The sequence below is a fragment of the Nicotiana sylvestris genome, chromosome 11, assembly GCF_000393655.2.
Source record: "Nicotiana sylvestris chromosome 11, ASM39365v2, whole genome shotgun sequence".
NCBI classification, from domain to species: domain Eukaryota; kingdom Viridiplantae; phylum Streptophyta; class Magnoliopsida; order Solanales; family Solanaceae; genus Nicotiana; species Nicotiana sylvestris.
Genome location: NC_091067.1, coordinates 94,029,735 through 94,101,823, shown reverse-complemented (window position 1 = coordinate 94,101,823; position 72,089 = coordinate 94,029,735). Strand labels below are relative to the sequence as shown.

Below are 72,089 nucleotides of genomic sequence, written 5' to 3'. Positions count from 1 at the left end.
CTTCTAGGGCTCCAACCCTAGATTTGAGATTCGAGAAGCATTGGACAGATTCGAGGGAAACCAACGGTGGATTAGGTGTAAGGGGGGTATGGTGGTTATGGGGTATTATTTTGGGGCCGATTGGATGAGTTAGGGTTTTGGTCGTTTTATTCGATCCAAGATTCGACGAGTTCCAGTAGGATTCGAGGGAGGGGGTTTGGAGATTTGGGAAGAGGAGAAGGAGGGGGATCTATGGTGTAAAAATGGGGTCGATTGGAGTAACGCCGCCGGCGGAGACGATTTCCGGCAGGCGGTTCACGGCGGAGGCGGTGAGGGTGTGAGGGAGATGAGAGACGAGACCGAGGGGGGGGGTTCTGGGGGGGGTCTATTTCGGACACTTTTATAGTAAATAGATGACAAGTTCCGAGCCATTGGATGATTGAAATCCAACGGTTGAAATTAAAGCTAAGAGAAACGGGGTCGTTTGGTTAAGTGGGGCGGGAACCGGGTATTGAGTTGGTTTTGGGCCTGGGTTGCGGGTATTTGGATGGGTATAGGGGTGTTTGGTTTGGGCTTGGAGACCTGGAATTAAAGAGGGCCCAAAAATCTGACTTAATTCCTCTTTTGTTTTCTTTTCTTTTCATTTCTTCCTCTTTTTTAATTAAAATTAAAAATAAACCTAAATTAATTCCTAATCAAATAATCTTAGCAAATTAGTTACCAAAAATAATACTTACTACAATTAATTAAAACCAAATTTAAAGGAAAAAACTACCAAAGTTCAAGAATTAAATTTAAAAGCGCCAAAATAACTATTTTTTGTGATTTTCCAATTCTTTAAAAACTAATTTATTAATTAATCCTAAAATGTAAAATTAAATCCTAAATGCAAATGCAACATATTTTTGTATTTTTCATTAATTAAACAAAAATAAAAATGCACAGACAAATGCAGACAATTATCAAAAAATGCCACAAAATCCACAAAATTGCAAATAATGAAAAGAAATTATTTTGTTTTGAATTTATGGGAGTAATTCATGTAGGGCAAAAATCACGTGCTTACAGGCATGCTCAGCCAGCTCGCCTAGGTTATCGTGGGGCGTCATCGGGTCATGGTTCTCATAGTTCTCATCAGGGCTAGTCATCACTTCGTGCCCTTCCAGCTCAGAGTTCGTCCCGTGCTCCATCAGTTCAGGGATCTTCTATGCCAGGTGCATCTGCTAGTCACTTCGGTGCAAGAGGTTCCCTTCAGTCCCCTTCTTCAGCACCCGAGAGTTGTTATGAGTGTGGAGAGATGGGTCATATGTGGAGGCAGTGCCCTCATCGTCTTGTAAGTTCATATCAGTAGAGGGGTTAGTCATTAGCTTCAACGCCAGTTACTTCATCACCACCCGCCCAGCCAGCTAGGGGTGGAGGTCAGTCAGCTAGAGGCCGTCCCAGAGGGAGAGGTCGATTAGGTGGCGATCAGGCCCGTTTCTATGCACTTTCGGGTAGACCCGATGTTATTGCTTCAGATGCTATCATTACAGGTATTGTTTTAGTCTGCCACAGAGATTCCTCTATATTATTTGATCCCAGTTTCACCTTTTCTTATGTGTTATCATACTTTGCTCGTTATTTGGGTACGCCCCGTGAGTTTCTTGCTTCACCTGTTCATGTATCTACCCCAGTGGGCGATTCCAATGCTGTAGACCATGTGTACTGGTCGTGTGTGGTGACTATTGGGGGTCTGGAGACTCAAGTGGATCTTTTATTATTGTTTATGGTAGGTTTCGATGTCATTTTGGGCATGGATTGGCTATCTCTGTGTCGTGCTATTCTGGACTGTCATGCTAAGACAGTCACATTGGCTATACCACATGTGCCATGGATTGAGTGGCGAGGTGTGACTGATTATATTCCCAGTAGAGTGATCTGATTCTTGATGGCCCAGCATATGGTTGAGAAAGGTTGTCTTTTGTATCTAGCCTTTGTGAGGGATGTTGGTGCTGAGACTCCCAGTATTGATTTTATTCCAGTTGTGAGGGATTTTCCCGATGTGTTTCCTGCAGACCTATCGGGCATGCCACCGGACAGGGATATTGACTTTGGTATTGACCTGGTGCCGGGCACTCAGCCCATTTCTATTCCGTCGTATCGTATGGCACCAACGGAGTGAAAGGAATTAAAGGAGCAGCTTTAGGAACTCTTTAATAAAGGGTTTATTTAGCCTAGTGTGTCACCTTGGGGTGCGCCGGTTCTATTTGTGAAGAAGAAGGATGGCACTATGAGGATGTGCATTGATTATAGGCAATTGAACAAGGTAACAATTAAGAACAAGTATCATTTGCCTCGCATTGATGATTTATTCAACCAACTTCATGGAGCGAGAGTGTTCTCCAAGATTGATCTCCATTCAGGTTATCACCAGTTGAAGATCAGGGACTCAGATATTCTTAAGACAGCTTTCAGGACCCGATATGGTCATTATGAGTTCTTGGTGATGTCTTTTGGGCTGACCAATGCCCCAACAACATTCATGCATCTGATGAACAGCGTGTTCCGGCCTTATCTCGACTCGTTTGTCATAGTTTTCATTGATGATATTCTGGTGTACTCGCGTAGCCAGGAGGAGCATGCAGAGCATTTGAGAGTTGTGTTGCGGAGATTGAGGAAGGAGAAGCTTTACGCAAAATTCTCCAAGTGTGAGTTTTGGCTCAGTTCAATGGCTTTCTTGGGGCACGTGGTGTTCAGCGAGGGTATTCAGGTTGATCCGAAGAAGATAAAGGCGGTTTAGAGTTGGCCCAAACTATCCTCAGCCATAGAGATTCGTAGCTTTCTTAGTTTGGTGGGTTATTACCGCAGGTTTATTCAAGGATTTTCATCCATTGCATCGCCATTGACCAAGTTGACTCAGAAGGGTGCTTCATTTGTATGGTCGGATGAGTGTGATGAGAGATTTCAGAAGCTCAAGACAGCTTTGACCACAGTTCCAGTGTTAGTTTTGCCATCAGCTTTAGGTGTATATACCATGTATTGTGATGCTTCGAGAGTTGGTATTGGTTGTGTTTTGATGCAGGAGGGTAGAGTTATTGCTTATGATTCTCGTCAGTTGAAGCCCCATGAGAAGAACTACCCTGTTAATGATTTAGAGTTGGCTGCCATAGTTCACGCGTTGAAGATTTGGAGGCATTACTTGTATGGTGTGTCTTGTGAGGTGTTTACTGATCATCGTAGCCTCCAACACTTGTTCAAGTAGAAGGATCTTAATTTGAGGCAGCGAAGGTGGTTGGAGTTGCTTAAGGATTATAATATCACTATATTGTATCATCCGGGAAAGGCCAATGTGGTGTCCAATGCTTTGAGCCGAAAGGCAGTGAGTATGGGTAGTTTGGCATATATCCCAGATGGGGAGAGACCTCTTGCAGTTGATGTTCAGGCCTTGGCCAATCAGTTCGTGAGGTTAGATATTTCGGAGCCCAGTCGGGTATTGGCTTGTGTGGTTTCTTGGTCTTTCTTATATGATCGCATCAGAGAGTGCCAATATGATGATCCGCATTTGCTTGTCCTTAAGGACAAACTTTAGCACGATGATGCCAGAGATGTGACCATTGGTGATGATGGGGTGTTGAGAATGCAGGGCTAGATTTGTGTGCCAATGTGGATGGGCTTCTGGAGTTGATTCTGGAGGAGGCTCATAGCTCGCGGTATTCCATTTATCCGGGTGCCGTGAAGATGTATTAGGATTTGAGGCAGCACTATTGATGGAGAAGAATGAAGAAAGACATTGTGGGATTTGTAGATCAATGTCTCAATTGTTAGCAGGTGAAATATGAGCATCAGAGACCGAGTGACTTGCTTCAGCAGATGGATATTCCAGAGTGGAAGAGGATCACTATGGACTTTGTAGTTGGACTTCCACGGACTTTGAAGAAGTTCGATGCTATTTGGGTAATTGTGGATCGGCTGAACAAGTCCGCGCACTTCATTCATATATGTACTACCTATTCTTCAGAGCGGTTGGCAGAGATCTATATCCGAGAGATTGTTCATTTGCATGGTGTTCCAGTTTCCATCATTTTAGATAGGGGCACTCAGTTTACTTCATTGTTTTGGAGGTTTGTGCAGCGAGAGTTGGGTACTCAGGTTGAGTTAAGCACAACTTTTCACCCTCAGACGGACGGGCAGTCCGAGCGCACTATTCAGATATTGGAGGACATGTTGCGTGCTTGTGTCATTGATTTCGGAGGGTCATGGGATCAATTTCTACCACTTGAAGAATTTTCTTACAACAACAGCTACCAGTCGAGTATTCAGTTAGCTCCATATGAGGCTTTGTACGGGAGGCGATGTAGATCTCCAGTTAGTTGGTTCGAGCCTGGTGAGGCTAGGCTATCGGGTACAGACTTGGTGCAGGATGATTTAGAAAAGGTGAAGGTGATTCAGGAGAGGCTTCGTACAACGCAGTCGAGACAGAAGATCTATGCTGATAGGAAGGTTCGGGATGTGTCCTACATGGTTGACGAGAAGGTTCTGCTGAAGGTTTCACCCATGAAGGGTGTCATGAGATTTGGGAAGAAAGGTAAATTGAGTCCTCGGTTCATTGGGCTTTTTGAGGTTCTTCGGAGGATTGGGGAGGTGGCTTATGAGCTTGCTTTGCCACCCATCTTGTTGAGTGTACATCCGGTATTTCATGTTTCTATGCTCCAGAAGTATATTGGGGACCCGTCTCATGTTCTGGATTTCAGCACGGTTTAGTTGGATGGTGATTTGACTTATGATGTAGAGCCAGCAGCTATTTTGGAGCGCCAGGTTCGAAAGTTGAGGTCAAAGGATATAGCTTCAGTGAAAGTGCAGCGGAGAGGTCGGCCCGTAGAGGAGGCTACCTGGGAGAGCGAGTGGGATATGCGGAGCAGATATCCTCACCTATTTGAGGCTTTAGGTATGTTTATTGACTCGTTCAAGGACGAACGCTTGTTTAAGTTGGGGAGGATGTGACGACCCGGCCAGTCGTCTCATGAGTTACCGCTCTATTTCCCCTATTTTTGCTTCTTTAGGCTTTGTTATCCGTGTTTTGTGGTATCGGGTTGGTCGGATCGAATCCTGAATGATTTTGGTAAGGTTTGAGACACTTAGTCTCTTTGGAGTGAGTTTAGGTTGGAAAAGTCAACCGGATGTTGATTTGTATTTTAGAGGGCTCGGATGTGAGTTCCGATGGTTCAGTTAGCTTTGGGAGGTGATTTGGGACTTAGGAGCGTGACCAGAATGGGTTTTGGAGATTTGGAGTAGATTTAGGCTCGAATTGGCGAAGTTGGTATTTTGGCAATTTTCGGTCGATAGGTGAGATTTTGATATAGGGGTCGGAATGGAATTCAGAGAGTTGCAGTAGTTCCGTTGTGTCATTTGGGATGTGTGTGCAAACTTTTAGGTCATTCGGACGTGGTTTGGTTGGGTTTTTGATTAAAAGCGTAATTAAGAAGATTTTAGAATTCTTAGGCTTGAATCTGATGCGAATTTGGTGTTTTGATGTTGTTTTGAGCGTTTCGAAGGTTGGAACAAGTTCGAACGAGGTTATCGGATATGTTGGTATGTTTGGTTGAGGTCCCGGGGGCCTCGGGTGAGTTTCGGATGGTCAATCAGACCATTTCATGTTTTGGAGAGTTTCAGATTTTGGAGCTTCAGCTGTTGTAGAGTTTTCCTCTTCGCGATTGCGTAGAGGGTCTCGCGATCGCGTAGTGCTTTTGAGGGGGCAGCCCAGTTTGTTCTATGTGTTCGCAAAGGTAGAGTTGCGATCGCATAAGGTGGCGAGTTTGTTGATCGCGAACGCGTGGATAAGGTCGCATTCGCGTAGAGTTAAGTGGACCAAGGGTTTTGACTTGGAGTTTGTTCTTTGTGAATGTGGTCCCATGTCTGTGATCGCGTAGAGTAGAATGCATGAGCATCGCATTTGCGTGGTACTTTACGCGTTCGCATAGGGTTAATTGTAGGTTCTGATAATTTTTGCTTCGCGATCGTGAAGGATATCCCGCGATCGCGATGTAGGATTTCAGGCCTGGGCAGAAGGTTTAAATAGTCGTCTTGTCCGCGATTTTGAGGTTTATTTCTTCCATTGTTGGTCATTTTTGGAGCTTTTTGAAGAAGATTGAAGAGCGATTCAAGGGGAATCACTTGGAGGTAAGATTCTTGGACTTAAAACTCGATTCTAGTGTGAAATCTACCTAATAAATCATGGAATCTAAGCCTAAAAATTGAAGAACTAGGGCTTGAAATTGGAGACCTAGAAATTGGAATTTGAGGGGTTATTTGTGGATGGATTTTGATGCTTTTGGTATGTATGAACTCGTGGGGGGATGAGGAACCCATTGATGTAAAAAATTTTAAATTCTGAGACGTGGGCCCGGGGGTCGGGTTTTGCTAATTTCGGGATTTGTGTCATATATTGATTATTTTCACTTGGGCTTCGTTCCCTTAGCATATTTTGACACCGTGATTCTGATTTTGGATAGATTCGACGCGAAGGGAGGCCGATTTGAGGGGCAAAGGCATCGCAAGCTAGAGATTTGATCGGATTGAGGTGAGTAATGATTGTAAATAATGTTCTGAGGGTATAATCGTACAAATGGTATCGCCAAATCTTCATGGCATGAACAATAGCTACTAACTCAAGGTCGTGGACATGATAGTTCTTCAGTTGTCTGGATGCGTAGGCAATTACCCTACGGTCCTACATTAACACCGCGCTGAGACCAATCCGCAATGCATCACAAGAAATAGTATAAGACCCCGAACATGTAGGCAATACCAATACTGGGGTTGTAATCAAAGTTGACTTGAGCTTTTGAAAGCTCTCCTCACACTTCTCTGTCCACCTGAAAGGAGCACACTTCTGGGTCAGCCTAGTCATAGGTGCTGCAATAGATGAGAAACCTTCTAGAAATCGACGGTAATATCCTGCCAAACTAAGGAAACTCCAGATCTCCGTAGCTGAGGAAGGTCTGGGATGACTCTACACTGCTTCCACCTTCTTCAGATCTACCTTGATCCCCTCACTCGACACTATGTGACCCAAAAATGCCACTAAATCTATCCAAAACTCACACTTTGAGAATTTTGAATATAACTTCTTTTCTCTCAAGGTCTGAAGCATAGTCCTCAGGTGCTGCTCATATCCTCCCGACTCCGGGAGTACACCAGAATGTCGTCAATAAATACAATGACAAACGAGTCATGATAAGGCCAAAATACACTGTGCATCAAATGCATAAATACTGCTGGGGCCTTGGTCAACCCAAATGACATCACAAGGAACTCATAATAACCATACCGAGTCCTGAAAATAGTCTTGTTTGGCTCTCGAATCTTCAACTGATGATAACCTGAATGTAAGTCAATCTTGGAAATCACTCTGGCACCCTGTAACTGATCAAATAAGTCATCAATACGAGGCAATGGATACTTGTTCTTCACTGTAACTTTGTTCAACTAGCGATAATCAATACACATACGCATAAAACCATCCTTCTTCTTCACAAAACAAGATTGGGGCACCCCAAGATGACACACTGGGTTGAATGAAGCCCTTATCAAGTAATTCATGTAACTGTTCCTTCAACTCCTTTAACTCAGAAAAAGCCATACGATATGAAGGAATAGATATGGGCTGAGTGCCCGGTAACAAATCAATACTAAAGTCGATATCTCTGTCAGGTGGCATGCCCAAAAAATCAGTTGGAAATACATCAGGGAAATCCCTTACTACTAGGACTAACTCAACTGTAGGGGTATCAATACTGACATCCTTTATGTAAGTTAGATACATGTCACACCCCTTCTCAACCATCTGTTGAGCTTTAAGAAATGAAATAACTTTGCTAGAGTGTAATCTAAGGTACCCCTCCACTCTAACCGTGGTAAACCTGGAAAGGTCAGCGTCACGGTCTTGGCATGACAATCAAGAATAGCATAATGGGGCAACAACCAGTCGATGCCCAAGATAATATCAAAATCTATCATACTGAGCAATAATAAATCTGCTCTAGTCTCAAAACCACTAAGAACAACCAAATACGACCGATACATGCGGTCAAGAACAATAAAATCTCCCATGGGTGTAGACACATAAACAAGAGAACTCAAAGAATCACGAGATACATGCAAATATAGGGCAAAATAAGATGACACATAGGAATAAGTGGAGCCTGGATCAAATAAAACTGACGCATCTCTATGACAGACTGGAACAATACCTATAATGACAGAGTCAGACGCAACTACCTCTGTACGACAAGAAGAGCATAACATCTGGCATGGCCTCCCCCTCTAGGGTGACCTCTACCTCCCCGACCTCCACCTCGAGCTGGCTGAGCAGGTGGAGTGGCAGCTTGTACTGTAATCAAAGCCTAAGGGCTTAGTGGAGCACACAATGCCTGAGAAGTATGTGGAGGTGCCCCCCTCCTATGTTTGGGGCAATCCCTCGCCATATGGCGAGTGTCACCACACTCAACAAGCTCTCGGATGGCATGGATGTTGTGGCTGGCTCGGGTCAGATCTGCTGGACTGACCGCTGAAAGCACTCCGTACATGAAGTACACTAGATACTGGCGGTGCATAATAAGGCTCATAAGGCCTAGGAGTAGCCGAAATACCACTGGAGGCTGGAAGTGCTAAATGAACAAGGCGACTCACATACCCTTACTATGGCGAACTGTAGTTGGGCCACAAGTACCAGTATAAGTGCCAGACTCTTGAGACCTCTTGGCCTCCCTATCCTCTCTCTCCCGAGCAAGCATGCCCTCTAATATCCTAGCAATACTGACAACCTGCTAGTACGAGATATCCATCCCCAACTCTCGGTCCATATTAATCTTGATGTTGGGATGAAGCCCCTCAATAAATCGTGTACCCTCTCTCGAACAGTAGCAGCAAAGGGTGGTGTATGCCTATCCAAATTAATGAAGTGAACCGCTTACTCTGATACAGTTATAGCACCCTAGAACAACTTCTCAAACTCCGTGCGCCAAACATCCCTAAGATACTGGGGAACATACTCTCCCCAGAACATATCCGAGAACTGAGTTCATAAAAGTGAAGCTACCTCAGTTGGAGTACCAACTCATAAGCATGCCACCACTGATAGCTGCTCCTCTAAGTTGGAATGTAGTGAAAGAAACCGCAGTCAACTCTGCTACGCCTATAGTACGGAGGATACGGTGGCACTCCTTAAGAAAACCCTAGGCATCCTCTGACGCTAAACCACTGAAAGTAGGAGGGTGGTACTTCTTATACCTCTCAAGCCTACGATGCTCCTCTTCAGAAACTGCTGCCCTACCCTCGGGCTGAACTGAGGCTACTAGCAGCACCGGTATAACTGCTGAAATCTAATCGACCTAAACTTGCTGATCTGGGGTGCGGGCAGCAAGAGTTTGTGTTCCTCCCCCGGCCTGAGATATGGCAAGAGCAAGGGGAATCAACCCTACTTGAGTTAGAGTACTGAACATGCTCAGGAACTGTGCAAGGGTCTCCTGAAGAACTGGTACAGTAACAGGCGTCTCAGTGCTTGCGCTCCGACTAGAGATATTGGTGGCTCCTCTATAGCAGCCCATTCGGGTGCTCTGTCTGCATCACGTGGACGTCCTCGACCTCTACCCCGGCCTCTGGCAGCTCTAGTTGGGGGCGTAGGTGCCTGGTCATCTAATCCGGTTGTATGTGTCCTCACCATCTGTGAGAGAATAGAAGACAAAAATTTAGAATTTCGAAGTCAATAATTTCGAACGACAAGGAAATCAAAAAAAGTGAAATTTTCCTAATAGTTCCATATATTCCTGAAGATAACTACAGACATCTCCATACCAATCCACGAGACTCTACTAAACCTACTTGTGACTTATGACACCTATGAACCTAGAGCTCTGATACCAACTTATCACGACCCAATCCTCCCTCTGTGAGATGTCGTGACGACACCTAGTCTCTACGACTAGGTAAGGCTAACATTTGTGGAATAATAAAAATGAGCATAAATTCTAATAACTAACTACCAAAGATAGTTAAATAACTTATATAAATACCGCTCGGCATGTACAATAACCAACACTCGAATACACACAGATTTTTCCCCAAGATCCGGAACATCATAAGTCACAAGCTTCTATGAATTTGTCGAGTTGTTTCTATACATCAGTACCTAGAAGAAGTAAAGGAGGAACAATACAAAAAGGATAGAGGGGGACTCCGAGGTCTGCGGATGCGGGCAGATGTACCTTAAACTCTCTAGAGCAGCAGCAAGTACACAACTGATAGCGAGGCTGGTAGGAGGTACCTGGATCTACACACAAAATATGTGTAGAAGAGTAGCATGAGTACACCACAACAGTACCCAGTAAGTGCCAAGCCTAACCTTGTTCAAGTAGTGATGAGGCCAGGTCAGGGCCCTACTGGTTTATATAAAAATAAGGTAGAGCATAAATATTGCAGTGTAATAAGACTAGAATTTAACAAAAAGGAAATCACAGAAGAATAATCGTACAATACACATGAATAATACAAAAGGGGATCTCCCTAGATACCACATCGTAGTCCCAAAAGTAAATATGCAGGGGGATCTACTGAGATACCATCTCATAGTCCCAAAATAAATATACATGGGGATCTCCTGGGATACCGTCCCAAAGTAAATATGCATGGGGATCTCCTGGGATAACGTCCCGTAGTCCCAAAGTAAATATGCAGCTCAAAACAATGGAAATAACAGATACAACAAGACAATCCTACAGTTTAGGCCAAGTACACATCAAGAAAAAAGCAGGAAGACCACTAAGCATGCTGCACAAAGATCAGATAAGCATTTAAGATACGTAGACATGTGAAACTAGGCTAAACAGGATAAATACATATGCTAGTATAATTCAATTAAGTTGAAACAGATTATTATCCATTAAATATCAAATTTTACAACAAATAGCCCGTGTACACAATCGTCACCTCACGTACACGGTGCTCCCATATCACAACAGTACCAAATCCTAAGGGGAGTTCCCCCACACAAGGTTAGGCAAGCTGCTTACCTCGAATCAAGCTCAATCAACTGGTAACAATGCCTTTTCCATGATTATTCAACTTTGAATGGCCAAAATCTAGCCAAAAGCAATTGCATACCATAAATATAACTATAAGAAACTAATCTAATTAATAAAATCAAGGCTTAAGCAAGAAATTAGAAAATCGCCCCAGAAAGTTGACCCGGGCCCACGTCTCGGAATCAGGTAAAAGTTACAAAATATGAATACTCATTCACTCACGAGTTCACTCGTACTAAAATTATCCAAATCCGATGTCAAAATTCCAATCAAAACTCAAAAATTTAGTTGAAGAACTTCTTTCATTTTTTCCAAAGTTTTCAACACAAATCCAAAATTAAAGGATAGAATTAATGATATATTTGTGGGATATAACCAAAAATAAGTGTAGAATCATTACCCAATCGATGTCTCTAAAAATCCCTCAAAATCCCATCCAAAACCGAGCTCTCTATCTCAAGTTTCGATAAAAATGGCCAAACCCTTGATTTTGAAATGTTTAATACTGTTTAGACATTCCTTCTTCGCGAACGCGAAAGAACCCCCGCGTTCGTGAAGAGAAACTTACTCTAGCCTAGAAATCCTTCATCGTGAACGGAAAGGTCACTCAACTCGACCCTATGCGAATGCGGGACCAATATCGTGAACGCGTAGGCAAAAGGGCCTGGGGACCTAGTTGGCCAATTCCTCTACACAAACGTGGGACCTCCATCGCGAAAGCGTAGACCAACTACCTTAGTGCTTCATGAATGCGGGACCTCCATCACAAACGGGAATCACAAAATCCCACCTGCCTCAAGTTCCTCTTCGCGAACGCGAGACTCCCATCGCGAACGCGAAGAAGGAAACCAGAACCGGAGAACACCAGAAAATCCGCAATCTTTCCTAAGTCCAAAATGATCTGTTAATCACCAGAAATCAACCCGAGGCCCCCGAGACCTAAACCAAACATACCTACCAGTCCTAACTATGCAAAATCAGTTAGATTGATGTTCGTGTAGCTCAATTTCTTCTATTTGTTGATGAATCATCATTGCATGCATCCGATTGAGATTTTTCCCAAATTGTTGGTTGACGAAGAACCCAGGTTCCTCAGTGATTAGAATCAACAAAAAAATCAAAGAAGGGCGTGGTCGATGAGAGAACTTCCACTGTGATACTATGTCGAAATTATAGATATGGACTAAGCTTTGTATTTCCTCTAATGGAGGATTCAGTAGCTTCGAGAAATGAGAGTTGTAGAGAGTCTCTGACTATGATAATGAAAATTTAAGTCTTGTATTAAGTATTGTTTAGCTATATACAAGTGTACATCTAAGATACAGGTGGAAAAAAGAACTTTACTAACTAATCAATCTCCGCAAACAAAACTGCTAACATACTATACTAGCTAACACTAACTAATGATGTGCTTACTCAGCTCAATTACAATATAATTATAGTTTTAATAGTTTCAAATTTTACAAGTGAAACTCTATGAGAGTTCCACCTATGGAATTCGAAACCCCATGACAATGCTATTTTTCAATTATATGGATAAAAAGTGGCTATTTTTTAATTAAAATTAAATAGGGGTAATACTTAGATCCAATCTATGAAGCCGATTGAGTTTGATGCCACATATAAAGATGGAAAAATCTGAAACTACGATGGACATTGTCTTGGGTGCCCGTAATAGTAGATCGAGGTTAATTTTCCTACTCTTTGAAATTATTCTGTAGGTACCTAGGATCCTGTTTTGGGTGTTCTTAATAGCGGAAACTTCAAATTTTAATTTTTGTTATCTGAGTCAATTGTACACGTGTTGAGAGCACATATGGTTCACTCTGTTGTCATAACAGACTTGTCTCATGCAGGGCTGACCGAAGGAGGAGGCCATCAATTATAAGGCCAAGGCGTTATGCCCCAATTTTTTAGGGGCCCCATTTCCCAGTATGTGTATATGCTTCTCATTTTTCCCTTCTTACAATTGCATATTCTTTTTTATTCTTTCAAGCATTGTGGCAAGCAATTTAGGTGGTGAAATTATATTTTGATATAAAGTTATCAAATTCAAGAATCAAGATCTATTAATCTAATTTTCTATTGTCTTTTTCCAGTTTAAAATTTCTTATTTTTATATTTTTACTTCACAAGTATATACTGTCTTTTGAATTTTTCTTACCTAATATCAATAATGTCTCAAGAATATTAAATGAATTGGTTGTATATTATAAATTGAGAAGAAATTATTAGAAGAAATTAATTATTAAAAACAAATTAACAACTCTGCATCTCAAGAGATAGACAAAGAAACTTCTTACATATATTTGTGTGTGCAAGTGTGCGTGTGAGGGTGCGCTTAACTTATTTAATAACTAAAGGTCTATTATTAAAGTTTGCCTTTAGGCCACAAAATGTGTTGAGCCTCCCCTGGTCTCATGCTTTTAAGGACAAGTCGAGGATGCTTAAAGAATCTAGGCGACTTACTTCAACCATAGTGATGAGCCTTACATTGCTATTGAGAGGCCATAGTAACATTATGCTTTGTCTATTTGATTGTGTTGCAACACAATTTAGTCTAAGTACGTCATTTATTTTGCTCCATGAAATGGGATTAGGTTTAGTGACGTCTCTCTCTCTCTCTTTCTTTTTCTCCATGAAATGGGATTGGTTTAGTGACGTCTATATATATATATATATATATATATATATATATATATATATATATATTGAATATGTAGGTAGTTTTAAGGATACATGGATTAAATTAACACAAAGCGATAAATTAAATTGCAATTGAAATAGAATATGATAAAGTAAATTCAAACCACACAAATTAAATAGTTACAACCTTGGGGGTGAGCCACACTTGAATTGGATGCAATTTGATCAGCCAGGATGCATAAGAATAAGAGCTTAAAGAAAAAAATTAACAATTTGGAATGCGTGTTACAACGTGATTTACAAGTAATTAAACCCCCTTTATATAGCAGAGAGTCCTACTTTAGGTACAATTCTATAAAAGGTAAAAATCTCATGATTTGCTGATTTGCCGGTTCCTTATTGATACGTGCTGAGATTCCTACCGTAATATCTGACCGATCACGGATATTTCAGCCTTTTGTTATTTCGGTCTTCTATTGGTTACACTAACAATGTTTCCTCGAGCTCGTTCAGGGTCAGGGTCGATTTCGAGGTCATGGACTCAATGCTTCAAGGACGGATATTTTGATCTCAGGTTCTGGCCCGGTGGGATCGGAGGTCGATCTTTAGTCCCTCATGTTCCGAGCTCGATATACCATGTAGTAGACAAGTCCGATTTCTACCGTATAAAGATAGTCCCCTCGTTTTTTGGAGAGTAGACTATGAGAAATGATATGAGCTTTCGATTCTCACCTCAATACCCCACGTTAGAAATGATAAAACGAACGAAAAGTCTCGTCAGTTACGTCTTAATGGAATTAAATGCTTGTCAGTTGATGGTTAGCCATTGTCGCGCCTTTTTTTCTCAAGAAAGTAGGCTACAACATGTGACAACTCTTTTAAAAGAAGGTATTAAAAGAGGAGAGTCGTCACCTAACGATTTTTAAGGTGTGTTAATGCGCCTGTTTGCAAATAACTCTGTTTGACTAGTCAATGCCATCAAAGATCAGGTCAGGGCTCAAATTACCTCAAAGAGAAGGTATTAGGCACTCTTTGACGTCTACAACTGTGGATCCCGACCAAACTTTAGACTATGTGGATTACGTAATTAGGTTAGGTGATCAAATAAACAAAAGAAAAAATATATTAGAAAAAAATCATAGAGTCTTATTATAGCACATGGGAATTGGTATTAATCCTTAATGGTTACTAGGGTACAGATACAAGTATGTAAAGGAAAGAAAAGAAGGGGAGGGGGTGGAGGGAGAGATTCTAAGTTTTTAGCCTAAAGGATCACCCCGTGCAACATAAATAATACTTCACAAACTTCCTTAAGATAGCGGATTGATCATATTATTCAACGGGAACAGACTATCATCTCCTGCTACCCAATTACTATGTTGAAGTTGTTACGTAAAGGCGCTCTAATTCAATTCTAAACCTTATCATGTGTGTGCACTACCCGACCCATGCCTATGGTCCAGGAGGCTTTGAACCTCTATTTGGGTAGTTCTAGACTTACTTAGGTTGCTCAAAAATGATAAAACTAAGCGACATTCAAAACAGATAGGAATTCACAAAAGACAATTAAAGGCTCAAGTTAACCTCCACACATAACAACAAAAGAATGCAAGTAGATTTTCATGTTATGCAGTAGACAATTTTAGAACTAAGGCGTATTATAGTCGTGAGTCTTATAGGAATGGCTTCTAGATGATTCGATTTTTAGCAATGTACAGGCAACTGATTTGCAGATTACATACCTATAGGCATGATTTCTAGATTGTTTGTGCAAAGAGGCAGTGAAACAATCCCAGAATCATGAATTACCAACACTGATTTTATAGACAAGTTTCTTAGGTAGGTGGCAGCGTCCTAGAGGAAGGATATCTAGTAGTTGACAATTGAAATTTATTTTATAACTTTATCCCTATAGGCATGTTATCTAAGCGAAACAGTACAATCGATATGGAGCAGCTGGTTAAATTATCAATCTTTATAGCCATGGTATCGATATTATCAAAGTTATTGTCTGGTTGCATCCTATAGGCATATTATCTAAGAGTGCATAGAAGTAAGCATGCTAGCAAATGAAAAGATCCATGAATAGCAAGGAAACTGAATCATGCTTACAAAATTTAAACAACATTAGCATATAGAGCACACATGTCATAGACAACAAAAAGGAAAATAGTTAAAATTGTAAAAGGCAAGGACACTAACCAATAGCAAAGTTAAATGATCAAAAGAGTGCAGAGTTTAGAATATTGGTAGTTATTCAGTAGCAGCAATTTAAAGAGAACCCCAAATCCTCGATGCTTCTAGGTTCAAAAGAGCCTCAAGAGGGCTCCATGCAGTGCTTGCACCGGAGGAGGTTGTTTTGATAGTATTATGACCTTGGCTTTCAGCCAGCCAAAAAATTCAACGATTTCAGAAGATATTCGAGTGTATCAAAAGTAGTGAACGAGTGAAAGAAGAGAATAGTGAGAGTAATAGTAGTAATTAGGTGTCTAAAGGGAAAATTGGGGAGGGGTTATATAGTGGCACAAATCGAACAAACAAATATGGAAAATATATAATCAAACACAAATAAGGAAAGAAAAATATCACATGCAATTAATAATAGAACCGGTAAAAGAAAAATAGAAATTTCAAACCCTAGTTGAGTCCAATGGCCATGAATATGGTCGAAAAGGCAAGAATCATTCATTATAGAGTATATATAGATGAAACATCGGCCAGATCTTCACAAAATTGGAGCCAAATCAGGCCCGTCTTAACAGGTCACATTTACTAAAGTTAGGTAAATACTAATTAACACCATGAACGTGTGAGTGGTAGCAGAATAAGGCAAGAGAATCACGAAGGGATTTCATAATGGGGCCGGATTCAAAGAGGATTGAGAGATACGTCAACTAGGGTTTATGAAGAAGAAGAAGAAGAAGAGAGGACAAAGAGAATAGAGGCAGCTGAAGTGGGGAAATAATATTAGGATTTGGATGAGGGGTCGTCTTTCTGAGCCGAGGGTCTATCGAAAACAGTCTCTCTGCCCTATCGGGGCAGGGGTAAGGTCTGCATACACATTACCCTCCCATGACCCCACTATGTGAGATTTTACTGGGTAGTTATTGTTGATTTGAATGAGGGGATATAAGGAAAGTGGGGGAATTATTATGGGTCGTTGATCATTTGAGATCAACGGCCAGGATCGAAATAGGGGTGGGGCGAGTTGTTTAAAACGGGTCGTGACCGGATTTAAAAGGGGTTGCTTGGTTTGGTCTACAAAACGGTTTAATGGAAATGGGCCAGCTGCTTTGGGCCTGGTTTGGTCCGAAATTAGCCTAAAATGGGCTAAGAATTAAATACACGAAATTGTTTAAATAAAAATAATTAAAAAATAATAAAATATTACGTATGCCATAAAATGACTGAAAATAATAAATTAACATTATAAAAAAATGTAAAAATGTCTTTTTAGCATGAATAATGTAATAATTGTTATTATGCATAACATATAGGCTATTATTGTAAAATTATGTAAATATACAAATATAATTATATGAAACGAATACTAAAAATATTATGAAACATATATGTGGATTCAAATACTAATTTTGGTTGATTAAGTCATTATAAAATAATTTACGGGATAATTAATAAATATTTAAATAATTTAAATGCAAGAAAATTAATTTTAAAGATCTAAAAATTATGAAAAATTATTAAAATATCTGTATAAATCTTGTAAATTGAATGATGATGCAGAATGACATTCTGAAAATATATATACTAATTGGGAAAATTTAAGGGCAAAATTGGGTATCAACAGCTGCCCCTCTTTACCCGAGAATGATAAAAGAGTTATCGGGTAAAGAAAATAATGACCAATTTTGGCCGAATTGAGTGGGGAATGATGTGATTTGAAAAAATGGGGACCGAACCCTGGTTCTTGAGTTGCCTACATATCCCTGGTATTACGAGAATCAGGTCGTGTGTAGTTCTAGATCCAACAGCGAACAAAACAGATGGAGTTGTTATAAGAATGGTCGTATGTTTCGAAGAGGTTCTTTTAGGTAGGATGTCACACCTCCCTTTTTACCACCCGATGGGGGTATATAAGGGAGTTTCTCCAATTAAAGTGACATTATTCGAAATGAGATTATTTTTTCAGAGTCAACACTTGGGATAAGTTATTCTTTGGTGTCCCAAGTCACCGATTTATTTTTAAATCCCAAATCGAGGAAATTTTCAACTTTATTTAAAAGTTTGCGAACCAGAAATTCAAGATAAGGAATTCTGTTAACCCGAGAGAAGATGTTAGGCATTCCCAGGTTCCGTGGTTCTAGCACAGTCGCTTAGCGATTTATACTTGGCTTAAATTGTTTAACTACTCATTTTTAGGACCTATGTGTAATTATCTCTTTAACCGCTTTTAATTAAGAAATTAACCAGAAAACGAGTCACGCGTACGTGTACTCATTCCGTTTGGCGCGTCAAGAATCATGTCATGCGTATATGTCCACAATTAATCACGCTTTATTAATTATTAAAAAAGTTTTGGTCGAAGTTGCGCGAACGCATACCTCGATTTATTTTGAAAGTCGTAAATATGTCACGCGAACGTGTACACAATCACGATGATAGATTAAGTCACGCCAAAATATTTTCTAAGAATATTCATTTTTAGAAATCGTAATCATTTCACACGAACGTGTACATAATCACGATAATAAATTCAAAATGCGCCTAAAGGATCATCTGCCCTGATGTGGTCGGCCAAAGCATGCTCCTAGCGATATAACAAGTGATAAAACAATAAATGAAAGGAATAAAATATTTAAATCCCAGATTCACGTTACCAAACCGTACACAGCCCATATGCGCTAGAATACCAATCTTTATCTTTCTCTTCACTTCATGAATTTGCTGATCAAAAGTTATTCTTACTACAGATCCACAAAGTTTAGATTAAAAATTTGCTTATAAGGCATAACTCTAAATGAGACCGGGACATTTTTATAGGGTTAAAAGAGAAACTCTTAAAAACAATTACTCAAATCTATAAAACAATTGAAAACTACTACGTAGAATATCTTTTGAAAAAATAAATAAATTAAAAAACGAAAATAAAAAAATGAAAAAATAAAAACAAAAACTAGATTTAAATATATACGTATATTCAACAGAAAGGTGCCAAGAAAACAACAAGAACCAAAATGAAACTAAGAGCATCAATAGTGATCTCAATGACTCAAAATGGCACTCTGAACAAATATCAAATTCTAGCAACATAGAAAATAATAGTAAAAATAATACATAGTAGAAGAATAGACCTCAGAAGCAAAAAAAAATTCAAATGAAATATGTCTGGATGTACAAATGAGTTAATGTCGCACACAAAACATCCATAAGAAAATAGCAGTGTAGCCCGAGCAGAAGCCGCAATAGAACTACGAACGGACTCTCAACTTGAACTCCAGCGTCTCAGTTTCAATCCATTTTTGTATCAATTTTTCTTTTGATGTAAGACTAGAGAGTCGATTTCCACAGAGATAGATGTCTCTAACAATTAAGTCATATAATAGGATAGAGGAAATAATAGCAGCGCCAAAGATCTGCACTAAACAGAAGATGGCGAGTGAGAAAGAATCGCCATCCAAGAATTTGATTCTTAAAGTCAATAGAATAGATCGATGACAACTCTTCAAGGTTGTATTCAAAGGTAAAGAAACGTTGGAAGTAGGTCTCTATCTGCAGATTGCGGCTGCTGCTTCTTTTCTTATATTAGGTCTTTTTTCCCCCTAGCTTAAGGATTTAGGCATTATTTTATAGGGATAGGAATTAGGTTAGGTCAAATGGGGAATGGGTATGGGCTAAATGTTTTGGGCCATCCGAAATTGGGCTTTTTTCCCTTCAAATTTCATACTCTTTCTTCTAAAACAAGACCAAAAATATTACACCGTTTACTAATTAATCCTACTTAAATAAAATAACAATTAAAATAAAACTAACCATTAAAACAAACCTATTTTTGGTATTTTTCAAATATCATACTAAAAGATAAAAAATGGAAAAATCATTAAAATAATATTCCTGGAACTATTTTTGTATTTTTGAATTTTATGTAAGGTAGACAAATTAAAAGTAAATAGATAAAAATATTAATTAGCTAAATAAGAGAAAATATTTTTGTAATTTTAATTTTTGTGATAAAATAAAGTAAGAGAGAGCGATACTAAACCTAAACTAAATATTTACACTAAAATGTGTAAAATCTTGGGGAGGGTCAAATATTACATGTCTACAGCTGCCCCTCTTTGACTGGAAATGCGAAGAGTTTTCAAACAAAGAACGACGAGATAGGTTTTTTGACCCGACCCTTATTTAGGGAGAACAAAAACTAAGAGAAACGAGAATGTGATCGAGCCCTGGTATCTGAGCTGACTACATATTCTTGGCTATAAAGGAATCAGACCACGTGTAGTTCAGAAAATGATGGAATAATGAGTTCGAGAGTCGAGTGAGGTCCCGTCGAGGTTCCGTTCCATGGTCCTGTTATTACATCAAATCAAAATAAAAAAGACTAACTAAACCTATTAGCTACGAGTTACAAGATTCCTATCTATAAATCTTCTGAAGCTTGATCTTGAGTTTTGGCTGGTTCTTCATGCAGACTCTGATCTGAATCTTGATGCTTGTTAGCTGCGAACGCTGGTTCATTTTTCTTCAGCTCTTCGGATCAAGGCGAGACATGCAAAGCTTGTGACTTCAATCATGTCTAGAGCAGTCCGCATCTTTACTCCGCTTCTACACTTTAGAACTCACTTCTTTTTTCTTGTTTTTCTTTCCTTTTATTTGAATCGAGATTTCTTCTTTTGGTTGCCTCGAAACTTATGCCTCAAGGTAAAAACCTACTCAGGCACAAAACAAAGAAACGAACGAAATTTTTCTGCTCCAGTTTTCGCTAGGAAAATTTCGTGAGTTATTGCAACAAAATCTAAACTATTTCTTTATTGAAAGCAATAAAATTGGGATTGTGTATCCCTGAGAAAAAGAGATTAGAGAGTGGAGACCCTACATCTAAAATGAAATCAAATGGGAATCGGAGGCCCTAAGTTGGGAAAGTTACCAGGTTATGCTGGAAAAATGACCGGGTTATATCGGAAAAGGTCCTCGGGTTATGCTGGGGAGGTCCACAGGTTATGCTAGGAGAGTCATCGTGTTATGCCGGAAAAGGTCCTTAGGTTATGCCGGGGACGTCCACGGGTTATGCCGGAAAAGGTCATCGGGTTATGCCGGAAATGGTCCTCGGGTTATGCCGGGGAGGTCCACGGGTTATGCCGGGAGAATCATCGGGTTATACCGGAAAAGGTCCTCGGGTTATGTTGGGGAGGTCCGCGGGTTATGCTGGGAAAGTCATCGGGTTATGCCGGAAAAGGTCCTTGGGTTATGCCGAGAAGGTCCACGGGTTATGCTGGGAGAGTCATCGGGTTATGCCGGAAAAGGTTCTCGGGTTATGCTGGGGAGGTCCACAGGTTATGCTGGGAATGTCATCGGGTTATACCGAAAAAGGTCCTCGGGTTATGCCGGGGAGGTCCACAGGTTATGCCGAGAAAGTTATTGGGTTATGCCAGAAAAGGTCCTCGGGCTATGCCGGGGAGGTCCATGGGTTATGATGGGAAAGGTCATCGGGTTATATCGAAAAAGGTCCTCGGGTTATGTCGGGAAGGTTCACGAGTTATGTCGGGAGAGTCATCGGGTTATGCCGGAAAAGGTCATCGGGTTATGCTGGGGAGGTCCACGGGTTATGCCGGGAAAGTCATCAGGTTATGCCAGAAAAGGTCCTCGGTTTATGCTGGGGAGGTCCTCGAGTTATGCTGGGAAAGTCATCGGGTTATGCTGGAAAAGGTCCTCGGGTTATGCCGGGGAAGTTCAAGGGTTATGTCGGGAAGGTTCACGGGTTATGTTGTGGAGGTCCACGGGTTATGCCGGAAAAGGTCCTCGGGTTATGCCGGGGAGGTCCACGGGTTATACCGGGAAAGTCATCGGGTTATGCCGGAAAGGTCCTCGGATTATGCGGGAAGGGTCATCAGGTTGTACCGGAAAAAGTCCACGAGTTATGCGGGGGATCAAATAGGGAGTGGTACCCTATACTCAAAAAGACTACCAGGTTATGCTAGCAACGACTAGGGAATGAGACCCTATGTTGGAAAAACGTAGCTAGAGATTGGGAACCCTAGGCTACCATGATTTTGAATTTTTCTTTTTTTTTTTCATTTTCATCATTTTTCTTCTTCTTCTTCTTTTAATTTCTGTGGCGACTCGGCCGGTCGTCTTAAGGATTTATGCCCCGATCCCCTATTAACTTCTTTCCCTGTGTTTATTTTCTGCTATTTTGATTTGCCGGGATGTTCGATTTTGAGTTTCGGAGAGTTTTGGGATACTTAGTCCCTAAATGAGAGCTTAAGTGTTGGAAAGCCATAGTGGGAACAGTGTGAAAACGGCCTTGGAATGGAAATTCAATAGTTTTGTTACTATGTTGGGTGATTTTGGGCTTAGGGGCGTGTTCGGATTGTGTTTTGGAGGTCCGTAGCTAATTTAGGCTTGAAATGCCGAAAGGTCGAATTTTGAAGTTTCTGGTTCGATAGTGAGATTTTGATCTGAGGGTCGGAATGGAATTCCGGAAGTTGGAGTAGCTTCGTAGTGTTGAATGTGACGTGTGTGCAAAATTTCAGGTCATTCGGACGAGGTTTGATAGACTTTTTGATCGAAAGCGTATTTTTAGAGTTTTGGGAATTTTAGGCTTGAATCCGTGGTTGATTTGTTGTTTTGATGTTGTTTTAGGTGTTTTAAGGATTGGTATAAGTTTGGACAGTGGTATTAGACTTGTTGGTGCCTTTGGTTGAGGTCTTGAGGGACTCGGGATGATTTCAGATGGTTGACGGAAGGATTTTGGAGTTTGGAGTTGCAGCTTCAGCTAGTTTTCTGTCATAACCACACTTGCGAGTGCGGGACCGCAGGTGTGGAGCCGCAGAAGCGGCATTTGGCATCACAAAAGTGGAAATGGGGAGGTTCAGCAGGAGCCGTAGAAGCGGTGGAATTTCCGCAGGAGCGGTACCGTATCTGCGGATTGGGAGTTGCAGATGCGAAAATCAGGCTGAGTTAGTGATTGTCGCAGATGCGACCATTGGTCCGCAAAAACGGGACAGCAGATGCGGTCCCAGGGCCGCAGATGCGGAAATCGCTTGGCAGAAACATATAAATACTTGCCTTCGCGAAATTTAGCTATTTTTTACCATATTTCAAACAGGAAGAAGCTTGGGAAGCACTTTATTTTCAGGGTAGTTCATTGGGGCAAGGTCCTTGGTCCCTAAACTCGTTATTGGAATAATTTTTATCAATTTAAGCATGAAAAATTAAGGAAAATCAATGGTAAATTGTGGGTCACGGCTTGACTAATTAGAGAACTTTGAGTGGTGATTTGAGGGACCAATTGAGGTCCGATTTTGGTACTTTTGGTATGACTGAACTCGTGAGAGTGTGAGGATTCTGGAAATGTAAATTTTACCCGATTCCAAGTCCTGAGCCCGAGGGGCATTTTGGTCATTTTACTTAATTTTACGTATTAGCTTAGAATTTAATTGTAAAATTAGTTACTTGAAGTATTATTTGCATTATGAAATTGAAGTGAATAGATTTGGGCCATTTGGAGTCGAGTACTCGTGGCAAGAGCGTGGTTTCGAATTTGATTTGAGCTGGTTCGAGGTAAGTGGCTTGCCTAACCTTGTGTGGGGGACCTTCCCCTTAAGATTTGGTTTATTTGGTAATTTAGATGCCTTGTACATGAGGAGACGAGTGCGTACTTGTGCTAGTTATTGGAAATCCGGTTTTTCATTAAGTAATTACTAGTATGTTTCCTTTCCTGTTTTTATTACTTGCACTATTAAGCCTGTTGTAAGCTTAGGAAAGCATGTCTAAGTGATTTAATTATTGTATTTGCTCCAACTGCCTTACCTAAATTCTGTGCAGCATGCTAGGCAAGAATTACTTGTTTGCCTTAATATGAAAATTGACATTTCTGAATATTCTTCCTGTTGATGTTGTTTATTTACATTGGGACCATCGATGTGGGATTCCGGTAGCTCCCCCTTGTCTGTTTACATTTGGACTATGGATGTGGAATTCCGGTAGATCCCCCTGCACAGTTATATGAAATTACAGGAATGTACCCGGTAGATTCCCCCCTGTACTGGTTATTTACATTTGGGACTACGGAACGGGATTCCGGTAGATCCCCCGGCACTATGAGTTGGACTACGGGACGGGATCCCGGGAGATCCATTGGATATGTATATTTGGGACAGGACGGTATCCTGGGAGATCCACGATTTCTATTTTGGTGTTGAGCCGTACTTCTTTATGTGCTTACCTTGTCTCTGTAATAGTTGTTGTTGCCCTTTTATATCTTATGTTACTTGTACTGCTGTGCTTATTTATATTGTTATGTTCTACACTATCGAACTTTATATTTTATTTAACCTCAGTAGGGCCCTGACCTTCCTCGTCGAGGTTAGGCTTGGCACTTACTGAGTACCGCTGTGGTGTACTCATGCCCTTTTTGCTCATATTTTTCATATGCAGATCCAGGTACTTCGACTCAGACTTACCATCCTTGAGGCGAGGCGACCTTTCGGAGACTTCGAGGTATATCTTCCGCGTTCGCAGACCGAGGAGTCTCCCTCCATTCTCTCATTGTAGTTACCGCCCTTCTGTATTTACTTTGTTTTGGACTATTCTAGAGTTAGAGCACTATGTAGTATCCTTAGCTTGTGATTCATGGGTTTCCGGGTTTTGGGAATATGTATTAGTTTTTGAGTATTAATGTCGTGTATGCCGAGCGACACTTTTAAATGCGGTTTTATTACTATATTTCTGTTTAAAATTGTTTTATTCCGCAAATTGGTTGTTTTCCACATTATTAGGCTTACCTAGTAGTAGGGAACTAGGTTTCATCATGATGGTTCACAGAGGGCGAACCAGGGTCGTGACAAGTTGGTATCAGAGCTCTAGGTTCATAGAAGTCATGAGTCACAAGCCGATTTATTAGAGTCTTGCTGATCGGTACGGAGACGTCTGTACTTATCTACGAGAGGCTATGTAACTGTTAGGAAAATTTCCACTTCATTTGATTTCCTTGTCGTGCAATATTTTGACATCACAATTCTAAACTTCTGTCTTCTATTCTCTCACATATGGTGAGGACACGCGCTACTCGAGATGATCAGGCACTCACGCCCCCTACTATAGCCATTAGAGGCTGGGGCTGGGATAGAGGCCGAGGATGCACACGTGGTGCAGCCAGAGCACCTGCGCGAGCTACCACCGAGGTACCACCAGCAGATCCAGCCGGAGCCTAGACACCTGATACGCCTACTACTACTCCAGCACTTCAGGAGACTCTGGCATAGTTCATGAGCATGTACACCACTTTGGCTCAGGAAGGGTTGTTTCCCCTTGCTGTAGCTACATCTCAAGCCAGGGGAGGAGCACAGACTCCCGTCGCCCTCACTCCTGAGCAGCGAGTGCATGTTGAGCAGGTCCCTAAGATTATTCCTGTACAACCTGTAGTCCGAGATCAGCCCGAGGACAGGGCAGCGACTTCCGAGGATGAGCAGCTGAGGCTTGAGAGGTTCAAGAAGTACAAGCCTCTTATATTTAGCGGTCTAGCATCGGATGATGCTCTAGGATCTATAGATGAGTGCTACTGCATTTTCCGTGCCATGGGTATATCAGGGTCGAGCAGGGTGTCCTTCACCACTTTCTAGCTTCGAGGGGTCGCCTATGAGTGGTGGCGCACCTACGAGTTAGACAGTCCGGAGGAGGCTGCTTCACTGACTTGGATTCAGTTTTCAGATCTGTTCCTGAGAGAGTATGTTCCTCAGAGCCCCAGGGACGCATGGTGTGAAGAGTTTGAGCATTTGCACTAGGGTGCTATGACTGTCTTAGAGTATGCTGTCTGTTATACTAGTTTGGCTAGGCATGCACCAACCTTGGTTTCTACTGTTTGCGAGAGGGTTCGCCGGTTTAATAAGGGCCTTATTCCCAGCATCAGGTCTAGAATGTCTCGTGAGTTGGAGATGGATATTTCTTATCAGCAGGTGGTGAGCATTGCTATGAGGATCGAGGGTATGCATGTTAGGGAGAGAGAGGAGAGGGAGGCCAAGAGGTCTCGAGAGTTAGGCCATTATTCTGGTGCCTGTGCCCCAGTTGCAGGTCGTCATGCTAGAGGTTATATGAGTCGCCCTATTCATTAAGCTCTTCCAGCAGCCAGTGGTATTCCAGCTCCTTCTAGGCCTCAGGAGCCTTATTATACACCTCTGATTTCTAGCGCGCCTCCTGCACGGGGTGCTTTCAGAGGTCAGTCCAGCAGACTTGGCCCGAGCCAGTCACAGCTGCCACGTCCTCCCAAAGCTTGTTTTGAGTGTGGTAACACATTCCATATGGTGAGTATTGCCCCAAACTTAGGAGGGGTGCACCTCTGTAGACTTCTCAGCCACAACGCACCCCGCAGAGTTCTCAGGCTATGGTTACAGCTCCAGTTGCTACCCCACTTGCTCAGCCAGCTAGAGGTGGAGGTCGAGAAGGTAAAGGTTTCCCTAGAGGGGGAGGCCAGGCTCTATACTATGCCTTACCTACCCGTACCGAGGTTGTTGCCTCCGATTCTGTCATCACAGGTATTATACTGGTTTGTCACAGAGATGCTTCGGTTCTATTCGATCCAGGTTGTACTTACTCTTATGTGTCTTCTTATTTTGCTCCGCACTTGGGTGTACCTCAGGATTCTTTGAGTTCCCTTGTTTATGTTTTTACTCATGTGGGAGATTCTCTTGTTGTGGACCACGTTTACTGGTCGTGTTTGGTTGCTCTTAGTGGTTTTGAGACCAGAGTTGATTTATTGTTGCTCCACATGGTAGATTTTGACATTATCTTGGGCATGGACTGGTTGTCGCCCCATTATATTATTCTTGATTGTCACGCCAAGACTGTGACGCTGGCTATGCTGGGTATACCGCCTGTTGAGTGGATGGGTACTTTAGATCACACTCCCAATAGAGTTATTTCTTTTCTTAAAGCTTAGCATATGGTTGAGAAGGGGTGTGACGCGTATTTAGCTTGTGTGAGAGATGTCCGTATAGATACCCCTTCAATTGATTCAGTCCCAGTAGTACGCGATTTTCTGGATGTGTTTCCAACTGATCTTCCGGGCATGCCGCCTGATAGAGATATTGATTTTGGCATTGATCTATTGCCGAGCACTCAGCCCATTTCTATTCCTCTGTATCGTATGGATCCTCCTGAGTTGAAGGAGTTGAAGGATCAGTTACAGGAATTGCTTGATAAGGGTTTTATTCGGCCCACTATATCACCTTGGGGTGCTCCTGTATTGTTTGTGAAGAAAAAGGATGGTTCTATGTGTATGTGTATTGATTATCACCAGTTGAACAAGGTTACAGTGAAGAATTGTTATCCTTTGTCTCGTATTGATGATCTGTTTGACTAGCTTCAGGGCGCACGAGTGTTTTCTAAGATTGACTTGTGCTAAGGTTATCATCAGTTGAAGATTCGGGAACTAGATATCCCAAAGACTGCTTTCAGGACTCCATATGGTCATTACGAGTTCCTTGTTATGTCATTTGGGTTGACCAATGCCCCATCAGCCTTTATGCATTTGATGCACAATGTGTTCCGGCAGTATCTTGACTCTTCGTCATTATCTTTATTGATGATATTCTGGTGTATTTCCGTAGTCGGGAAGATTATGAGCAGCACCTGAGGACTGTGCTTCAGACTCTGAGAGAGAAGAAGTTATATGCTAAATTCTCGAAATGTGAGTTTTGGTTGGATTCCGTGGAATTCTTAGGCCACGTGGTATCGAGTAAGGGTATTCAGGTGGATTTGAAGAAAATAGAGGTCGTGCAGAGTTGGCCCAGGCCATTCTCAGCTACAGAGATCCGCAATTTCCTTGGCTTGGCGGGCTACTACCGTCATTTTGTGGAGGGGTTCCTATGACCAGGTTGACCCTAGAAGGGTGCTCTGTTCCAGTGGACGGAGGAGTGTGAGGCGAGCTTTCAGAAGCTTAAGACAGCTTTGACTACAGCCCCAATTTTGATACTGCCTACAAGTTCGAGGTCTTATACGGTTTATTGTGATGCCTCAAGGATTGGCCTCGGAGCGGTGTTGATGCAGGACGGTAGGGTGATTGCCTACACGTCCAAACAGTTGAAGTTACATGAGAAGAATTATCTGGTCTACGACCTTGAGTTAGCTGTCATTGTTCACGCCTTGAAGATCTGGCGCCATTATTTATACGGTGTGCCTTGTGAGATTTATACTGAACACCGGAGCTTGCAGCACCTGTTCAAGCAAAAGGATCTAAATTTGTGCCAGAGGAGGTGGTTGGAGTTGCTAAAAGACTGTGATATCACTATTTTGTATCACCCGGGCAAGGCCAATGTGGTGGTCGATGCTTTGAGTCGTCGGGCGGAGAGTTTGGGGAGTTTGGCTTATTTACCAGCATTGGAAAGGCCTATGGCAATGGATATTCAGGCCTTAGCCTGCCAGTTTGTGAGATTGGATCTTTCGGATCCTAGTCGGGTTCTAGCTTGCGTGGTTTCTCGGTCTTCCTTATTTGATCATATCAGGGAGCGTCAGTATGATGACCCTTATTTGCTTGTCCTCAAGGACAAGGTTAAGCACGGTGATGCCAGAGATGTGACTTTTGGTGATGACAGTGTATTGAGGATGCAGGGTCAGATTTGTGTACCCAATGTTGATAGGCTTTGGGAGTTGATTCTGGAGGAGGCTCATAGCTTGCGGTATTCCATTCATCCGGGTGCCGCGAAGATGTATCAGGATTTGAGGCAGCACTACTGGTGGAGGTGGATGAAGAAAGATATAGTTGGATTTGTAGCTCGGTGCCTTAACTGTCAGCAGGTGAAGTATGAGCACCAAAGAACGAGTGGGTTGCTTCAACAGATAGAGATTCCAGAGTAGAAGTGGGAGTGGATCACCATGGACTTTGTAGTTGGGCTCCCACGGACTTTGAGAAAGTTTGATGCTGTTTGGATGATTTTGGATCGGTTGACCAAGTCCGCTCACTTCATCCCTATGTGTACTACTTATTCTTCGGAGCGGTTGGCAGAGATCTATATCCGGGAGATTGTCTGTCTGCATGGTATTCCAGTTTCCATCATTTCAGATAGAGGCACTCAGTTCACATCACAATTCTGGAGAGCCGTTCAGTATGAGTTGGGTACTCGGGTGGAGTTGAATATAATATTCCACCCTTAGACGGACGGACAGTCCAAGCGCACTATTCAGATTCTTGGGGGTATGCACTGTGCGTATGTGATTGAGTTTGGGGGTCTTGGGATCAGTTCTTTCCATTGGCGGAGTTTGCCTACAACAACAGCTATCAGTCCAGCATTCAGATGGCACCGTATGAGGCTTTATATGGTAGGCGGTGTAGATCTCCGGTAGGTTGGTTTGAGCCAGGTGAGGCTAGATTATTGGGCACAAAGTTGGTTTAGGATGCTTGGAAAAGGTCAAGGTGATTCAAGATAGACTCCATACAGCCCAGTCCAGACAGAAGAGTTATGCGAACCGGAAGGTTCGTGATGTTTCCTATATGGTTGGAGAGTGGGTTCTGCTTCGGGTTTCGCCTATGAAGGGTGTTATGAGATTCGGGAAGAAAGGAAAGTTGAGTCTGAGGTTTATTTATCCTTTTGAGATATTGAGGCGTGTTGGAGAGGTTGCTTATGAGCTTGCCTTACCTCCCAGCTTGGCAGGAGTTCATCTGGGATTTCATGTTTCGACGCTCTGGAGGTATAACGGTGATCCGTCGCACGTGTTGGATTTCAGTTCAGTCTAGTTAGACAAGGATCTATCTTATGTTGAGGAGCCAGTGGAAATATTGGATAGGCAGGTTAGAAAGCTGTGGTCCAAGATCATTACGTCAGTAAAGGTTGAGTGGCGGGGTCAGCCGGCCGAGGAAGCGACCTGGGAGACAAAGCAGGATATGTGCAGCCGTTACCCTCATCTTTTCACTACTTCAGGCATGCCTCTATGCTCGTTCGAGGACGAATGAATATTTAAGTGTGGGAGGATGTGACAACCTGGCTGGTCGTCTTAAGAATTTACGCCCCGATCCCCTATTAACTACTTTCCCTGTGTTTATTTTCTGCTATTTTGATTTGCCAGGATGTTCGGTTTTGAGTTTTGGGACACTTAGTTACTAAAGAAAAGCTCAAGTGTTGGAAAGTTGACCATAGTTAGAACAGTGTGAATACAGCCTCAGAATGGAAATCTGATGGTTCTGTTAGCTCTGTTGGGTGATTTCGGGCTTAGAGGCGTATTCGGATTGTGTTTTGGAGGTCCGTAGTTAATTTAGGCTTGAAATGCCGAAAGGTCGGATTTTGAAGTTTCTGGTTCGATAGTGAGATTTTGATCCGAGGGTTGGAATGGAATTCCAGAAGTTGGAGTAGCTCCGTAATGTTAAATGTGACGTGTGTGCAAAATTTCAGGTCATTCGGACGAGGTTTGATAGACTTTTTGATCGAAAGTGTATTTTTAGAGTTTTGGGACTTTTAGGCTTGAATCTGTGGTTGATTCGTCGTTTCGATATTGTTTTACGTGTTTTAAGGATTGGTATAAGTTTGGACAGTAGTATTAGACTTGTTGGTGCCTTTGGTTGAGGTCCCGGGGGCCTCGGGATGATTTCAGATGGTTGACGGAAGGATTTTGGAGTTGCAGCTTCAGCTGGTTTTCTGTCATAACCACACTTGCGAGTGTGGGACCACAAGTGCGAAGCCGCAGAAGCAACATTTGGCATCGCAGAAGCGGAAATGGGAAGGTTCAACAGGAGCCGCAGAAGCGGTGGAATTTCCGCAGGAGCGGTACCGCATCTGCGGATGGGGAGTCGCAGATGCGGAAATCAGGCTGAGTTAGTGATTGTCGCAGATGCGACCATTGATCCACAAAAGAGGGACTGCATATGCGATCCCAGGGCCGCAGATGCGGAAATCGCTGGGAAGAAACATATAAATACTTGTCTTCGTGAAATTTAGCTATTTTTCACCATATTTCAAACAGGAAGAAGCTTGGGAAGCACTTTTCAAGAGGGATTTTCAAAGGATTTCATTGGGGTAAGGTCCTTGGTCCCTAAACTCGTTATTGGAATGATTTTTATCAATTTAAGCATGAAAAATTAAGGAAAATCAAAGGTAATTTGTGGGTTAGGGCTTGACTAATTAAAGGCCTTTGAGTGGTGATTTGAGGGACCAATCGAGGTCCAATTTTGGTACTTTTGGTATGAATGAACTCATGAGAGTGTGAGAATTCTGGAAATGTAAATTTTACTCGATTCCAAGACATGGGCCCCAGGGGCATTTTGGTCATTTTACCTAATTTTGCGTATTAGGTTAGAATTTAATTGTAGAATCAGTTACTTGAAGTGTTATTTACATTATGAAATTGAATTGAATAGATTTGGGTCATTTGAAGTCGAGTACTCGTGGCAAGAACGTGGTTTCAGATTTGATTTGAGTTGGTTCGAGGTAAGTGATTTGCCTAACCTTTTGTGAGGGACCTTCCCCTTAGGATTTGGTTTATTTGGTAATTAAGATGCCTTGTACGTGAGGTGACGAGTGCGTACTTATGCTAATTGTTGGAAATCCGATTTTTCATTAAGTAATTACTAGTATGTTTCCTTTCCTATTTTTATTACTTGCACTATTAAGCATGTTGTTAGCTTAGGAAAGCATGTCTAACTGATTTAATTGTTGTATTTGCTCCAACTGCCTTACTTGAATTCAGCACATCATGCTAGGCTAGAATTACTTGTTTGCCTTAATATAAAAATTAACATTTCTGAATATTCTTCCTGTTGCTGCTGTGTATTTACATTGGGACTACGGATGTGGGATTCCGGTAGCACCCCCCTTGTCTGTTTACATATGGGACTACGGATGTGGGATTCTGGTAGATCCCCCTGCACAGTTATATGGAACTACGGGAATACCCGGTAGACTCCCCCAGTACTGGGTATTTATATTTGGGACTACGGAACGGGATTTCGGTAGATCCTCGTGCACTATGAGTTGGACTACGGGACGGAACCCCGAGAGATCCATTGGATATGTATATTTTGGACTACAGGATGGTATCCTGGGAGATCCCCGATTGCTATTTTGGTGTTGATCTGTACTTCTTTATGTGCTTACCTTGCCTCTGTAATAGTTGTTGTTCCCCTTTTATATCTTGTGTTACTTTTACTGTTGTACTTATTTATACTGTTCTGTTCTACACTGCCGAACTTTATATTTTATTTAACCTCAATAGGGCCCTGACCTTCCTCATTACTACCCGACCGAGGTTAGGCTTGACACTTACTAAGTACCGCTGTGGTGTACTCATGCTCTTTCTCCGCATGTTTTTCATGTGCAGATGCAGGTACTTCAACTCAGACTTACCATCCTTGAGGCGAGGTGACCCTTCAGAGACTTTATCTGCTGCATCCGCAGACCGAGGAGTCTCTATCCATTCTCTCATTGTAGTTACCGCCCTTCTGTATTTACTTTGTTTTAGACTATTCTAGAGTTAGAGCACTATGTAGTATCCTTATCTTGTGATTCATGGGTTTTAGGGTTTTGGGAATATGTATTAGTTTTTGATAGTTAATGTCGTGTATGCCGAGCGGCACTTTTAAACGGGGTTTTGTTATTCTATTTCTGTTTAAAATTATTTTATTCCGCAAATTGGTTGTTTTCTGTATTATTAGACTTACCTAGTTGTAGGGAACCAGGTTCCATCACGATGGTTCATGGAGGGCGAACCGGGGTCATGACAATTTCATAGAACGAGTAAATACAGGAAAGAATTTTGGAGGGGACTTCCCTTTTTGGATTGTTGCTGCAAAGTTGTTTCTAGCCCTTGCGCAGTTTCTTTTTGGTTGCACCTGCTACTTGCAAGGTTGCTTTGAATTACACCTGTTTCCTGTTTTTCAAACAAAGAACAATTTGTCAGTTTGAAACGGTGGTTGGTTTTGTGGCCTTGATTATTTCAACCACTTGATCTCGGCCCCTTTCATCTGCAACCGGTTGTTTCCTAAATACCGATTGCATTTCTAACTCTGGAGAAACTCTGGCTTTTCTAGACTTTTCCATGACGATTGGTCGATGGGACTCCACCTTTTCGACTTTATTTTGCATCTATAGGCCCTTCTCTTCTGACTTGTTGTTTTTCTTTTCTCTTTTTTTTTTTACTTTTTCCTTCCTTTTTTTCTCTCATTTTTTTCTAACTTCGGAGCATTGGGGAACTTTTGGCTCCTCAAACTTGCTGCAATTGTTAGTCGCGTGAGACTTAACCTTTTTCAACTTTATTTCGCCTTCGTAGGCCTATCTTTTCTGGCTTCTTTCTTCCAACTTCAATTTCAGAGCATTTGGGGTACATTGGCTTTTTAAACCTTTGCCGAGACGGTTAGCCACGTGGAACTTGACCTTTTCAACTTCATTTGCCTTTATAGGCACTTCAATTTGCTTTTCTCCTTCAAAAGTTTTGATTTCGAAACATCGGCCGCCATGGCCAGTCGACTTGACGCCCCTCCTGAGGCTGGGTTCTTATTGGCTTGTATCAGACAAAAACCCTGTAAATCAGTCTTGCTATCCCTTCTTTGCCTCAGTTTTGGAATAGAGTTAGACCGAAAAGGATTCAAAAAAACAAACAATGGAATAGAGAATAAGTTTAAAATAAGAAGTGTCCCTTTCGGGGAAAGGAAAGAAGGACTTATCTGGAGTACATGCGGACTTCAATGAACATGACATGCCTTTTGAACTGGATGCCTGATTTGTGTAAACCATCTGACTCTCAAAAATTCATCACAACGTTTGCCTCAAAATCGAAAAACCTTGCCAGGACTCTGTCGATGCCGATGGCTGTGAGGATCCTCTTTTCGATCAGGGGCGCCTTTTGCGGGTTTTCACCAGCTGACTCTCTCATTTCTTTTCTCACCATCGCTTTATAGTGCTCTTTGCGAGTTTTCACTAACAAGACTCTCTCATTTTCCATTTCTCTACTTACTGTCGCCTCACGGTGCCCGTGTGGGTTTTCACCAATAAGACTCTCATTTTGATTGCATCGAATTCAAGTAGCTGTATTCTCTAATCATTGAACATTCTCACCGATTGATTTGAAGGACTTGAACAGGATTTGGGGTAAAAAGAATTTGGATTGAATTACAACTTTGGAGCCTTTCAGGTGAAACCATCGGCAAACCATTGTAACTTCTGCCCCAGTTTCAACTTTTGGGGAAATTAGGATTTTTATTTTGGTGTGACTGAACACCAGAGAGAGGATGCCTACGTATCCTTTCGAAATCAAGTCGAACGTAGTTCAGGGAACTTTGTTTTTGTTTTTTCTTCTATTTTGTTTTGTTTTCTCTTTTTTTTTTCTTTTTCCATTTTTCATTTCATTTTCTTTTTGCCCCTTTCTTCCCTTTTTTATATTTTTCTTTTTCTTCTCTTTTCTTTTTTTTTTCCTTTTTCATTCATCATTTTATCATTAATAACTTTCAGGTTCCAAAGAGGGTAATCAAAGAATGGGAGCCAACTCAAAGGGTTTGCAAATGGTTGAATATTTGGATACTAAGAAAGAAAGCCTTCTTCATCCCAACTGGAGAACATTAATGTTGTATAGAAAATCCAACATAGTATCTTTGTCTGCATTTGCATTGACAGTTGTTTCAAGGACATTTCTTCGATGTGTCCCAAGTACAACGCTCTCTTTTGGTAGTACTCTCGTTACCATGTATGGACCCTTCCAATCTAGAACCAATTTTCCTTCAACTATTCCAACTCTTTGTTTTATTTCCTTAAACCTATCTTCATTGCGATCTATATCTTGATTCATTATTTAGAAGTCTAACAGCGTTTTATGATCAGGGCATGAAGTCCGCAAGCATGTCATGTTATTGAAATCTGCATTTAACAGAACTAAAAAGAGAATAGGAAAAATGACAAGATTAATAAAAGAGACATCCCTGGACAATGAAATATTAATTTCATTTGATTTTTTGAATTTTTTTTATTTTGATTTTTTTTAATTTTTGAAGATAGAAGGGTGTACATCAAAAAGTAAGACAATAAAGTAAAACATCTGGATCACACCCTAAGATAATCCGGACGCAGAAAGGATAGCAAAACTGGTTACTAAGACTCCCATTTGATGGGGAACTTTCATGTTTAGCGACCATTTTTTGGCTTTTCTTTTGTCTCGGCAATGGCTGCAATGAACTTCAGTGCCAAATCAAATTCCTCAGCTTCACAAATCATTCCGACTATTGGCCCGCTGTTGTGAGCAGGCAACTGATTGTTCGTCACATCGGAAGCCCCTTCATTTTGAAGAACGATTCTTTCAGCTTTGATCAAATCTTCAATTGCCCTTTTGAGGGTCCAACGGTCCTCTGTACTGTGTCCCGTTGCTTCAGGGTGGTATTCACATCTAGCATCAGCTCGGTGCAAGGGGGACTTGGGGTTTGGCTAGTTTTGGGCCAACAGCCGCAGCAAACCTCGCCTGACTAACTTTTGGAACAAGCCTGAGTATGATTCACCAATAGGGGTGAACTGATTCCTTTTTGAAAGGCTCTCTTGGACGAGGATTGTACCGGGGATCATTTGGTTGAGGATCATATGGAACTTGGTAAGGATGGACATTTATGGGAGGTGGAGCTCGGTTTTGTGTATGATGTCATGGCCGCGTGTAAGGTCGCACGTTCATCACCGCATAAGGAGGTGGTTACATGGCATAAGCAGCATCTTGAAGGGGATAATAATGTTGAGGGACCTCAGGAAGCATATATAATTGGCTGAATGACCTGCGGGCCCCCCACTAGCTTGAAACCATCATGGCTCCCTCTTCAACCCCATTTCTGTTCATCAAACCCTCCGAACAATTCTGAGCAGCCTATGATGTGGCCTTAAAGGCAGCATGACTCAAGATTCGCCCAATTTTTAAACCGTTTTCAACCATTTCCCCAATTTTGATAGCCTTATCGAACGACTTACCCATAGGGGACATCATGTTCTGGATGTAGTCCACCTCTTGGGCTTGTATTAAGACCGTGACCATTTCAATTTCGTCCATTGGAGGCTTTACCCGGGCAGCTTGCTCACGCCATTTGACAGCATATTCGCGGAAGCTTTCCGTAGTTTTCTTTTTCAAATTGGACAAAGAGTTTCTGTCGGGATCGATGTCCACATTATACTGGAACTGACGGACAAAATCTCGGGTTCTTACACATGCCAATGAGTAATTTCTTGTTCCGTATACCACTGAGAAGCAATTTCGGAGAGGCTTTCCCCGAAATAGGCCATTAGAAGCTCCTCTTTTCCACCAGTACCCCTCAGCTGGTTACAATATCATTTCAGGTGAGCGACCGGGTCTCCATGCCCATTGTACTTTTCAAATTTTAGCATCTTGAAGCCAGCTGGCAAGTGGACATGGGGAAACATACAGAGGTCAGAGTATGAGACACTCTTTTGGCCACTTAGACCTTACATGTTTTTCAGGCTTTGCTCCAGGATCTTCATCTTCCGAGCCATTTCCTCTTGCTCGGAATTTTTAACAACCTTTTCTTGCTCCACCGAGAGATCATATTGCGGAGGTTGAGTGAAAGAGTTCGGGGTCACATATATTATTTCTGGTTGAAGCTGTGGACCCTGAAAGATGAACATTGGAGGCGGTGCCCTTGAAGCCGGTGCCTAGGGGCAAACCACAGAAGGCATACCAGGATCATTGGAGGGCATTGGAGGGTGCCCGCATTGGATGAGCGGGTTGGGCACAGGGGCATTGGTAACCTCACCTGACCTGGGAATCGACTCAGGGAACTCAAGAATTGCACTTGGCGGTTCCTTACCATTAGACCAGGTGTCCCACATTTCCAATATGTGGAGACGCAACATCCAATTCTCTTCAGCAGCTGCTGATTCTAGTTGTGGAATAGCCGGTGCTGGGCTATCCTCAGGACTGATGATTGGCAGATTGCTTGCGGAGGCCATCTGTGCCTTTGGATCTTGTGAAGGAGGGGATGCTAGACTATCAACAAAACCAACCACCAAAACCTGGCTAGTGTGCACACCCAACAACCTTGTTAGTTTTGAAATATTTAACATATAGGAAATCGTACGTTGGGATGCAATGCACCTAACAGTTAAGCGTTTCTACCATGTGTTTGAACGGTTGCATGTTTCATCCCGGCCTCAACTAACCATTTCAGTATGTACCTCTTTTCTTTTATTTCTGCCTCTCTTTAATCACTCTTGATTTTTTCAATTCATTCCTGTCGCTCTTTTATTTTTTGGCACTTTCTTTTCTCTTTTTGCTTTTTTTCTTCTTTTTTTGTTTCTTTCACTCAATTTTTCTTTCTCTTTTTTTCAGATTATTTTTCACTCAGTTAATTTTATAGCTATGATCGAATCCGATGGGGATTGCCTATGTATCATATCATGATGCCGCATGAATCAAATCTTGCGTAGTTCGAAAAGATCGAGAGTGTAGTAAATAAGCTAACTCTTTTTTTTATAACACTCAGGCCATGAAAGCTTTGAGGCAAAAGAAAAATATATTTTTTTTTCAATTCATTGTTTTGTTTTGTTTTTTTTGAATTTTCGAAAGAAATGCTTTAAACGAAGAAAGGAAATATTTTTTGGATTTTTGATTTTGACTCCTTTTTTTAAAAATTTTGAAAGAAAGACTTCTGAAAATTTCTTTTCTTTTGATTTGAATTTTGGAAATTTCAAAAGTTAAAGAAAAATATTTTTGTTTGAATTTTCATTTATTTTCTCTTTTTCTAAAGAAGAAAGAAAATATTTTTGGCTTTTAGATGTTGCCTCTTAATTTTTGAAAGAGGGACTTTTAAGAAAATATTTTGGATTTCTGAGTTTTTTTGTTTTTAAAATTTACAAAAGTACTTATAAAACAAAACGAAAATATTTTTGTACTTCAATTTTTATTTTATTTTTTTGAAAGAAAGACTTTTAAACAAGGAAAAAAATTTATTTTTTTTGTTCCTTTTTTCTGATTTTTTATTTGAATTTTTGGGAAAAGAATTCTTAAAAAGGTAGAAAAATATTTTTTTTTGAATTTTATTTTCGAAAGAAGGATTTTCCAGAAAATATTTCGGATTTCTGAATTTCTCTTCTTTCTCTTTTTTTTTTTCTTTTTTAATTTACGAAAGTACTTTTAAAGAAAAGCGAAAATATTTTTGGACTTCAATTTTTCAAATTTTTTTATGACATTTACAAAAGAAAGACTCTAAAGAAGAAAAGATATTTTTAGATTTTTGTTCCTAATTTTTTTTTTTTTTGGGAAAATACTTCAACGAAAACTCGTATTTTGGATTTTGATTTTTTTTATTATTATTTCATTTTTCCGTATGAAAGAGTTCAGAAAGAAGGAAACTACTTTTTTGTGTTAAAATAACTTCTTTTTTTTGAATTTTCTAATGAAGGATTTCTCAAGAAGGAACTAAAGAAATTTGTTTTTTGGATTTTTGAAAATTGGAGGCGGAACCGATGAGGTTTGCATACGTATCTCACATCCAGTGAGAATCAGACCCGCGTAGTTCGGTCAGTTTTGACGGAACAAGGGAAACATGACACTTGAAAATTTTGGCTCATTTTGAAATGACTTTTCTTTTTTTCAGAATTTCAGTAGAGTTTCAGAACTTTCTAAATACCTACCTCTCACTTTCTTTTCTTTTTTGATTTTTTTATTTTCTTTCATGTTCTAGAAGTCGGTCAACATGTAAGCCGAAACAAACAGATGCGCAAGTAGCACGTAAGATGCATCAGGATGGTCTGTTATTTTGGGTACACCTGTCCTAGACGGACCCAACCCTTGTGTTGCGTCCCCAAGATCAAATGCACGTGATGCAAATAAATGTTCCTACTAGGGATCCGGCATGAGGTTACGTTATTCTAAGTTTAAACCTGGGGTTGTATTCTAGACCTGGCTTACCCGAGCAGACAACTCGAGCCGAGGATGGGTCAACGTACTGGGAGCACGAAAGTCTACCCGGCCTTGTTGTTGGCCCAGCCTCGTTTTATTTGTCATGACTTCTAACATAAAAAGTGGGCCCCGCAAATGTGTGCACTGTTTTTTAGAAGACTCAGGAGGGAGGCGTAAGAAGACATTTAAATACAATTCAAGTAATATCAAAGCGGTAAAAAAATGGCAATTAGCACATTGGGTCCACAAAAATACAGTAATATCAACAATAAATAAATCCAAGCAAAATCACATTAACAAGCTCGAATTCTTGAACCCTGAACCAGAAGTTTTGGGTTCATATCCCCAGCGGAGTCGCCAGAGCTGTCACACCTCCTTTTTTACCACCCGATGGGGGTATATAAGGGAGTTTTTCTAATTAAAGTGACATTATTCGAAATGAGATTATTTTTTCAGAATCACCACTTAGGATAATTTATTCTTTGGTGTCCCAAGTCACCGGTTTATTTTTAAATCCCAAATCGAGGAAATTTTCGACTTTATTTAAAAGTCTGCGAACCAGAAATTCTAGATAAGGAATTTTGTTAACCCGAGAGAAGGTGTTAGGCATTCCCGGGTTCCGTGGTTCTAGCACGGTCGCTTAGCGATTTATACTTGACTTAAATTGTTTAACTACTCATTTTTAGGATCTATGTGCATTTATCTCTTTAACCGCTTTTAATTAAGAAATTAACTAGAAACGAGTCACGCGTACGTGTACTCATTCCGTTTGGCGTGTCAAGAATCATTTCATGCGTACGTGTCCACAATTAATCACGCTTTGTTAATTATTAAGGAAGTTTTGGTCAAAGTTGTGCGAACGCATACCTCGATTTATTTTGAAAGTCGTAATTATGTCACGTGAACATGTACATAATCACGATGATAGATTAAGTCGCGCCTAAAGCATTTTCTACGAATATTCATTTTTAAAAATCGTAATCATTTCACGCGAACGTGTACATAATCACGATAATAAATTCAAAATGCGCCTAAAGGATCACCTACCCTGATGTGGTCGGCCTAAGCATGCTCCTAGCGATATACAAGTGATAAAATAATAAATTAAAGGAATAAAATATTTAAATCCCGAATTCACGTTACCAAACCGTACATAGCCCATATGAGCTAGAATACCAGTCTTTATCTTTCTCATCAATTCATGAATTAATGCTGATCAAAAGTTATTCTTACTACATATCCATAAAGATTAGATTAAAAATTTGCTTATAAGGCACAACTCTAAATGAGACCGGGACATTTTCATAGGGTTAGAAGAGAAACTCTTAAAAACAATTACTCAAATTTATAAAACAAATGAAACCTACTACGTAGAATATCTTTTGAAAAAAATAAATTAATTAAAAAATGAAAATAAAAAAATAAAAAATAAATGGAAAATTTTCACATTAGAACAATTGGGCTCTCTACTTTTCAATTTTATAGCCCATATTTCAATTTACAACCAACTAGCCCAAAAATAATATGCTAAAATTCAACATCCACCTCCAATAGGTTCTCAAAATTACTATTTAATTTTTAAAAGAGATTCTTCAAGCTTTTAAATTAATTTCCGAATCAGTAACTGCGATTCAAATATTAGTTCAACAAACCAAATTCATTTGGGTGGTGAAAATTAGATTTTTAACAAGCTTAAATATGTGGGTTTAAATTCCGAATTTGATTTTATGAAAAATTTGGAGTGAGTGTTATTTTGACTTGTTAGAAATAGTATAAGGAGGTTGTATATAAAATTTGAAGTCATTTAATGGAGATTTGGACTGGTTTTGAACAAGAATTGCAACTGAAAATCGTGGAAAAAATTCGTCTACAGACGCTTGTATAAAGGTGTATAAAAGTGTATAATAGTGTATAAAGTGTAATTCTACACATATATAAGATTATATATAATTATACAAAAAACTGACTTCGTCTTCTTCCTTGCGTCTTTTCTGAAATTTAACTCAAATCTTGCTCAAATCTACTCCAAATCACTTCAAATTCAAATTTTGAACTCCTTTTGATATTTTCAATCAATTGGAACAACACCCAATCCAAACAACTAACAATTCAAAAAAACCTATTTTCGAAAGTAAAGCTTTGAATGGTCTTCAATGGTGGACTTCTACTCTTCAATTTTCTTACACTGCAAGCAGGTGACACAAGAAGAGAAGCAGAAAATACACGGTCCCTTGAAGCATATGTAGAAGATGTGAGAAGAAGAGAAACTTAAAGCAATGGTTGTGAGAACACATATTTAACTTCATAGCTTTTAGAAGCAATGGTTGTAAGAACACATATTTTGAATTTGTTAGTGCTTTCAAAATATGTACAATCCGGGCTAGGTCGGGTAAAACTTAAAAACATGGGCCATTTTTTGTTATGGTATGAAGTCATGTGTATTTTCTTGGAATTCTTTCAAAATAAATAAATAAAAACAAAAACTAGGTTTAAATATATATGTATATTCAACAAGGGTGCCAAGCAAACAACAAGAACTAAAATGAAACTAAGAGCATCAACAGATCTCAATGACTCAAAATAGCACTCTGAGCAAATATCAAATTCTAGCAGCATAGAAAATAATAGTAAATAATACAGAGTAGAAGAATGGACCTCAAAAGCAAAAAATTTCAAATGAAATATGTCTGGATGTACAAATGAGTTAATGTCGAACACAAAACATCCATAAGAAAATAGCAGCGTAACCCGAGAAGAAGCCGCAGTAGAATTACGAACGAACTCTCAACTCGAACTCCAGCGTCTCAGTTTCAATCCATTTTTGTATCAATTTTTCTTTTGATGTAAGACTAAGAGAGTTGATTTCCACATAGATAGATGTCTCTAACAATTAAGTCATATAAATAGGATAGAGGAAATAATAGCAGCGCCAAAGATCTGCACTAAACAGAAGATGCGAGTGAGAAAGAATTTCCATCCAAGAATTTGATTCGTAAAGTCAATAGAATAGATCGATGACAACTTTTCAGGGTTGTATTCAAAGGTAAAGAAACGTTGGGAGTAGGTCTCTATCGGCAGATTGCGGCTGCTGCTTCTTTTCTTAGATTAGGTCTTTTTTTCCCTAGCTTAAGGAATTAGGCATTATTTTATAGGGGTAGGAATTAGGTTAGGTCAAATGGAGAATGGGTATGGGCTAAATGTTTTGGGCCATCCGAAATTGAGCTTTTTTCCTTCAAATTTTATACTCTTTCTTCTAAAACAAGACCAAAAATACTACACCATTACTAATTAATCCTACTTAAGTAAAATAACAATTAAATAAAACTAACCGTTAAAACAAACCTATTTTTGGTATTTTTCAAATATCATACTAAAAGATAAAAAATGAAAAAATTATTAAAATAATATTCCCGAAACTATTTCTATATTTTTGAATTTTATGTAAGGTAGACAAATTAAAAGTAACTAGATAAAAATATTAATTAGCTAAATAAGAGAAAATATTTTTGTAATTTTTATTTTTGTGATAAAATAAAGTAAGAGAGAGCGATACTAAACCTAAACTAAATATTTACGCTAAAATGTGTAAAATCTTAGGGAGGATCAATAATTACATGTCTACATAGGATAGTGTTGTAAGTAACAGACAATTTTAGGTGGAGTCATGAATGCGAATTTGAACGTTACGAGTGTACGAGGCATTTATTCAAACGTTCATAGAAAAGTAATCATTTACGGATCGTTAGTTATGTTTGAAGTAGTCAAAGGATGTGAACGTTGTAAACGGGAATTGGAGCAAAGATGGCTCCTTTTTGTAGAATGGTTACCTCCCGAATTATCTGCAAAACTTATAACACAATGCATGCGAATATATATAGGTTATTGCGAAAATTTAAATATGATGCAAATTCCCTTTGGACCATGAAGGTTATCCCCTGAGCACGTTCATTCCTGGCCGGTGCTCGGTGACCACCGATTTTAAGGTTGATAAACTGATGGTAGGCTATAATCCCGTATTTTAGTCGCTTATCGCAGTCCAACTTACTGCACTTTAATTGAGCTTGAGCTTTAATCGCTAGTGTTTTGCACTTTTTGCATTTTTTATACCTTGTAGGAGTGATTCCGAGCTATGAAGATGTTCTGGAATGAATTCGAGTGATTTGGACCTTTGACGTCTGAGTAAAAGCCCAAGGAATTAAGTCGGGATCGCGTTCGAGGGTCAAAAACCACGTCTAAACTTCAAAAATCGAAGAAAAAAGTTGGCTTTGAGAAATTCCACAGACGCAGCGCGTGGGGCGGCGCGTGGCGCGCCGCGACTATGTAAAAATGCTGCCTGTTGATCTTTTCTACTCTTTAAAGTCTCCCACTAATTCCCCACATGGCACGTCGCCCTACGCAGCGTGCCTGTGCAATTCTTACAGAGCCGGAATCCTATTTCGCGCAGGAAAAGGTGTTTTCATTTGGGCCTAACCCTACTTAGTATAAATACATATAAAAATATTATTTTGATGACTTTTGACATATCACGACCCCAAACCCGGACCCGGTCGTGATGGCGCCTCTCGTGAAGACAAGGCCAGCCGACACACTCCCAATTCAATTTTAAGTAATTAAATAATAGAACTAAGTCTTAAACATAGCAATAAATCCCAAAAGAAGGTAATTAATATAGTTTGCGGAAAAAGAAAGACATAGCCCGATATCGGGGTGTCACCAGTCATGAGCATCTATCAATATACTATAAGTCTGAAGAGTCTACACAACTATTACAGAATCACTAACAAAAGAAAAGAAATGAGATAGGGGAGAAGCACGGGGCTACGAACGCCGAGCAACTACCTCGTGAACTCCGGAATCTGCTGGAAGCTCTCAACCCTCGTCAGCAGGACCTGAAGCGCCTGAATCTGCACACGGGGTGCATAGAGTAAAGTGAGTACTCCAATTCAGTGAATAATAATCATAAATAAAGACTGAGAAATATAAAATCACGTAAGGCACATCACAGGCTATAAGGAAGCAGTAAAAGCTAGTAAAAAGTAGTGAAGCAGTGAAAATATGCAAAGTCGCTTTAGTTCAGTTTAAGCTTCTTAAAATCCCTTTTTAGACAGTTAAGCAAGTAAAAGACATGCAACTATAAACGGTAAACACATAAAGAAAACCCCCTCGGGCACAATACCAACAGAATCAGCCCCTCGGGCAACACATGGAACAATAACTAGCCCCTCGGGTTATATCTCATATCACAATGGGTACCCGCGCTCACTTGGGGTGTGCAGACTCCTAGAGGGGCCCCTTACGGCCCAAATGCAATATCAAACCATCTAGTGGCATAATCACATAGGCTCTCGGCCTCATATCAACAAGCCACCTCGTGGCGTACAAATCTCAGGCCCTCGGCCTCATAATCACAATTAGGTGTTTCCTCACAACATAGGCCCTCAGCCTTACTCAGTCAGAATCTCACAAGCCACTAAGGCAACAGTAAAACATGATGCCCAGTCCAAAATATCATTTAAAATATCATTTTAAGTGTTAACGCAGAGTAAACATGGCTGAGTTATGAAAACAGTAGAACATAGCATGACTGAGTTCACGTATAAAGTCAAAACAGTAAGGAAATATTAGTAAAAATCTACTAAGGGTTCAAATAGTTGGCACGAGGCCCAAGTATGGCATTCAGCCCAAAACGTGATGATAGCAAATAGTTTTCAGTCAAATAAACGGTAAAATAGTCATTTGGGACACACTAAGTCACAATCCCCAATAGTGCACGATCCCACGCTCGTCATCTAGCGTGTGCGTCACCTCAATATAGCACAACGATGTGTAATCCGGGGTTTTATACCCTCAAGACAACATTTACAATCATTACTCACCTCAATCCGGTCCAAACTCTAGCCCGCGACGCCTTTGCCCCTGGAATTGGCCTCCACTTGCGTCGAATATATCCAAAATCAGAATCCCGACGTCAAAATATGCTAAGGGAAAGAAGCCCATGCGAAAATAATCAATTTACAACATAAATCCCGAAATTACCAAAACCTGACCCCCGAGCCTACGTCTCAGAATTCGATAAAATTTACATCAATAGATTCCTTATCTCCCCACGAGTATATACATATCAAAAGTACCAAAATCCAACCACAAATGATCCCTCAAATCCTCAAGTCTAGGTCTCCAATACCAAGCCCTAGTTTCCCCAATTTTAACCCTTAAATTTCATTAATTACAGCTCTAATCCGTGAAATAATACCATAGGAACTAGTTTTAGGTTCAACAATCTTACCTCCAGACGATATCCCTTGAATCCCTCTTCAAAATCTCTCAAAAAGCTCCAAAATCAACTTAGAAATGGTGGAATAGCTCAAAAATCGTGAAGGAATAAATTTATATGTTCTGGCCCAGGGATTCCGCACCTGCGTCCAAATCCCCTCTTCTGCGGCACCACTTTTGAGGTCAATGGACCACTTCTGCGGTCATCACTTAAACGTTCACTTTCCGCTTCTGCGATTCTTTACCTGCACCTGCGCTATCGCAGGTGCGGCTTCTCAGCCGCTTTTGCGGCCCCAGCTTTCTTATGCCCTTTTCGCTTTTGTGGCCCTTTTCTTAACATCTTCGGTATCGCACCTACGGTCCCCAATCTGCAGGTGCGGAAACAACAGAAACAGCAAAATCTGCAGCTTCACCAAACTCCCAACCTCTCCGTCATCCGAAATCACACCGAGGCCCCCGAGACCTCAACCAAAAGCAAAAACACAACCCATAACCTTATTCAAACTCGTACCAATCTTCAAAAAAACTCAAACAACATCGAATCAACCAAAACACATCGGATTCAAGCCTAAGTTTCCAAAATCTTCCAAATTACGCTTTTGATCAAAAAGTATACCAAACCACATCCGAATGACCTGAAATTTTGCACACACATCCCAAATGACCCAACGGAAGTACTGCAAATTCGATTCCGACCCCTATATCAAAATCTCACCTATCAACCAGAAAACACCAAAATTCCAATTTCGCCAATTCAAGCCTAAATCTACTCCGGACCTCCAAAACACATTCCGACCACGCTCCTAAGTCCCAAATCACCTCTCGAAGCTATCTGATCCATTGAAACTCACATCCGAGCCCTCTAACTCATAAGTTATATCCGGTTAACTTTTCCAACTTAAGCTTCCTCAAAAGAGAATAAGTGTCTCAAACCTTACCAAATCCTTTCTGAACCCGAGCCAACTAACCCGATCACATATAGAACCGATAAATAAAGCAATAAGAAGCAGAAATGGGGGAAGCGGAGTTGTAACTCATAAGACGACTGGCAGGGTCGTCACATGACACATCTTACACCGAAGGAATATAAGGAGGAGGTGGATAAGCAAAAGCACAAGGATTTCATCATTCAATCCTCACTCAAGGCAAGAGTTTGGATCGTTTTATGTTTTCCTTTGACTTAAACACAATTGTGATGAATTACTCTATATCTATGGAGTAGTTCTCTTTAGGGTTTGATGGATTTGGTGTCTTGATACTTGTTTGTAGATAATTAACTCTAGTTTTATGTATTAAAATCATTTTGGATGTTTTAATCGTTGCATTTGTATTCACTTGTTCATGTAATTGAGAGAGGCATAACTTGTGATATTGCATTATATTTTGTTGGTTGAAGTCATTAATTCTTCGTAGTAATCGAAAGAGGCCAGTTGAATTGTTTATTAAACCTAAATAGGAGGGTAATCGAGAGAGGTTCTCCTAAAGACCAATCCACTACGAAGTCTTACATATCTTCACCGACCTTAAATTGGCTCATCTTGTGAAGCCGAGACTTAATCGAGAGAGGAGTTTCTTCTAAATATTTGAATTAATAACCAAGTGAATTCAAGAGACTCACTTGAACATTAGAAGTGAATTATCTAGAGTTAGATCTCAAACATTTGTCTTGAACCTATCCTATCAACCCTATTTTCTCCCTATTTCTATCTTCCTTTGCTTACTAATTGCGTTGTTTGTCACTAGTCAATAGATTAGATTCTTAATTAATTTTAGTTTAAATCACATAAATCTCAATTGTTGATCATCTTGAATGGAAACTAAGCTATAAACTACGATAATACTGTTTAACTCCAATCCTTGTGGATACAATATTATAAATTACAATATTCGACTAGCGAGCATATTTTCGTGTGTGTTTTGCGCTCGTCAAATTTTGGCACGGTTGCCGAGAATTGGCAATCAATAGTGTTTGAAATAGTTTGTACTGTTAATTCAGGAATTTTTCTTTTATTTTATTTTTCTTTTTTGACGTTTGGTGTGCTTTGACTGTTCGCAGGTTAGAGGTTAGATTGGTGCATGACTCGATCTCCTAGGAAAGAAGTGCAACCATACGAACTAGAAATCGAGAAACATCTACGACAGTTGTGAAAGGAAAGATATATCCCCGAGAAAATAGAGAAGGTTGGGCAATCCTCAACTAAAGAAAGTATGGTTGGAGATGATAATATTATGGATTTGGCTGCAAAAGCGGCAGCCCAAATAAGAGAAAAAGTTGCTCTAGATGCTGAGGAAGTAGGTATTAGAGATACAGAAATTGCATATGAAGAAGAGAGGGCGCACAGAATGGCTCAGAATCAGCCTTTGGGCAAACCGATTCGGAAACATAACTCTCAGCCAACGAAGATCACTTGGCGATTATGTTAGACTGGTCTACAACCATGGTTTATCAAGTGTGAGAACCCCAGCCCCCCGTTGCAGCTAATAATTTTGAGCAAAAGAAAGGGTTACTCCAAACCCTATAAAATAGTTGTGTCTTTATAGGAAAGATGAACGAAGATCCAAACAATCATATGATGGACTTCGAGGAAATAATGAACACATTTCAATATAATGGTGTGTCACAAGATGCAGTTTACTTAAGGGTGTTCCCCTTCACTCTCAAAGATGATGCAAAGCACTGGATTCGAAGTTTGCCCCATGGATCAATTAGAACATGGGAGGAGATGACCAGGATATTTCTTGCTAAATATTTCTCCTCAGCTAAAACGGGCAAGTTTAGAAGAGAAATCTATAACTTTTACCAGAACAAGACTGAAACTGTATTTAAATCTTGGGAGAGGTTTAAGGAGATTGTCAAAAAGTGTCAACACAGTGGAATTAAACTCTGGATACAACTCCAGGACTTTTGGGATGGATTGACACTGGCCTAACGCAGAACATTGAGCAATGCAGCTGGAGGTCTATTGATGAAAAAGACTCCAGATGAGATAGTCACAATTCTAGATTAGTTATCTGAAGATGCAAATCAGTGGCCCTCGGAGATTTCTGAAAGAAGAAGATCAAATGGTGTTTACCAAGTTGATACTAACACATCTGTGTAGGTACAACTTGATGCAATGACCAAGGAAATAAGGAAGCTAACCTTAGCCTCGATACATAATGAGCCTCATGCAGCCTGTAATATATGTGGAAGAGGACACCCTACTAATGAGTGTCATGCTACCATAGAAGAAGTGAATGTTGTGGGTAATTATAACTTCAATGTAATGGGTCAAAAGCACACTAGTTTTTTATGGAGTTCACCTGGGGTACAGCAAATGCATGGCAATAAAATAACTCCAGATTTTAAGGAGCTCCTGATTTTGTGAATTAGCCGAGGCTGCAATTTCAGCCTCAACAATCAAATCAGTATGGGTTAGAAGATCTTATGAAGTCTTTTATTGTTAAGACAGATGAGAGGCTAGATTCTCATGGTGCAGCTATCAAAGAACTTGAGACAGGTTTGCGTAACTTGGAGAGAGAAGTGGGAAAATTGCAAATATATTATCTGAGAGAATCCTAGGTACTCTACCAGCTGATACTGAGAAGAATCCCAAAGAAACGGTAAATGATGTGACCTTGAGAAGCGAACAAGTGATGAAAGATTCCACTCCAATTCAAAAAGAAGTTGCGCCTGAAAAAGAAAATAGGAAGGAGCTGAAAATTGAATATGACAAAAAGACCGAGAAGAAGAAAGGTAGAAGGGAGTAGAGAAAAACAAGGAGGATGAAACTTCAAGAAGTAAGGAATTTGATGATGTGAGCAAGCACGTTATTGCCCTACCTTTTTTCCAAAAGCTCTATAGAGAAAAGCTGGACAAGCAATTTGAGAGATTTCTAGATATGCTGAGACAGGTTAATGTAAATCTGCCATTCACTGAATTTCTCTCACAAATGCCAGCTTATGCAAAGTTCTTAAAGGAGATCCTTAAAAAGAAGAGGAAGATAGAAGAGATCAAAGTGGTCAAGTTCACAGAGCATTGCAGCGCGATCTTACAAAATAAACTCCCACAAAAGTGTGGAGATCCCGGGAGTTTTACTATTCCTTGCTCTTTAGGCATTCTAAATTTTGATAAGTATTTATGTGATTCTGGTGCCTCAATTAATCTAATGCCATTATCTATTTATAGGAATTGGAAAGATAAGGTCGGTGCCAATATCTTTGTAGCTGGAAGACCAAACAACTATAACACCCTAGGGATGCGGGTGGATAAATATTTACTGTAGATTTGATAGTGGTAAATATGGAGGAGAACAATGAGGTCCCCCTCATCCTAGGAAGTCCATTTTTAGCAACGGGTAGAGCTATACTGGATATACATGATAGAAAACTCATGCTTAGAGTGAGTGAGGAGATGGTGACTTTTGAGATGAATCTAGCAAATGGAGTGAAAAAGGAGAAGCTAGTTACAAGTGTTGAGTGGAAGGTGAAGGGTGTGAAGGAAGATCCCCCAGTGATAGAAAAAGACAAGTGTCGGATGTATCCCAAAAAGGTTGAGCAGAAGCTGCATGCATGGATGTGTACACTAGTTCGGGCGGGTGGAATGGATCCCGACTTTGATTAAGACCCCGACTTTGATTCAGACCCCGACTAGATATTCAGGAAAGTTTCCTCTACCTTGTACTTTTTAATTGTGTGTCATGGGGACATGTCATAACTTAAAGTGTGGGGTGGGGGATATTCGTATGTTGTATATACTATAGCCTTTGTTTTAGTTAGTTTTTTTTTTTTTGCTTTTGTTAGTTTGAATAGTAGAAAAAATTGAAAAAACATAAATTATTTTAAAGTTTTTGACTTTTTCCGACGATGGATATCATTCGACAGGTTTCTAGAGGGATTAAAGTCGAAATAAAACAACAAAAAGAATTTTTTTTGTAGGTAATATAATAATTCCCCCTTGATTTTTCTTTGTGCCGCGATTCTTTTTCAATGGTTTTGTTTGAATCGAGTGTACTTAGTTTTAATTTGTAGGAGTAGGAGTAGAAAACCTTGTGCTATTATTTGAATTGAAGCAATATCTTTTGACTTTATTATGCCTTGAGAATAGTGAGTGTTTTAGTTGTGACGCTTATGCTCAATTTTTGACTCTTGCATAAGTACCTTAAATTGTATGATCTTAACTTTGCTTAGCTGCTTTGATTAGAGTGTCTTGGTGAGTCCAATCGTGAGTGAGTCATGTGCCAAGTGTGTGCGAGATTTTTGGTGTATTTTGTGCATTGCATTTGATGTCTAGAACTTGCACCGGTATTTGTAAAGCAAAATAGTAGTTTTATTCAGTCTTGGAAGTGATATAGGCATTTCTTTATCGAGCCACATATGTGCTATTAACCACCTAATTATGATGTATCTTAGTTAACCTTTTTGAGCCTGTAATCTTGTTTCTTTGGCAACCACATTACAAGTCTAACCTATTTGTTTGAATTGACCATTTATTTGAACCTTTTTAACCTCTCTTGTGAGCACTTGAATTTATTTTAAACTTTGTAAAAGTTGAAGTGTGGGGTGGTTGGTTTAGCTTTTGAGTGGAATTAATGCAATAAGGAGAAAGATGCATTGTTTTGAAAAAGTAAGAGCCACTTGAATTGAAAAAGAAAAAAAATAGTGGTATTGTTGTGAAAAATATTCATTGGTAAGTGGTAACTCTTGATATAATTGTGCTTGAATAATTTGGGTGTTGATGTATATTGATGTGAAGGTGGAATTTTAATTTGACATAAATATGGGGTTTTAAATATTAAAGTGTATGTATTAAAGTGCTTTGGAAGTGTAGTCACTCTTATATCTAAATGTATTATACCTGTCCCACAACCTACATTACAACCAGTTAAAGTCTTACTTGATCCTTGACTGAATGAACTCGATTAGTAGAGTAGTACACTATGGGCAAGCCTATGGTTTATCTTTTGTTGCATATGAATGTTGTTTCTGAGAGTGAGTGAATTCTTTCTATCTTGAGTTCCTAATTGTTCTTAAATTTTATTGTGAGTGGAACTACTCTCTTTTGTTGTGTGAAGGCACTTGATTCATGAAGGAAAGGTAATGCTTGACCTCTATGTTAGAGTAAGTGAGTGAGTTATAAATAATGCATGGTACTTGTGGATCAAATCTTGAGGTGAGGATGTTACACTATTGTGCTTAGTCTTTTAAATATTCTTGGTGTGATAAGTTAGGAGAGTTGTTTTAAAAGGTTGCTTATTCTTGGTGTGATAAGTGTGGGGTGTATATGGTAGGCTATAATCATGTATTTTAGTCGCTTATTGCACTCAAATTTACTGTACTTTAATTGAGCTTGAGCTTTAATCGCTAGTATTTTGCAATTATTGCGTGTTTAATGCCTTGTAGGAGTGATTCCAAGCTATGTAGATGTTATGGAATGAATTCGAGTGATTTGAAGCTTTGAAGTCTGAGTAAAAGCCCAAGGGATTACACCGGGATCTTATTCGAGGGTCGAGAACCACGTCCGAACTTCAAAAATCGAAGAAAAAATATGGCTCTGAGAAAAGTCCACAGCCAAGGCACGTGGGGCGGAGCGTGGTGCGCCACGGCTCCGTAAAAATGTTGTCTGTTGATTTTGCCTGCTCTTTGAAGTCTCCCACTAATGCCCCGCATGGAGCGTCGTCCCATGCGTCGCGCCTGTGCAATTTTTATAGAGCCGAAATCCTATTTTGCAAGAAAAGGTGTTTTCGTTTGGGCCCGACCCTACTTAGTGTAAATACATGTAAAAATATTATTTTGAGGACTTTTGACACATCTTAGACCGAAGGAAGCTAAAGAGGAGGTAGAGAGGCAAAAGTACAAGGATTTCATCATTCAATCCTCGCTCAAGACAAGAATTTGGATGAATTACTCCATATCTATAGAGTAGTTTTCTTTAGGGTTTGATGGATTTGGTGTCTTGATCTTGTTTGTGGATAATAACTCTAGGCTTATTTATTTAAATCGTTTTGGATGTTTTAATCGTTGCATCTGTATTCATTTGTTCATGTAATTGAGAGAGCCATAACTTGTGATATCTTTGCATTATATTTTGTTGGTTGAATTCATTAATTCTTCTTAGTAATTGAAAGAGTCTAGTTGAATTGTTGATTAAACCTAGTTAGGAGGATAATCGAGAGAGGTTCTCCTAAAGACCAATCCACTACGAAGTTTTGCATATCTTCACCGATCTTAAATTGGTTCATCTTGTGATGCTGAGATTTAATCGAGAGAGGAATTTTAACTAAACAATTGAATTAACAACCAAGTGAATTCGAGAGACTCACTTGAACATTAGAAGTGAATTATCTAGAGTTAGATCTCAAATATTTGTCTTGCACTTATCCTATCAACCATATTTTTTCCCCATTAATATCTTCCTTTGCTTACTAATTACGTTGTTTGTCACTAGTCAATAATTTAGACTCTTAGTTAATTTTAGTTTAAATCACATAAATCTTAATTTTTGATCATCTTGGATAGCAACTAAGCTATAAACTATGATAATACTATTTAACTCTAATCCATGTGGATACGATATTATAAATTACTATATTCGACTAGCAAGCATATTTTCGAGTGTGTTTTGCGCTCTTCAAATTTTGGCATGTATGGGGCCGCTCTGAGAATTTCTCGAGGTACATCTGCTCGATCACTGAAATAATTCTCCCCATTGTCAAAAAGGGTTGCAACTGGAGGATCGTCATCCTTCTCCGGTTCTTTATGAGAAAGAGCGATGGATACTCGTTCATTGCTAACCACCTCATATGCCTATACAGTCCCCGACTTTTTCGGGGGGACTGATCAAACTCGCGGACCGGGCTAGTAAAGCCCCATTCTCGAGCATCGATGAAGATTGGGATCGAGGTTGGATAGGTTGTTTTGTCTGAGTGAGGACCTCGGACCTGATCCTAGCAGAGTACACGCCGTTCCTCGATAAGTAGAACACAAAATATAAGTAAAATTTTGTTTTCCCAAAATATTTACTCTCCTTTCCTTATTTCTTATCGGTAATTTGTGGTAGTGCAGCTGTTTCTCAGGTCTCGAATGCAATCCCTCAACTCAAGGAGTGGGTCGAGGTCGTGTCATAAAATCCATATTCCGAGCACGCATGGCGTGAACTCTCAAAGGCCCGGTGGTAGGCCCATTCTCGCGGTGAGATTCTTTTCCTGATTGAATAACACTCGGTTTTCTTTTGTGTTGTTGAGTTCTTACTCGTTTCGTTTCCCTTAGCAAGTTTATCCAAGGATGCCATAATGAGGCCTCCATTCGGTGATGAGGATGGCCCCGCTGAGTCCCCTGCTCTGAGACAGCATGATGAGAAGAAAAGAAAGAGGGCTCCTAGTTCTCCGAGCTCAGAGAAGAAGAAAATGAAAAGAAAGTTGGTGCGCAATCCCAAAGAAAGTACCAGCGCTCGAGCCCCACCTTTGGATTCACTATATTGTCTAAGGGACGAATCCGAAGAAGAAGAAGAAGCCTTTGAACTGGTGGACCACGTGTGTTCACAATTCGAGGGACGAGGGGCCTCCGAATCAGAAAGAGGTAAGGCCGTGGCCGAGGCCTCCCGAGATGTGGGTAATGCACCGAAGGATGTATTCAGTGTGATAGACATCACCGAGTCACCTTCTTTCACTGAGTGTATGATCAACGAGGCTCAGGTAGTGAAACCTCGCCCTAACGAGGGGGCCCATGGAGCGAACGACTCCTTCTATGACTTTTTCGATGGCGTGGATTATACCGACATGGAGGACGTCACTGGATTAGGTGACTTCGAGGTGCCGGGAAGAGTCCTTCTTCGAGAACAAGTGGGCCTTCCTCAAGCCCAAAGCTAATCAACCAGTTCCCAGCTCCAAGCGTGGATCCTGATCGAAAGCGATCGGTCATCATCTCCATTTTGGAGGATGCCCGGGTCCTCTCCGCCACCATGGGGGTGGCCAGTTACCTTCGGTGCCTGGTGACCGAGGAAGATCAAGCCAAGATGAACGAGGTGGAAGCGCCCTGCCTGTTCAATAAAGCTCAACAAGTGTTAAAGCGGGTAACTTTAGATATCCCTTGATAACTTCTAATTTGTAATTAGATTAATTTATAGATGAACATAACTTTTTCCTTTGTGTTTGTAGGCCTCGGTGCTTCATCATGAGACTTTTCTCCGATATCGGGAAGAGCTAAACCAATATGAAGCTGAGATTGGAGGGATCTCTTAGAAGATGGATGCTTACAAACTTCTCAGCGAGCAATGCAAAGGGGAGGCTAAGAGCCTCCGAGCTGAGCTATAGGTAGCTCGGAAAGAGCAAGCCGACCTGGTAGAAAAGGTAAAAGTCTTTGATATTAGTGAAAATAATCTAGGCTCGGTGACTAACTCTTCGAACCCGTGGGTCTAAAAGAATGGAAAAGCAAAATGAACCGCCTGGACTCAGAAAGCGAAACTGCACGGGCGCAATTGGCTTCGGCTGAGGTCTAGCTTCGGGAATCAAAAGAAAAAGCCATGGCGCAGGCCAAAGAGATTGAGGATCTTAAGTCTCAGCTAAGTTCGGTCGTCTTCGATCGATAAAACCGGGCCAAGGAGCTTGAAACGGCCAAGTCGGAGGCCGAGGTGGTTAGAGTCGATGCCGATGAAATGGTGGCCCAAATAAGGCCGATGCCAATACGGCCTAGGTTCGAGCAAAGGATATCATCGAGCAAGCGAAGCGGCAATCTCGAAGGGAGGCCCTTAAGGAATTCATGCTCGGGGTCTCGACTTATTGGCTGAGATTGACAGTGCAAAGGAGATCGAAGTAGAGGTCAAAAAGCTGGCCAATCCTGAAGATGATGAAGATTTTGAATATTTGGGCAAGTCCAAGGCTGGAGGAGACCCCGAAGGTGATAAGGCGGGCCCTAGCAAAGACTAGGACACTTAGGCTCTTTTTAGGTATTTTTGTTGTTTGCCTGTTGTATTATCTTTTTGTTGAGGTTGTTTGGCCTTTATAAAAAGATTCTTCGGGATTTTTTGGTCCTTGTAAAATATTTTTTTTATATATGTATATAAGGCTTTTTCCTTTCAACAACTTCTGAATTTCTCCTTTGCTCTATTATTTATATTTGCAAAGATTGAAATGCCTAAGCATGAAATAGCTAGGTTATGTTCGGAGGTTCGAACAAGCCTTGCCTTCAATATTATTTTGTTTTAAGGCGTCGTGGGGGTTTGGTGTGACCGAATTTTTTTTTCCAAAAGTACTTATGCTTTATCAGATTATAGTTTGCTAAGGGTAGCCATTAGAACCGGTTAAAAAAATTTAAGGCGTTGTTGTTTTTGTTATGGGTCTCGAACGTCTCCGAGCAATTTTAATATGGTCGTAGCCTTTTTAGTCCAGGTGTTGCTCAGTGGGCTCGTTATCCTGAGTTATTCCGGCTTGCCTAAGATAATAGTCCCCGAGTGGGGATGGCCTTAGCTTTTAAAATTCGGGCATTGCCTAATAGATCTTGTGCCCCGAGCTCCGATAGCTCGGACCGTCCGAGTTTGTTTTCAGACGGAAACCCTGAGTGAGAGTGATTGTTCGAACTTGGATTAAGGTGGCCCTTAGGCTCGATACCATTAGGGGATCGGATGTAGGAAATTTCTTAAGAAATGCAAGAAAAATTCCTGTAACGTCAAGAATGCAAGGAAAATTTTAAGAGACAAGATATTTATCCACAAGGAAAAGACTTATTTTTATTCTTGTGCATAATAGTTATACATGTGTACATGCTTTGTGCCAAGGCTCGAGCAGTATATGCCTCACGGTTCATTTGGCCGTTTGGCCCTTACAATAAATCCTATCGATCAAGCCAAGACCATTCAATCACGAAGTTTCTTTCCTTGCTTAAGTCGATACCCAAGTGTAATGCCCCCCAGTATACGAGGTTGATCACAAAGAGAAGCCTCAGATACTGGTGATACGATATTTGACATTGATTCATGACCGTCCTTCTGTTCTAAGTTAGCACGATTCATTATTGCCTCATTAAAAACCTTGCCGGAAAATCCATATGGGACAAAACCAGTTCAAGGAAAAAAAGAGTGCAACACGTGCTTTCAGACCTAAAAATTTGTTCCGCTTCTTGTTGGTTACCTATAAATGTTAGTTCAAAATGTAAATAAAAGAAATGAATGAGGATGTACCTTAGCATTAATATCCTTTCAAGCGAGTTATATTCCAGTTGTTCGGTAGTTGCTCGTCGTTCATTGTTTCGAGTTTGTAGGATCCCTTTCCGGTGATCTCGATAATTTGGCATGGCCCTTCCTAGTTCGGCCTCATCTTCTCTTCGTTCGGGTTTTGGGTGTTCAGTATGACCTTCCTTACTACTAGATCCCCAATATTGAAGTGTCGAAAGGTGGCCCTTCTATTGTAATATCTCTCGATCTGTTGTTTTTGGGCGGCCAATCGAACAAGGGTAGCTTCACACCTTTCATCTAATAGCTCCAGGCTCATACTTATGGCCTTGTCATTTGATTCCTTGGTTGCATATCGGAATCTGATACTTGGTTCCCCAACTTTAACCGGTATTAGAGCTTCGGGGCCATAAACCAGTGAGAATGGGGTGGCCCTGGTACTGGACTTAGAGGTCGTACGGTATGCCCATAGGACTTCGGGTAGGATTTCCTTCCATTTTCCTTTGGTGTCAGTTAACCTCTTTTTGAGGTTTTGGTGTATGGTTTTGTAGGTCAATTTTGCTTGTCCGTTACACTAGGGTGATAGGATCATTTTGATCTTATGATCCTCAAGAAAGTATCTCACTTTACTGTTGATAAATTGTTTCCCACTTTCGCACACGATCTCAGATGGCTTTCTGAACTGGCATATGATGTGGTCCCAAATGAAATGAATGACTTCCTTCTCCCTGACCTTGTCGTATGCCTGGGCTTCCACCCACTTAGAAAAATAGTCAATCATAAACAATATAAATTGAGCCTTATCGGGTGCCCCTGGAAGAGGGCCAACGATGTCCATTCTCCACTTCATGAACGACCATGATGACAAAACCAAATGCAGCAGCTCCTAGGGTTGGTGAATCATCGGAGCATGTCTTTTCATTCATCACATTTCCATACAAACTCCTTCGCATCCTTTTCCATGTTGATCTAGTAATAGCCGACTCTGATTACCTTTCGAACCAACGATTCGGTGCCTGAATGATTTTTGAATGTGCCCTCGTGAACTTCCCTCAGAACATACTTGGTATCTCCTAGTCTTAGACATATTTCTAATGGGCCATCGAACATTCTTCTTAACAGGGTTCCGTCTTCGGACAAGCTAAACCATGCTGCCTTTGTACGTAGGGCCCTCGATTCCTTTGGATCTGAGGGCAGTTTCCTAGTCTTCAGATATTCTACATATTTGTTTCTCCAATCCCAAGTCAAGCTTGTAGAGTTTATCTCGGCGTGACCTTCTTCCACTACCAATCTCATGAGTTGTACGACTGCCCCCGAGTTGAGCTCGTCATCCTCGACCGACGACCCTAAGTTTGCAAGGGCATCAACCTCGCTGTTTTGATCCCGAGGTATGTGCTGCAAAGTCCACTCCTTGAATTGATGAAATGTTACCTGCAACTTACCTAAGTACCTTTGCATTCGTTCTTCTTGTTACCCCCCGCAATATTACATCGATATTCCGCCCCGCATTATTATATTATAATGATGTTACGTCCCGCAGTATTATATTATGATGATGTTACGCCCTGTATTATTATACATGAAATTGTCGTAAGATAATTGACCTCAGACAAGATTATTTGAAGATTATAAGAATTATTCTATTTCAAACAAGTGATGAGTAAATTCGTGAAGGTGAGAGGAAAAGCAAATCAAAGAAAATGAATTTTCGTCGAAGTTTGACATTTTAGGATAAAATACGGCCTGAGCTAAATTATCCGGTACTTATGGACTAGTACCATACAAGGTACCATATGACCATGATAGTAAGGTGTATAAAGTGTATTAAAAGTGAGTAGTATTTTAAGTAATTTGAGATAATTCTTAATTATGTAGATAATTGATTAATTATGGATTTTTGATAGATTAACAATTTAATTGGATAGGTTTGGTGGAAATATTATGTGGCAGCTAATGAAAGCCAAAGACCTTATTCTTGAATCATATGGCAAGGTGTTACACTTAAAGAAATTTATGGCTTAGTCATCTAAAATGTGAGGCCCACACCCAAAAGATTAAAGAGACTTCTTTAATTCATTTTGAGTCTCTACAATTCAAAGAAGGCTTCAGCAAGAAAATTTCAAGCAAAGATCATATATTTCAATAGTAACTTGAGATACTTCAAAAAAAAATCATACAAGACTTCTTAGCATAGCAGCAACGGGATTTACGATTCTAAGGGGGTACGGTGCAATCTTTTTCAAGACTATCATATGAATTTTTTCCTACTTCGATCCATCATTACCTGTTGTCACAATTGACATGTGTTACAAGGATTGTCAAGAGAATCGGCTCAGGTATGTTAAGGATATCCCTTCTTTCTTTTGGCATGATCTATACGACATAAATGAAACGAGAAAATGCACAACTTTCATAAATTACTCTATTAATAGAAATACTAGAGATGCTTATGTTCTTGATTCCCCATGTGTCATATTATTCTATCATCTGTTTATGGGTCTCAGAAAATACATAAGTTGATAAAGTTTATTTTATGATATTACTCAAAGGCATAATGGTCTTATGACACTCCGAAAGATTTTATTGGCGTACTTCTCATGCATTGCATTCATTTATACATGTACATTGACCCATGACCAGATGGAATTATATATGCGTATATGTATATAACGTTTTAACCTTTTCCCATATCCCATATATATATGGGATATGGGAAAAGGTTATGGTATTATATATGCACCACCACCTGATCAGTTGGTATACGTTGATGATTTTGCCCATAGTGGCCGAGATGATATTATGGGATGCCCTCAGAGGCTTGATGATGTTATGAACACATGTACCTATGTACGACATGACATTCATACGCATATGCATGACACTATAAGAATTACATAATTTACAGAGTTATCCAGACTTACATGTCGAGTCTTTTACTCCATATTCTCTCATGTCTATTATCGATTATTTACTGATTTTCATTCCTTACATACTCAGTACATTATTTGTGTTGACGTCCCTTTTACCTAGGGACGCTGCATTTCATGCCCGCAGTTCCTTCCATACTCGGTATATTATTTGTACTGATGTCCCTTTTGCCTGGGGATGCTGCTTTTCATGCCCGCAGGTCCCGATAGATAGGTTATGAGCCCTCCAAGTAATCTATCAGCTCAGCAAAAGTTGTTGGCGCGCTCCATTTGCTCCGGAGTTTCCTATTTGGTCAGTATGCATTGGACACGTATTGATTGGTATGTCGGGGCTCTATCCCGGCCTTATGACATTTATGTACACTTAGAGGCTTATAGACATATGTCATGTATATGAAAGATTGGATGGCCTTGTCGGCCTATGTTCAGTGTATGAGTGATCATTTTAGTCTTATAAGCCAGTATGTCATATATATAAGTTTGTGTCTTATCATGCTTTACTTCGGTTCATTTACCAAATATAGTATGATACGAAAGATACGTTATGTTGGTACTCGGTTGAGTAAGGTACCGGGTTCCCATCATGGCCCATCGATTTAGGTCGTGACAAAAGTGGTATCAAAGCAGTTCTATCCTAGGAAGTTTATAAGTCATGTCTAATAGAGTCTTGTTTATGGGTGTGTCGTGCGCTACACTTATAAGTAGGACTCTATAGGGCATTTAGGACTATTACTCTTTCTACTTACTCTAGATCGTATGGTAGAGCTCAGTCGCAGGAATTCAAATTCCTAAATTCTATTTTATTCGTAATAAGATGATGCATGCATACAAAAAGACAGTTGGTAAGAGATTGCATGTGTATGTGGAAGAATTGAGTCAGGGGGACTCGATTCTGCAAGATGCTTATGATAAGTAAATGTGAGGTCTTCAGCAGATCATGTATGTACTGAAAGGTGTAAGCTTCTTGATAAGGATCCCTAAGGCAAGAATATCTATCCGCTCTTATGGTAAAAAGCAATGAAAGAATTAGAAGTTACAAGTTTCAACAAGTAAAAGAAGCAAGGTGGAGAAAGGTACGAGGTACTTAGTTAGTAGAGATGAACAATATCTACAATTCAGGAAGAGAGATATGAGCCTTTTGAGCTACCTTCAACAATAACAGAGGTATGCATAATTGGTCACACCTATTTTAGTTATGCCCTATGGGGGATAAATGGTGTAGTTTAAGAGAAGGACGGGATATCAGGATTCGGTTGGGGTTAGGGTAACCCAAATTGGTGAATGGATTGCTTGCATTAGTTAACATTTCCGAAGGATATTGCAAATGTGCTTATAGATCTCCTTGTGAGACACCCAGATAGTGCACTCTAAAATAGTACAGTTAGATATGAGTGTACAAAGATAGGCACTGGAAGCCTTGAAGGGATAAATATTACCTTAATGTGGCTATCGTCCCTAGTTTAGAAAGAATGTTAGGAAATTCAAAGAGCCAATGTATGGAGCACGGGGAGCTAAGAGCAAAAGAATGTCTTGTTCGAGTTTTCAGAATAAAATGATAGACATAGATGTAAGCGGGAAAATAAGAAGAGAGTTAATGAGGCACTATGAGTAAGATGTGATACATGAATGACAATGGTAGATAAAAAAGATGACAGTATTATAGAGTCTATAGTCAAGTGAAGGAAATACGAGAGGTGACAGGCCTTGAGGAAACAAAAGAGTATAGGTCATAAAGTCACATCCTCATTTCGAGAAATAAGTTCGTGATTATAACTTGATTACCATAAGGAAAAGTTAGACCCCAAAATAATAGAAATCAGTTGGATTGGTGAACAAGATAAACTAAACATGAATTAGGGACTGAGTGGTTTGATAATGGTCGACAGCATGAGAACTTCAGATTGCATTCCGTCGATAATAGAGTGGACAACAGAAGAAGATTCATGAGAAATTTAGAGAATGGTCATTCAGGAAGACGTTTCCCTAAAGCAAGCAATGTGAGCAAAGTTAAGCTTAAGGGACTATGTGTGCCAACTACACTAAGTGTCACTATCGTGGGTAAGGGAATTTTTGTTATCCTTGGTATAGAAGGATTGCCGCAAGGCGAGTAAGGGTCATCGATGATATGAAAAGATGCCAAAGATGAAGAGGTAAAACATATATAGGTAAATCGTTATGGCTCCAACTCTTAGTACTCCCCTAAAAGGGGGAATATAGAGTGATGTGGCATTAAGTTAGAATTAAGTGGTTCTAGTAACTATGAAATGGTAAAGGAAGAATGCGATAAAAATAAGAAACTAATAAGATTGCACTCATCTGAATCCTATAGATACGCTACGATCCCAGAACAGTATGCAAGCATGATGTCAAGGAAAGGAAGTAAGGGTTCCTGCTTGGGATGTTATTCATAAATAAGGAGCCAATGCGAGAGGTAAGTTAGACAAAGGAAATAACCCAAGAAAAATTACGCGGAATATTGATATGAGAATGGGCCAATGAGTAGTTACCAGTTGATTCAGGAAAAGCCTAGTTATGGCTAGACAGGAGGTTACAGACAAATCAGCAGATCATGCAAGATAAATATAGTAAAACCCAATATAGTGAATTCAGCCTTGCAGTAATGTTATTGTAATACTTAAGATATATTCAGATAGAAGTCAGGATAGTTAAAGGTACTATATGAATGTTACGAGAATAAAAAAGAGTATCACTGGGAAGACAGTTAAAATATCAGTTTAGAATCCACCCAACAAGCACAAGGGCATGGAGGTAAGTAACTACAAATAATTATAGGCAAGGAAGGACATCAAAAGGTCCGCAATAAGCTCACAGCTTTACAAGAGTCAGAGGATCCTCCCTAAGTACTACAATGAAAGACTAGCTGAGGAAATAAGGAAGAAGGCTTCAACCTAAGCACAGTGACCTAAAAGAGGAAATGATCATGCAAAAGCAGTTTCCCTACAAAATTGTATTCACTTCAAAAGACAGTGGCACCTACCGTGGCTAATGAACTGGGAGAAAATCGAAAGTAATACAAAATATTCTGGCACGCGTGGGAACTAAGATAAGCTAAGTATGCACACAATAAGGGGCAGAAAGACCAGGAAAAGTAATTACCTACATTTAAAGAAAGCTGAGATGGAATGAAAGGAATTATTCGATTAATGATCTAGAGTTAGTTACGTTATGAACATACTTAAGATTTCGGAGTATTATCCATGTAGCATATATATTGACATTCATACAGCCATAGAGGACTCCGGTATAAGTTAAATGAAAAAATTGAGTCCGGGTCATAGACAAAGGATTGAATTGTTAGAAGATTGTATCATGGATATTCTATAGCGCCCATGAAAGGCTAAAGTAATAACAAAATACCATGAGCCATAGATAGGAAGATAACTTAAGCCTACATAAAGGTTGATCAGGAGGAAGAAGAAACTAAGAGTTACATCAACTAAGTAAATCAGGAGTCTGATTATTGGACCCAGAAATTTATAGACATCATGATTGAGAACATTGCATAGTCACTCTTAATATCAGAGGAACAAGAGAGATAGTACAGTAGCCACACTCTATAACGGCTCTACGATAAAGTCAGTTAGAAGGATACCAGCCTCATAAGAAGTCAGTATGAAGCTCCCACCGGATTGTGCATGCCCCAGTGGTGCAAGTATTGTAGTAGAACTTCAAGTTGCAGATGTGAATTATACCTATGAGTAAGGGAGGTCATGAAAGAGATAGAAGATGTGATGTGAGATTTTAAGGTAAGTAAGGTAAAGGTGAACAACGTACGAGATACTCAAGTGCAGAGGGTTGTAAATAGTCTATACTTCAGATAGAAGGCTAGAAGCGTTGGGATTCAGTATCCAGGAATGATAGCATTGCCATTGGTGGCATATCTTCCAACGTATGATTTCTAGTATCGATAGGTCTAGCTAAGAGAGTAAAGGAGAGTTAGAGACAATGCGATGTCTTGCTTGATGTTCCAGAGTAACACAAGGAAATCTAGTGCAAGCAAGTTGAAGGAAGGTGGCGAATAATAAATAGATATGTATAGGTCGCAAGCTAAAGTTGGTAAAGCAACAAGGTTTTAAGAAGTATGAGTAAGGATAAGAAAAGGGCAAGTGAGAAGGTGACGAAAATGGATAAGTCCTCAAGATTAAGCCCATGAAAACAAGAAAGCTACTGATTTTCCAGGTTATAGAAAGCTCAGTATAGCCTGAATGAACTCAAAGGAATCTAAGACTAGTAGCAGAGGTCGAATGTTGCCCTGGTAGTAGAATGAGGGTGTAATTATGATAGGTAAAGGATGATGATGATTTGAAAAGGATTTCATGAATTGTACGGAATTAAAATACTCACGTAAGGTGAATCACATATAAAATACGATTATTGAAGTATAATATCGCTCCCAAGTGGATAAGGAAAATCACTTCAAATATTCCTCGATGTAACATAAGCCCTAGTGGCAATGTATTACGTAAGAAGTTTCAAGTTATCAATGGAAGATTGTAGATCAACATTGAGTTGAATCGACAATAGATAGATAAAAGATACAAAGTACGAGATGAGATTAGGCCATCAGTCTTAAGATGAACAATAATAAAGAAGCATTAAAGGACTTAGACTTATACATATAGGATAAGCAACGAGGTAACCTGGAGTTTGGTCGCAGACCTCATTAATGATAAGTCGAAGTAAGAGCTATGGTATAGTATAGCCTACTTAGATGTAGTAAAGCTAATGATGCCCAGAAGGACAACTTGACATAATTTTGTATATGTTCACAAAGTGAGACCTAGAGATTGGCTAAGAGCTGGGGGGAAGAGAAGAAAAGCGTCGCATAGGCGCACATACAAAGTTAGAGTTGCACACTCTGCATGATAGAAGGTAGCAACAGTTATGAGATTAGAAGGATTCCAACTACAAGTCGTTGTGTGAGAAAGAGGCTCAAAGGGAGGAATGCTCTGGCCTTTGGATTTATTCAAAAAATAGTTGCCAAAATGGAATGGAGAATATTAAAGTATTCGCAAGATCTATGGGTTATGAGAATGATAGTGCATCAGTCAATATTTGAGGACAAATGTTTCAAAGGGAGGAATGATGTTACACCCCGCAATATTACGTCGATATTCTACCCCGCAGTATTATATTACGATGATGTTACGCTCCACAGTATTATATTAAGATGATGTTACGCCCTGCAGTATTATACATGAAATTGTCTTAAGATAATTGACCTCAGTTCAAGGACAAGATTATTTGGAGATTATAAGCATCATTCTCAAACAAGTGATGAGTAAATTCGTGAAGGTGAGAGGGTAAGTAAATCGAACATAATGAATTTTCGTTGAAGTTTGACATTTTGGGATAAAATACGGCCCGAGCTAAATTACCCGATACTTATAGACTAGTACCATATAAGGTACCACATAACCATGATAGTAAGGTGTATAAAGTGTGTTAAAAGTGAGTAGTATTTTAAGTAATTTGAGATAATTTTTAATTATGTAGATAATTGGTTAATTACGAATTTTTGAGAGATTAACAATTTAATTGGATAAGTTTGGTGGAAATATTATGTGGTAGCCAATGAAATCCAAAGACATGACTCTTGAATCATATGGCAAGGTGTCACATTTAAAGAAATTTGTGGCTTAGTCATCTAAAATGTGGGGCCCACACCCAAAAGATTAAAGAGAGAATTCATTTTGAGACTCTACAATTGAAAGAAGGCTTCAGCAAGAAAATTTCAAGCAAAGATCATATGTTTCAATAGTAACGTGAGTTACTTCAACAAGAATTCATATGAGACTTCTTAGCATAATAGCAATAGGATTTGCGATTCTAAGGGAGTACGGTGTAATCTTTTTCAAGAATATCATATGAATTTTTTCTTACTTCGATTCGTCGTTACGTGTTGTTGCAATTGACATGTGTTATAGGGATTGTCAAGAGAATCGACTCAGGTATGTTAAGGCTATCCCTTCTTTATATTGTCATGATCTATACGACACAAATGAAACGAGAAAATGCACAACTTCCATAAATTACTCTATTCATAGAAATACTAGAGATGCTTATGTTCTTGATTCCCCATGTATCATATTATTCTATCATCTGTCCTTGGGTCTCAGAAAATACGTAAGTTGATAAAGTTTATTTCATGATATTACTCAAAGGCATAATGGTATTATGATACTCCGAAAGATTATATTGACATACTTCTCATGCATTGCATTCAGTTATACATGTGCATTGACCCATGACCAGATGGCGTTATATATGTGTATATATATATATATATATATATATATATATATATATATATATATATATATATATATATATATGGGATATGGAAAAAGGTTACGGCATTATATACGCACCACCACCTAATCAGCTAGTATACGTTGATAATTTTGCCCACAGTGGTCGAGATGATATGATAGGATGCCCTCAGAGGCTTGATGATGTTATGAACACATGTACCTACGTATGACATGACATTCATACGCATATGCATGATACTGTAAGTATTACATAATTTACAGAGTTATCCAGACTTACATATCGGGTCTTTTACTCCATGTTTCTCTCATGTTTATTATCTATTATTTACTGATTTTGATTCCTTACATACTCGGTACATTATTTGTACTGATGTCCCTTTTGTCTGGGGATGTTACATTTCATGCCCGCAGGTCCCGATAGATAGGTTATGAGCCCTCTAAGTAAGCTATCAGCTCAGCGAAAGGTGTTGGTGCACTCCATTTGCTCCGGAGTTACCTATTTGGTCAGTGTGCATTGGACACGTATTGATTGGTATGTCGACGCCCTGTCCCAACCTTATGATGTTTATGTACTCTTAGATAATGTTGTATTCTGGGCTGGGCCCGAGCCTAAATAGGCCAAATGGGCAGGGCTTAACGGGCCTGGGCTTAGCGGGTCTGGGCTCTAGCGGTCCCGGGCCTCACGGTCCCGGGCTTCGTGGGCTCAACGGGTGGAACCAGCCCGTGACGGGCCTAAGCCCATATGGTACTGGGCTAAACGGGTCGGGCTCGTGGGCTTAGCGGGCCTAACGGGCTTTTTTATTTTTGGGCTTTTTTTAAAAAAAAATTTGTTTAAGGCAATTTCTTGTAAACCATATCATGGCTATATAAAAAATATATATGTAGTATATATGTAGAAATCTAATTATTAAAGTGCTTGACGAAAAGGTAAAATAACAAAACAATGGTAAAACTAAATTGCCATGCATAATAAATTAATAAGAAAGTACAACATGAAGCATAAATACGTCTAATAATTTTAAAATAATACAAATTGTTGAAAAATCTTAAAGACGAATTTGCGGATAAATACCATCAACACAATACGTTATATGCCTCCTTAAAATGCCTGTGGTACACCCTGAACGAAAATTTAAGACTCTTCCACAGTTCTTGCACTTTAATATTTGGCCTTCTTCATTTTCTTCAAGCACTTCATAGTAGTGCGAAACAAATAAGCGCACTCTTTCCGAACGAGGCATGATGTAACTTGAAAATTAAGATTGAGACTTGAAGTCTTGAAAATTGGAGATTGAGAGATTGAGAGAAATTTAGATTGAGAAATGAGTATTGAGTATTGAAATGAAGAAGAGGGAGGGGGTATTTATAGTGTTAGAGAAGGTTAGTTTTGTAAATTAAAAAATATGGCTATTTGTGCAATATGGCCGTTGGTGGTCATTGGGGGTGGGGCCCTCATTTTGAATTTTGAAAAATCTTATTTTGTAGTATATATAGTATACTAGTATAGTATATATATATATATATATATATATATATATATATATATATATATATATATATATATATAGTATACTAGTATAGTATACTATATATAGTATGTTATGTATATATATTTCCAAATATAATTTCTTATAATGTTTTGTAGTATATATATATATATATATATATATATATATATATATATATATAGTATGTTATGTTATGTATATATATTCCCTTATATATTTTCTTGTAGTATATATTGTATGTTATGTATATATATTCCCTTATATATTTTCTTGTAGTATATATTATATGTTATGTGTATATATTCCCTTATATATTTTCTTGTAGTATATATTGTATGTTATGTATATATATTATAGCTTATAAATAATTGCAAGTTAAAGACAAAAAAATATTGCAAAAAGATATTCAAGGGCATGTCTTATAATTTTTATTACCAAAGATGGCATATCTTTCTTAGTCTTCCTCCCCCCAATGGAATGAGCACAACAAGGTACTAATACCACCATTAAAAGGGAAAAAACTAAAAGAAGATGTGTCAAAGTACAAATTACACCATAATCTACATTGTATCTCTAACAAATCTCATAAATCCTTCAAGGTTCCGAGGAGGTTGCGTTGGTGGTGGTGGAAAAGAAGCTTGTTCATCACCACTTCCGGGCGAAGCAGCATCCTCCGCAAGTTCCGCCATCATTTCTTCATAAGCTTCATCTATCGCCGGTTGTGATTCCGCAATTCCAAAGTTTCTTCTTTCCGAGCGGATCCAATCTCTGAACAGTACAGATTTTTCCAAGCTCTCCCTCATAGACGCTCTATGATCACCTATTTGAAGTCTTGCTTGACTGAAAGCGCTCTCTGATGCAACAGTTGAAGCTTGAATAGATAAAATATCCCGAGCCATCCTTGCAAGAACCGGAAAATATTTTTCCCTTGCCTTTCACCATTCCAAAAGATCAAAAGTGTCGTCTGGATTCTCCTTTTCAAGTCTCTGCGACAAATAAACTTGAAGCTCATTTAGATGTGAAGTTTCATCATAATTATCACCTTGAGAACCCCTGAACTCTGTCCAGGATTTAAGTGCTTTTAAGCCCGCAGCTCTTTTAGACGATTGTGAACTAGATGAAGTAGGGGTTGGAACATTTGGCCTAGAATGCTCTAAGGAAAGTTGATAATCATTATAAATTGTTTGAGCATTAATTTTAATTGAGGCTTTTGCATCTGCAAGTGTAGCAAATTCCTCATTTGAAAGATCTAAAGCCTTATAAATATTTGAGTACCAAAAATGAGGACCTCCTAATTTCATTGTAGGATTTAACATTGCAGCAACACCATAAATAGGAGGGATAGGGAAAAAATATTTTTTAAACTTTTCTTTCATTTCATTTATAGCAAGTTGATAAATTTCCCCACCCTCCGAAAATTCAACAAACAAATCACATAGTGCTGCAATATAAACTAAACAGTTTGAAATAGTAGGATAATATTGCCCAGAAAATGCATTTGTAGCAATTTGAAAATGTTCTAAAAAATCTATAAGAATTTTAACATTCGTCCAATCTTGAGTAGTAAGCATTTCATCATCATCCTCACCACCTACCCGAGCATTAAACGTTGCATTAATTGGGTTTCTATATTCATATGCAACTACTAAACTTTCGTACATACAATTCCATCTAGTCGGGCAAGCTTTAGGAACCTTTCTTTCTCTAAGACCATATTCATCACATTTTTTAAAATAATCTCTAAGTCTACTTCTATGGTTTGAATAAAAAAGCCAATTAAGAGCCATTCTAACCTTTTCAATTTCTAAATTTAAAATTTGCATACCATCACCGACAATTAAATGGTAAATATGACAAATACATCTAACATGGAATATATTCCTAAATGTAGAATTTAGTGTTGTTGTAAGTATGCCTATAGCACTAGTGTTACTAGAAGCATTATCCATAGAAATTGCCATTATTTTATCTCTAAAGCAAAAATATCTACAAATATCTGCAACAGTGTTAGCTATAAACTTACCTGTGTGACATGAATTAATTATTCTATACGCAATAATGCGTTTTTGCATTGTCCACTCCTCATCTATCCAATGACTTGTAACAGTTAGATAATCACAATCATTACCACTTCTACCAATATCAGTAGTAATAGAAATCCGATTAGTTATATGAGTAAATAAATACCGCAAATATTGTTCATATTCATGTTTATATTTATAAATATCGCTCTTAACTGTTGCGCGAGGCCAACCTTTATAAGTAGGATTAAAAACTCTTCTAATATAATGCACCCAATTAGGATTAGAAGGAAAAGAATAGGGTAAGCACATAACGGTAACCATCTTTGCTAATTCTTCACGATCTCTATTTGGATCGTAATATAAAATACCTCCGGTCACAGTGTTAATTCCTGGTTGAACTAGATTTGAACCTGTACTAGGGTTAACATCAGAATCTACATGTGTTCCCTCTAGCTGCGCTTTCATTTGTAAATATCTAACTTTATCTCTAGGGTGTGTTTTTATATGCCTAGTCAAAATACACGTGCCGCTACGGTCTCCAGTATATTTATGCGCCAGTAATTTCCCACATGTTTTACACTTAGCTTTATTTTGTTCTCTTACTTGAGTAAAGCAATTCCAAACTAATGATGTTTCTAGGTGTTTAGGAGGTTGTCTATTAAAACTAGGGGTTTCTACAGGTGGGTCGGGCGGTACATCAGTTGGGTTATTAAAAGGACTAGTAGGTGTATCATCTAAATCCGGTTGGGTTTCATCTTCATCCTCATTTTTCTCATCATTTTCAAAGATAGTTTGATTAGGATAAAGAGCATTCATAGTTTCATCATCTAAATTTTCACCTGGTGCAACATTATGGCAAAATTGACTATCGAAAAATTGAAAACAGGTGTTATCACTATCAAGAATAATAGGAGCAGCAGGACGTCTACCAGGTCTGGGTCGGGGAGCCGGGGGAAGGGTAGTAGGCTGGCCACTACTTTCACCAGTTTTAGCTTTTCCCTTACCACCAAACATTTTTATCAAAGATGTCATATTAATTACAATTATGCAAACTAAAACACACAAAAATATATTCTTAAAACTTAAGAGTTGAAACGAGTTTACCGAATTGCCGAACAACTTCTTGAAAAAAGAAAATCGTTGAAGACTTGAATACTTCAATTCACCAACTTCACAATTTTTCACAAAATTTCAATAATAAAATAAGCAATTATAGTAGAGAGATTGAGAGAGATTGATGAATTGGTGAGTAAAAATGAAAGAATGAGGGGGTATTTATAATTGAGAATTGGGAAAAAATGTAATTATATAAAGTTTGGAGTTAAAATAAAGTTTGGGGGCCAAATGGCTACTTTTGAAAGTTCCAAACGGTCAAAATTGCAGCCCAACGACTACTTTATTAATTTTTGACCGTTGCTATTTTTTTAAAAAAAAAAATTAAAAGTAGCCGTTAGAGGCCCGTTAGGCTCGGTAAGACCGGCCCATGCCCGCCAGCCGGTCCCGGGCTTAGCGATCCCGGGCTCGTGGGCTATTTTATGTGACCCGGCCCGCCTTGGGCTTTTTGCACCATTAAGGACCGGCACACCAGGACCGGCCCGCCAGGCCCGTTTAGCCCGTTAGGACCGCGGTCCCGGTCCGGTCCCAGCCCGGCCCACCATACAGCATTACTCTTAGAGGCTTGTAGACATATGTCATGAATATGAATGATTGTCGGCCTATGTTCGGTGTACAAGTGATCATTTTGGTCTTATAGGCCAGTATGTCATATGTATAAGTTTGTATTCCATCATGCTTTACTTCGGTTCATTTACCAAAGATAGTATGATAAGAAAGATATGTTACATTGGTACTCGGTTGAGTAAGGTACCAGGTACCCGTCGTGGACCATCGGTTTGGGTCGTGACACTTCTCTCACCTCGAATGTCCCATTAACTTGGTTCACCACGAGGAGGGAGTTACACTTTCCTTCGATCACCTCCGCCCCCAAGCTTTTGGCTAGTTTGAGACCTGCAATCATGGCCTCATATTCGACCTCATTGTTAGTAAATTTCACAGTTCTAATAGATTATCTAACTACATTGCATGTTGATGGCTTCAATATGATGCCAAATACGGACCTTTTGGCATTAGAGGAGACATCCCGAGTTTATCAACAAATATCTTTCAAACTTAGGTATTAAGCCCGGCGTAAAATCGGCCACAAAATCTGCCAAAAATTATGATTTAATGGTTGTACGGGGTCGATATTCAATATCTTACCCACTGATTTCCATGGCCCATTTGGCTAATCATCCCGAGAGTTCGGGTTTATGCATTATATTTTGCAATGGGTAAGTAGTCACAACACATATAGGATGGCACTGAAAATATGGTTTAAGTTTCCTAGATGTGCTTAACAAAGCGAGCACCAATTTTTCTATGTGAGGGTACCTAGTTTCGGTCTCACCTAGAGTCCTGCTAACATAGTAAATTGGAAATTACGTACCTTGCTCTTCCCGGACCAGGACTCCACTTACCGCTATCTCCGATACTGCTAAGTACAGGTATAGTTGTTCGTCTGCCTTCGGTGTCTGAAGCAGTGGTGGGCTCGATAGATATCGCTTTAGTTCCTCTAAGTCTCGTTGTCATTTAGGGGTCCACGAGAAGTTATTCTTCTTCTTCAGTAGCGAGAAGACTCAGTGGCTCTTTTCGGAGGACCTCGAGATGAGTCGTCCTAGGGAGGCAATGCGTCTGGTTAATCTTTGCACGGCCTTCACGTTGTCCACTACCGTGATATCTTTGATGGCTTTAATCTTGTCGGGGTTGATCTCAATGCCCTGGTTGTATACCATGAACCCAAGGAATTTACCTGATCCGACTCCAAATGCACATTTCCCCTGGTTTAGCTTCATATTGTATTTCTTCAATATGCTGAAGGTTTCCTGCAAATGTTTAAAATGATCCTCTGCTCGCAGGGACTTAACTAACATATTTTCAATGTAAACATCCATTGATTTCCCTATTTGTTCTTCAAACATCTGGTTTACTAAGCGTTGATAAATGGCACCAGCAATTTTTAACCCGAATGGCATCACATTATGGCAGTATGTGCCGTACTTAGTAATGAAGGAGGTTTTTTCCTGATCACCCGAGTTCATCCGTATTTGGTTATACCTAGAATAGGCGTCGAGAAAACTGAGGGTTTCGTGGCCGGTC

The 72,089-nt window shown here is 39.8% G+C and overlaps 1 protein-coding gene and 1 non-coding gene across 2 annotated transcripts; one reads left to right on the top strand and one right to left on the bottom strand.

The window, feature by feature from the left end:
* The first annotated feature begins 47,204 nt into the window (after nucleotides 1-47,204).
* Nucleotides 47,205-49,261, top strand: LOC138881340 (uncharacterized). Its single transcript, XM_070161559.1, has 6 exons — nucleotides 47,205-47,361; nucleotides 47,538-47,815; nucleotides 48,098-48,259; nucleotides 48,370-48,496; nucleotides 48,559-48,732; nucleotides 48,936-49,261. The coding sequence occupies exons 1-6, from the start codon at nucleotides 47,205-47,207 to the stop codon at nucleotides 49,259-49,261; spliced, it is 1,224 nt and encodes a 407-aa protein (XP_070017660.1).
* LOC138882439 (small nucleolar RNA R71) lies at nucleotides 47,768-47,874 on the bottom strand. The gene has a single exon (XR_011404043.1). It is a non-coding gene; the product is annotated as a small nucleolar RNA R71 (small nucleolar RNA).
* Nucleotides 49,262-72,089: the final 22,828 nt, after the last annotated feature.

Coding starts and splice junctions, on each gene's coding strand:
- LOC138881340 (XM_070161559.1), top strand. CDS start 47,205: ATGGTTGGAGATGATAATATTATGGATTTGGCTGCAAAAGCGGCAGCC. Junction 48,260..48,369: donor TGGGTAATTATAACTTCAAT/GTAATGGGTCAA, acceptor TTTGTGAATTAG/CCGAGGCTGCAATTTCAGCC. Junction 48,733..48,935: donor AAAGACCGAGAAGAAGAAAG/GTAGAAGGGAGT, acceptor CACAAATGCCAG/CTTATGCAAAGTTCTTAAAG.